Source organism: Phyllobates terribilis, unplaced genomic scaffold (assembly GCF_046119375.1).
Source record: "Phyllobates terribilis strain yellow unplaced genomic scaffold, ASM4611937v1 Scaffold_4__5_contigs__length_816908805, whole genome shotgun sequence".
In the NCBI taxonomy this organism is placed as follows: domain Eukaryota; kingdom Metazoa; phylum Chordata; class Amphibia; order Anura; family Dendrobatidae; genus Phyllobates; species Phyllobates terribilis.
In genome coordinates this window covers 77,893,242-77,965,330 of record NW_027362764.1, presented here as the reverse complement: position 1 = coordinate 77,965,330, position 72,089 = coordinate 77,893,242, and the positions used below count along the sequence as shown (strand labels likewise).

The 72,089-nt window shown below is 46.0% G+C and overlaps 1 protein-coding gene across 1 annotated transcript; it reads right to left on the bottom strand.

Moving 5' to 3' along the window:
- Positions 1 to 26,326: 26,326 nt before the first annotated feature.
- On the bottom strand, positions 26,327 to 40,035 carry THNSL1 (threonine synthase like 1). The gene is made up of 2 exons (XM_073677527.1): positions 39,922 to 40,035; positions 26,327 to 28,995 (listed from the first exon to the last, which is right to left on the bottom strand). The coding sequence occupies exon 2, from the start codon at positions 28,937 to 28,939 to the stop codon at positions 26,768 to 26,770; it is 2,172 nt and encodes a 723-aa protein (XP_073533628.1). The 5' UTR covers positions 28,940 to 28,995; positions 39,922 to 40,035; the 3' UTR covers positions 26,327 to 26,767.
- Positions 40,036 to 72,089: the final 32,054 nt, after the last annotated feature.

The window sequence follows — 72,089 nt, the reverse complement described above, 5'->3', positions numbered from 1 at the left end:
TTACTGGAGGGTCCTGGGTTGGGAGAAATATCACCTGCGACTAATAGAAGGAAGATACAGAGAGTGAGCAGGTGATTGAGTGATTTGTGAGAGCGTTTCCTGTGTTGTATGGTGGGAATGAATGGATCTGCGTGGTATAACATTGTGAAGAGAGCATGACAACTGTACATAGGAGAAGAGAGGAGTGAGGGATTAATATGGATGAAGTGTGCCGAATTTGTGGGAGAACGGTGAATGTGGATGATTGTAGCAGCCAGAATATAAATGGCACAAATACAAATGGTGAATACCGTTTGCCAAAAACATGACCTGGAAGCAAGTTTGTTTGTTTGTCTTGCATGTCATACCTGTCTCCTGCCCTGTCGAACTGCCATTTTCTAACTGCCAGGGCACTTTGATAAATTATGGCACTTCGATAAAGTATGCATAAATGCTATATGCATAAATGCCCCCGCATAAATGCTGCCCCTTGACTATGTCTCAATATATAGGGACGTATCTGCTTAGATCTACACAGATTTAACTCGTTAGCAATCAATCACTAGCTTAAAAGACAACAGGAGACCATAAAGTGCTTTTCAATGCAAAGGCGAAAACTAAGGGAGACCCACTCCTCAATAATGGGTAGAAGGTTTTAAGTACGCTGTAATCCACGTCTGTTTCAAGGGGCATTGCAGTTCCTCATAATTTTTGGAAAGCCTTCCATTCACTGCTTAGGCCAACAGTGTACAGGAGACCCAGTTGCTATAAATGGAAAAAACGGTTTAGTTAAGGCCCTCTGACCTCCATGTCATTTCCAAGGGGCATTGGAGTGCCTCAAAATTTTTGGTAGGCATTGCACTCACTGTATGCCCTATAACTGTGTAGCCGAACCGCTCCTTTTGTTACAGAAACATATCCTACAAGACATATGTGGTTGACTGCCCTGATATTGATGTGAATGGTCCCTGTTCCTCCTGCTCTTTCTCCTTTGCCACTACCTCATCCATCATTTATCACCTGAAGCTTTGTTTTAACGGGAGTCATAGAACTGGGATAGTAGCAGGAAAACATCCAGCAATCCTCGGAGGAGGTAGGATATGCGCCAAAACGCTGACCACCTCAGGCCTAGCCGCTACTACATACATGCGCTTGCATTCCAAGAAAACAAAGCAGATGCTTACTTCTATCACCATCATCATGCTCCTCACCTTGGCACTCTCAACTCCCCTGATGGAGAAGCCAGGGCCCACCGGAGGAGTATGGTTCTCTGGTGGGCTCGTCCAATGCTGCCCTAAAGCAGGCCGGGCTAAGAAAAGTGTGTGGGGGGAAGTTGACAGGAGAAATAGGGGAGCTGGGGACCGTTTATGGACACCCAGGTGCCCCCAGGGGGCTGGGGACCATGTGTGGACATCCGGCCGCGGGGCAGCTGGGGACCGAGTATGGACACCCGGCCGCCCCCTGGCGGCTGGGGACCGAGTGTGGACACCCGGCCGCCGGGCGGCTGGGGACTGAGTATGGATATCAGGCCGCCAACGCGGCCATGACGTGGTGGCCAGATTCCGCCTCCACATGCCTAAAAGGCCCAATTTCAAGTGCAAGCAAGCAAGCAGTATGGTATTGCAGCCTGGGGGTGGGTGGGTGGGTGGCAGGCTGCATACTTGCACTTGCATTGCAAGGAATGGGAGAGGTACAATTGAACACTGCCCTGGGACAAGGACTTGAACGGGGATAGTTGCAAGTCTGCAAGGACAGGTGCAGGGTGGGAGGCATCTTTGCATGTACCATGAACAGGGGTTTGGCATGCACACACTACAGCGGAATAGGCTGTCCTTCCCACTAAATGCACTGGGGAGGGCACAGGTAATGTTTTGGTATGCGCGCTTAATCTTATGTATAAGGCACACCGGGACAAATAGGGGCGGCTGGGGATTGAGTATGGATACCTCGCTGCCGAAGCAGCCATGAGGTAGCGGCCAGCTTCGGCCTCCTCCAAACAAAAAGGCCCCATTTCAAGTACAAGCTAGTAGTATGGCATTGCAGCCTGGGGGTGGGTGGGTGGCAGGCTGCACACTTATGCTTGCATTCCAAGAAAACAAAGCAGATGCTAATTTCTATCATCATCATCATGCTCCTCACCTTGGCACTCTCAACTCCCCTGATGGAGATGCCAGGGCCCACCGGAGGAGTCTGGTTCTCTGGTGGACTCGTCCAATGCTGCCCTAAAGCAGGCCGGGCTAAGAAAAGTGTGTGGGGGGAAGTTGACAGGAGAAATAGGGGCGGCTGGGGACCGTTTCTGGACACCCCTGGGGACTGAGTATGGATACCAGGCCGCCAACACAGCCATGACGTGGTGGCCAGATTCCGCCTCCACATGCCTAAAAGGCCCAATTTCAAGTGCAAGCAAGCAGTATGATATTGCAGCCTGGGGGTGGGTGGGTGGTTGGCTGCATATTTGCGCTTGCATTGCAAGGAATGGGGGATGTACAATTGAACACTGCCCTGGGACAAGAACTTGCACGGGGATAGTTGCAAGTCTGCATCTTCTGATGCGGCAAGGATGACTTCTGAAGGGCACACTTTTAGGCAGTGACCTGGGTGTCAGAGATGCTTCCAGGGGTCTTCATCATGCTGTTCCCATGTCTTTTCAGCACTTTATGCATGTGTCACACAGCACATGGCCAGATAAGGTTGTAAAATGAATGCATTTGTCACGGTTGAAAGCAATACAAAAGTGCAAAAACGCATGAAAAATGCTACTTCTGAACATAGCCCAAGGTGTGCAGGAGTATTTTTGTTTTTGGTTATTTATTTTACCTTATACACAAGTCTTTACCCTGGAAAGGAACTTCCTTAACATATTTCACAGGAAAGCACTTTCAGTTTCGTTTTTGAACGTTTTATTGTGAGCCCTTAAAAGTGGCTTAATACCTAAGACCACGTTGTTGACAGCAGTGACCTGGGGGTCAGAAATGCTTCCTGGGGCGATCCCCATGCTGTCCCCATGTCATTTGAGCACTGTCACTATCGTTTTGGGCACTTGTTAGGCTTTTAAAAGACTGCCAGGGGTGCCGCCGCAAAAATGCTCGCGTCTCCCATAGACTAACATTGGGCTCGTTGCTCGGGTCGAGCACCCGAGTATCACGGCGAGCTCGGCCCGAGCTTCGAGCACCCGAGCATTTTAGTGCTCGCGCAACACTAATTATGACATTATGTGTTGTGTCACAGTATGGTTTCTGTGACGCCTCTACTCAGAAAGCCCGTGTTTTACCCTGGGTGTTGGGGGACTCGGTGTCAGGCCCTGTGTTGAAGAGTTGGAATGCAGCCGTGGCCCGGGCCCGACCCGTGCTCAGGGCCGTCGCATTAGAAAGAGATGGTGTGGGCTTGTCTGGGTTGAGTGGCTGATTAACGACTACGCCACCTGTGGTGTCTGGTGAAGGGCCACCAGTGCCGCTAGCAGTCCGCTGAGGCCCGGTGTCGTTTCGGCTAAAGTTATTACTGCTCCCCACAGGCGGAGCAAGGCCTCAGGGCAGACAAACAGGATGAAGGGGGGTAGCAGTAGCGCGGGGAGTACGGGCACCGCGTCGCGTGGTATGGCGCGTAATGAACAGTCCGGAGGCCATAGGGGTGAACTTCCAAGGCTTTACTCACTCAGAGATATTAGCGGGAAGGCAACTCCCTGCTCCTCGCGGAGTCCTGCGACCACCAGGGACGGGGGTCCGACTACCTCCGAGGAAGTCCAGTCTTCGGTAACGACCCTACACCAGAGTGTTCCTGCACTACAGACTTCACCCTTTCCCGTCTGTGCGTGTGTGGATAGGCCGGGTCTCCCTCTGAGCTCCTCTCAGGTGTAGGGCTCGGGTGGCAATTCCTCTCCATCCGACACCCGGCGGGATCCTCAGGGCCTAACGGGGCTTTCCCGTCCTGGACGTAGAGTACGAGGTCGGGTGTCGAGGGCCGGTACCCCTCTTGCAGCCGGAATCCCTCTGAATAGATCAGGTAGGCGAGGACAGGTGGCGTGCTCCGCTCCGTCTGCATCCTCCCCGGGAACCATTTGCTAGGGAGCTACACTCTAAAGCTCCCGGGCCTTCTTGATCCTGGTCCTCGGCCGGGTTGAGACATTCCTTGTCTGCAACCTACCTCTCGTCCCATGGCCAGGGTACGAGGGCTGTGTCCCTTGCCGGTGCAGGCCCACACAGGATCTGTGCTCCCGGAGGGAAGTCACATTACACACAGTATTTTGACAGCACAATGACAGCCGACAGACTAGCAAAGGCTAGACTAAAGGACCAGAGAAGAAGCGACTAACTAGGACCAAAAAGACTAGACAAGCACTAGCCAAAAAGGACCAAGATCAAAGATGGCATTCTATTAAATACTAGATTTGAAGTGTAACCAACTAGTTGTTCCTCCACCCACACCCACTAACTGGTTCCTACCACTTTGTGTTCCCCAGTCTCCCTGTAACCAGGGGAGCAGCACCTAGTCCATACTAGCTCCCTCTGGTGGAAATGTGGTGTTGGATGCAAAAGGCTAGGTCACAACCATCACACTGGCCTTACCTCAGAGGAGGAACACCACACTCCATTGGAGAAGTCCAGCATTCCTGTGGCGGTCGAACCCTCAGTGGCGCCACATTCCCCCCTGGTAAAACACAGCACGTCCGCGGGCTGCAAAGGAAGCAACACCCAGGAAATTTTCTTTTTATAATAACAAAACTATCATCCCTTTATGGGAGGCACATTTCTTAAACGTTGCATAACAAGGTATAAAAGTGTAAAAGTGCAAAAGTACAAAATTATAAAAGTATAAAGCATAAATTAGGACAAGAGACTTTTGACAATGGCAGCAGACTGGTTAAAAGTGGCGACGGTCAGTTCAGTAGCAAGAGGGACCTGCCCTAAACCCTCTACGTGGGCCCTGGGGTGGCTGCAGGGCATGAAGATCCGGAGTTGGACCTCCACAAGAGCCACTCCAGACAGGTTTTGCTTCTGAGGTCTGAGGTAGAAGAAGGAGCACAGTTTTACATAAAACCAATAGGAAGCGCCTAAATAGATGCATAACTATATACAAACACAGTCCGCCGCCTGCCATAGTCCGCAGGGACCAAAGTCTCTGTATACAGGGGGAAAACATAAAATAGCAGCATTCAACTTAAAACTTTAACAACAGCAGCAGCCGGGGGCTGCTTTAGACCTCGGGCTCTCTTCTTGGAAAAGGCTCATTCCTCCCGACGGAGGCTAGCCGGTCACCTGAGGCTGAGGGCGGGGTCGCGTCGCTGCCAGTCACTTTGTGGACATCCAGGGCGTACCACCCATGCTCCCCCTGGTGGCGAGAGAAAGTCACTGTGTCGCCCGGGAGGAGGTTCCGACCGGGGTGTCCCTTCTTGAGGCGCGGCTCGACGTCCCGCCGGCTGACGAACACATCGTCCTGGAACAGGGGACACCGGATGAACCCCCACCCCGACTCATGATGAAATCGGACGACTTGGCCTTCGTACCTGGGACTGGGACGGGTGGCCTCCTCCTGACGCGCCCGAGTCTTTGCAGCTTTGGTCCTGACCTCGAGGCGCTCGCAGCGCTGCTCCCGCCTACGATGCTCCCTTGCGAGCTGGAAGATCTGGTCACTGCACCACTGGCTCCTCCTTCGCGCTTCAGACCGGGTCTCCCGAGGGAAGCCCATTAGGTCACCCCTCTGGTTTTCCCAGGCCCACTCCTCAGCCTCGGGCCAGGTTACTGCTGGTGCGGGTAGCGGGGTAAGGATGGGTTGCTGCGAGTCCTCTGTAGACGCGGACCTGTCCGGGTTGGAGCCAGTAGTTTCCTCCGTAGCTTCAGGCACCTCCGTATCAGGGTTTGGGCGGCATCGCAGGTCCCCACCGATGGCTGCCGATTGCAGCTCTGGAGCTAACGCTTGCTCCCAGGTGACCGCGTGGGGAACTAAGTACTCCGACATGAGGTCCAGAATAGTCACAGTTGGCTCTGCAGCCGGGGCAGGGGTTGCACACTCACCCGCCGCGAGGTCACCCTCGACCTCTGTCACCGAGTCAACTTGTTCTGGGACCTCAACTCCTTGGCGGCGGTCCCGGATACGCAGCAGCATCTCCTTCCGCCCGCCACACAGCCGTCGCCGCCTCCTGGGCCTCTTTCTGCCTTCTTAGGAGTTCTGGAGCTTCTTGATAGAGAAATGCAATATCTCCCGGGGTCAACACGCTGCCGCCTTGCTCTCTGCCGGGTGAAGGGCCTGAACCGGGTTCAGTAGATGCGTGGTCTTGTTCCCCAGAGGCATCCATGTCTGCCTCCGTTGACTGCCAAGCTCCGACTGCCATGGCCGCACCTAGTTGCTTTGCTTCTTCCTCCTCTTTCGGGGCGGTTCCTGGGCGGAATGCTGACAGGCCCGCCTTCGTTCAGCCCATCCAGTTTGACGGGCATTACCCCGCGGACAGTCTCTGATGGAAGGGGCAGTCCACATTTTTGGCGCCAAGCGGGAGCCCAGCCCATGATGGGAGGCGTTCAAAGACAGTCTTTTCACAGCATTATGGCGCCTGTTCTTCTTGGGCGGGCGCCATTTTAAGTGTAAAACAACAGTTCAAGGTGTAAGGCACACAGTACCCGATAGCAATGGGCACTCTTCTCCGTTGCTGCGGGCACGATATCCTGCCGACTACACCAGGTTGTGACGCCTCTACTCAGAAAGCCCATGTTTTACCCTGGGTGTTGGGGGACTCGGTGTCGGGCCCTGTGTTGAAGAGTTGGGATGCAGCCGTGGCCCGGGCCCGACCCGTGCTCAGGGCCGTCACATTAGAAAGAGATGGTGTGGGCTTGTCCGGGTTGAGTGGCTGATTAACGACTACGCCACCTGTGGTGTCAGGTGAAGGGCCACCAGCGCCGCTGGTGTCGTGGCGGTGTCGTGGCGGCTAAAGTTATTACTGCTCCCCACAGGCGGAGCAAGACCTCAGGGCAGACAAACAGGATGAAGGGGGGTAGCAGTAGCGCGGGGAGTATGGGCACCGCGTCGCGTGGTATGGCGCCTAATGAACAGTCCGGAGGCCATAGGGGTGAACTTCCAAGGCTTTACTCACTCAGAGATATTAGCAGGAAGGCGACTCCCTGCTCCTCGCGGAGTCCTGCGACCACCAGGGACGGGGGTCCGACTACCTCCGAGGAAGTCCAGTGTTCAGTAGCGACCCTACACCAGAGTGTTCCTGCACTACAGACTTCACCCTTTCCCGTCTGTGCGTGTGTGGATAGGCCGAGTCTCCCTCTGAGCTCCTCTCAGGTGTAGGGCTCGGGTGGCAATTCCTCTCCATCCGACGCCCGGCGGGATCTTCAGGGCCTCACCGGGCTTTCCCGTCCTGGACGTAGAGTACGAGGTCGGGTGTCGGGGGCTGGTACCCCTCTTGCAGCCGGAATCCCTCTGAATAGATCAGGTAGGCGAGGACAGGTGGCGTGCTCCGCTCCGTCTGCATCCTCCCCGGGACCCATTTGCTAGGGAGCCACACTCTAAAGCTCCCGGGCCTTCTTGATCCTGGTCCTCGGCCGGGTTGAGGCATTCCTTGTCTGCAACCTACCTCTCGTCCCATGGCCAGGGTACGAGGGCTGTGTCCCTTGCCGGTGCAGGCCCACACAGGATCTGCGCTCCCGGAGGGAAGTCACATTACACACAGTATTTTGACAGCACAGTGACAGCCGACAGACTAGCAAAGGCTAGACTAAAGGACCAGAGAAGAACCGACTAACTAGGACCAAAAAGACTAGACAAGCACTAGCCAAAAAGGACCAAGATCAAAGATGGCATTCTATTAAATACTAGATTTGAAGTGTAACCAACTAGTTGTTCCTCCACCCACACCCACTAACTGGTTCCTACCACTTTGTGTTCCCCAGTCTCCCTGTAACCAGGGGAGCAGCACCTAGTGCATACTAGCTCCCTCTGGTGGAAATGTGGTGTTGGATGCAAAAGGCTAGGGTCACAACCATCACACTGGCCTTACCTCAGAGGAGGAACACCACACTCCATTGGAGAAGTCCAGCATTCCTGTGGCGGTCGAACCCTCAGGGGCGCCACATTTCCATAATTACTAAGAGGATCTTCCCTGCAGTGTGACATCACAGTAATAATTGTTAGTATCATCCTGGGTTTATCATCCATGTATTTTATTGCCTAAGGCTGTGCGCCCACGATGCGTTTTTTAAGCGTTTCCGCAGCGGCAATTCCGCTGCAGAAACGCTTGAAAAACGCATGGTAGAAGGCCTGCCATGTCCCCCAATGATAATCCGCATGTGCTGCGGAAAAAAAGGCAGCACTATCAATTATTTTGCGGAAGCGCTGCGTTTTCGCCGCCATTGACTTGCATTGAATCGCATGGAATCTGCATCACTGGATCTGTACATGCGGATTACATGCGTTTCAATGTGCGGATAGTACCCCGGTTTGGAGAAGAGGAGACTCTCCTCCGGACGCAGGTACCATAGAACCTGTAAATAAAAGAATAAAATAAAAAATAAATATTATATTTACCTTTTGATGGCCCCCGGTGTCTTTGTCCTGGCTTGCTGGCAGATCGCGGTGGACTCAAGGACCTGCCATGACGTCATTTAGTCATGTGACGGGTCACGCGACCGCTGACGTCGGCAGGTCCTTTCAGTGTATCGCGAGCTGCCGGCAAGCCGAGACGCATCGGATAAAGACTCCGGGGGCCATCAGAAGGTAAGTATATATTTATTTTTTATTTTTTACCATTCTTTCGGTCACACTATATAAATCCATGCCGGCTGCATGGATTTATATAGTGTGACCAAGTTGTCAAGCACTTTCCAAGTGATGCTAAAATCGCTTGGAAAGCACTTGACAACCCGCATGCGGAAATGCATGTGAAGAACGCTTCACTTCCACATGTCCCTGGCAGGAAAACGCATGTACAATCCGCATGTACAATCCGCATGTACAATCCGCATGCGTTTTTTCTGCCAGGGAGATGCAGAAACGCTCAGGAAAAAATCGGGAGCATTTCTGCATCGTGGGCACATAGCCTCAATCAATCCCTTCCTTCCTTTTTTGTTTTTCTTGATGTTTACTTTGTTTTAGGTGGGATAATTGTACAGCACTACTTATTTTCCTAACACATGCTTGTGCTAGAGTGGTGTTGTTTCTAGTGTATCTCTATAACTTATAAATTCCGATATTTTTACATAAATTATTATACTTGTACTATGACATCATTATGCTTGTTATCACTGTATACCACTGTCATCTCTGTACTGTAGCATAATATGTTATGTGACATCACTGTATTTTCTATTTCTCTTCTGTGACATCACTGTATTTATTATTTCTTCTGTGACATCATTGCATTTATTTTTCTTCTGTGGCATACTGTATTTCTTATTACTCTTCTGTGACATCACTGTATTTATTTCTCGTCAGTGACATCACTATATTTATTATTTCTTCTGTGACATCACAGTATTTATTATTTCTCTTCTGTGACATCACTATATTATTTCTTGTATACGATCACTCTATTTAATATTTCTCTTCTGTGACATCACTCTATTTAATATTTCTCTTCTGATCACTGTATTTTTTGTACTTGTTCTGTAACATTTCTGTTTAGAATATGAGAATATGGAGGGCCCTGTTAGACGTTGTATTGGTGCTAGATACAGTGCTGGCCAAAAGTATTGGCACCCCTGCAATTCTGTCAGATAATACTCAGTTTCTTCCTGAAAATGATTGCAATCACAAATTCTTTGGTCTTATTCTCTTCATTTAATTTGCTTGCAAGGAAAAAACACAAAAGAGAAAGAAGCAAAAATCAAATCATTGATCATTTCACACAAAATTCCAAAAAAGGGCCAGACAAAAGTATTGGCACCCTCAGCCTAATACTTGGTTGCACAACCTTTAGCCAAAATAACTGCGAAAAACCGCTTCCGGTAACCATCAATGAGTTTCTTACAATGCTCTGCTGGAATTGTAGACCATTCTTCTTTGGCAAACTGCTCCAGGTCCCTGATATTTGAAGGGTGCCTTCTCCAAACTGCCATTTTGAGATCTCTCCACAGGTGTTCTATGGGATTCAGGTCTGGACTCATTGCTGGCCACCTTAGAAGTCTCCAGTGCTTTCCCTCAAACCATTTTATAGTGCTTTTGGAAGTGTGTTTTGGGTCATTGTCCTGCTGGAAGACCCATGACCTCTGAGGGAGACCCAGCTTTCTCACACTGGGCCCTACATTATGCTGCAAAATTTGTTGGTAGTCTTCAGACTTCATAATGCCATGCACACGGTCAAGCAGTCCAGTGCCAGAGGCAGCAAAGCAACCCCAAAACATCAGGGAACCTCCACCATGTTTTACTGTAGGGACTGTGTTCTTTTCTTTGAATGCCTCTTTTTTTTTTCCTGTACACTCTATGTTGATGCTTTTCCCAAAAAGCTCTACTTTTGTCTCATCTGACCAGAGAATATTCTTCCAAAACGTTTTAGGCTTTCTCAGGTAAGTTTTGGCAGACTCCAGCCTGGCTTTTTTATGTCTCGGGGTAAGAAGTGGGGTCTTCCTGGGTATCCTACCATACAATCCCTTTTCATTCAGACGCCGACGGATAGTACGGGTTGACACTGTTGTACCCTCGGACTGCAGGGCAGCTTGAACTTGTTTGGATGTTAGTCGAGGTTCTTTATCCACCATCCGCACAATCTTGCGTTGAAATCTCTCGTCAATTTTTCTTTTCCGTCCACATCTAGGGAGGTTAGCCACGGTGCCATGGGCTTTAAACTTCTTGATGACACTGCGTACGGAAGACACAGGAACATTCAGGTCTTTGGAGATGGACTTGTAGCCTTGAGATTGCTCATGCTTCCTCACAATTTGGTTTCTCAAGTCCTCAGACAGTTCTTTGGTCTTCTTTCTTTTCTCCATGCTCAATGTGGTACACACAAGGACACAGGACAGAGGTTGAGTCAACTTTAATCCATGTTAACTGGCTGCAAGTGTGATTTACTTATTGCCAACACCTGTTAGGTGCCACAGGTAAGTTACAGGTACTGTTAATTACACGAATTAGAGAAGCATCACATGATTTTTCAAAGGGTGCCAATACTTTTGTCCACCCCCTTTTTTAGGTTTGGTGTGGAATTATATTCAATTTGGCTTTAGGAAAATTCTTTTTGTGTTTTTTTCATTGAAGACAAATTAAATGAAGATAATAATACCAAAGAATTTGTGATTGCAATCATTTTCAGGAAGAAACTGAGTATTATCTGACAGAATTGCAGGGGTGCCAATACTTTTGGCCACCACTGTACATCTAAGGGTATATTCACACAGAGTTTTGTTCACCTGTATTTTGAAATGGGTACGTTTCATAATACTCATTGAATACTTTTTGATGTAGACATAACCTAAAGCCCCTATATAGATTAGTTGAAAGTCAGCTGAATCCACCAATATAGCTGGGATTGACTGGCTATCGAATTTGGATGATGACCTCCAAATTCTCCTCCAACAGATGATGTCAGGGGAGTTGGGGGTCTGGTAGTTTTGAATACAAATGTACAACCATTTTATTCTTTTGGAGGTAAGTCGCAGCAAGAGATTTCTGGCGGAGGCATTTCTCCACTCTCCCCATTGAATACACAACCCGAGAGTTCACGTGTTTGGAAGAATCGGGAGAGATAACTGCTGACCGAACATTCTTTCATGTGTTTGGCCAACTTAATTGTAGTATGAACTAAGGATTAAATAGCAAAGTTTCCCATTAAAGAATAGTCAGAATGTTTGATTGCTTACCATACCCCAGAAGAAGCCCATATCTTGGGCGAAACCTTGAGTCACGCTTACTGATCAGTGTTACCATGAGGTGATCATCTATTGAAGTTTGAATTGTTTTAATGAAAGCGATTTTTAGATTGTTTTTGTGAGTGTAGTGAAATTAGGTCCCTCTAATTTATGTCTATTGTTTTGTATAGAAATATTAGTCCTATCTTAATCTCCATTTCTTCCACTGACTCCCAAATGTCTAATGAACTGTTTAAAATTTAAATGTAAAGCACGTGGGTGGACCCAAGAAGGAGGAGAATTATTGTACAACTGTATACTTTCTGCCCCTGTCCCAGGAACAAAAAGAAACTTTCTAACAGAGGACTGTTAAGTATAGAACTATTCTGATTTTTCTCCTTTTTTATTTTTATAACTGTTTTTTGTATGTCCGTTATTTCCTTGTAAGATATATTTATTAGGCACTGTACGTTTTTACACATCACCAAAAACTAGTACATCACCAGAAACAAGCTTTACACATGGGCCAAGTCTATATTAAAAATTATTTTTTATTGATAAATATATTAAAAAGAGAAATAACAACAACATTTAAAAAGAGAAAAAAAAACACAAAAATGGCACAAGGTGCGTACACCCGGATAATAAGTGAAGTGGTCTTTGTTAGCTAGGGAGCTGTGATCGTATCTATTATGATCAAAGAGTACACATATACATCAATACCTTATAAAAATACATATTTGGAAAATGATAACATCTAGGTCAAACAATGCATCTAGATATAATTAATTAATCAATAACCTTGTGGTAAGTAATACGGTAATTCATAATGCATATACATATATTTTAGTCATAAAATGACCAAATAATAGTGAATATAACAACAGATCATGTATCCATGTCAGCCATCATTCAATCATCCGTGTTTAATGATATAGAGTAGCTTCAAACATAAGTCTCATTATACCTCCGTTACTGCTCTGAGGACCCACCACACCCGACGCGCGTTTTGCACTAAAATGCTTCGTCCAGGGGTATGTTTTTATTAAAGCCGAATAGTTTGATAGTCTTTATGGAGACACTTAGGTTCTTTAGGGCAATAAGAGAAAACTAAGTGGTACTTGTACATGTGACCTGTATATCCCCTTCCACCAGTGATTGCATTGTGTGTGCGGCATTGGGACCATCCTTTTGGTATGTCGCGGCAGCATTGATTAACATGGGTGTGTGGGGGCACATTCTGTGCACAATCTGTAGCCTGAGTGAGGGGCGACTTGAGATTGAGCTGTAGAATGACGTTGACCACTTATAGTCACAGCTATGTCCCATAGACTGAGTGAGGACCCTGTGTGAGATTGTGAGTATATTAAATAAGCGTCTCTATTTTTACCTAGTTTTTCCTGGTCGGTGGATCTGCACCAGGTCAATAGACTATATATTGGCTTTTTTTTAACCCCTGCACTTCGGCTTAACCTTAGCAAATGAGGTCGCAGTCGGTTGAGTCTCAGCCTCATTGTAACAGTATGAATCATTTATAACCATTAGACTAACCGCTTCTAACAAATTTAATCACATTTTTTATTAAAGTGCAATTCAGAGAGGGTTTCATTTAATTCTCTCTGCCATTTTTTTTATCTTATTAGCAAATTTACAGCATGAAAGAATTTGAAGCTGCAAAATTAAATCTATAATGGGAATAGAGCATTAAGCCCAGTAGATTATAGATCTGTGACTGCCAATCACGAGACGGTGAAGCTTTAATTAACTGCATTGTGGTGACTGAAGTAACATCAGCACGTCTACGTTTTCCATGATTTTATACAAACTGATGAATACAAGCAGACGAGATACACACACATACACATTTCCAGTGCTGTATAAAATAAAAGTTTTAGGCAGATGTGGAAAAAATGCTGCAGAGTAAAGAATGTTTTAAAAATTCTAAGTGTTAATAGTTCATTTTTATTAATTAGCAAAATGCTAAATTAATGAACAAAAAAATCAAATCAATGTTTGGTGTAACCGCCCTTTGCCAACAAAACTGCATCAATTCTTCTAGGTTCACATACACACAGTTTGGGATTCTTGAAGATAATAGTCGGGTGTATAAGTAACCAATTATACCAACCAGGTATCATTTTACTTCTATTTATGAAAGCATTCTTACTTTTCATCATTTTTTCCACACCTTCCTAAATCTTTTGCCCTTTATTCTATATATACAAAACAGCTACTCTGAGATCTGATCCGGCTCATTAACGACTTTGTTCCTAGTAATTGACCCTCCTGGACTAATTCACACTTTTTTTTTTGCCTGTTTACTTTGTCTCTAATTCTGTGTCTGGTCCTGACCCCGACTACTCTCCTGTGTTTGCTGATGCTGTTTGTGGCTCTATCTTCCCTGAATAAATATGACTAGTTTACCATTCCTGCCACCTCATTCCACCAGCCAGCAATTACTCCATCAATGTGTGAGATGTGTGTCCTGTCAATCCATCCGGGTGATATAGTTGTTTATACTTGTATTCATACCAGTGTAACACTGTACTTGCTGTAAATAGACTTTGCTTCTTTACAATGATGTACTCGCCCTGGGATCCCTATAATACCCTATATTGACGGCCAATGGGGTACATGGCTTCTTAGTGGAGAACACACAGTTTCTTGTGACAAATAACACGTTTCCCCTTTTACCAAGGTTCATCAGGAGTACCTTATTTAGGCAAATTTTCAAAAGACATAATGTATAATGTCAAGGTTTACTTATCTGAGTCCTCCATATGTAAAAGCACAGAGTCTCCACCATCTCTCTGTAGAGTATTTTGGGAGTCCAGGGAGAGTCCCCACTATAATAAATGTGGTAGTATTGGAGAATCCATCTGTTCAAACACCCTCTTTTATATATAAATCCCCTTCTCATTCATCAGTAAAGTGCATACAGCGTGCCTAGTTGACCGGATATTACATTAATTCAACAACGGTGACATGATCAAGCAGGCTAACATGCGTTACATAGCACGAGGATCATGTGCTCTCCTGCGTGCGTCTCAAATGCCGGAAGTCCACGTGCGCTCCACTGCACAGGAAGTGGTACGCCTCACCCATCGGAAGTCATGCGTTCCACAGTGTCACAAGAAACTGTGTTCTCCACTAAGAATCCCTGTACCCCACTGGCCGTCAATATAGGGTGTTATAGGGATCCCAGGGAGAGTCATCGTTGAGCGGAGGCGCCATTGCGCAGGAAAATAGGGTGCCAACCTCTGCGGCAAGGTAGGGTGAGATAGGGCCTAAATAGTGTGAGGCACTATCCCCACCTCTCATTGTGCACTGATGTTGTGGTTTGTTATTTTATGGCTGTCAATAATTTAATACAGATATTAAAAGTTATAATTTTAGAATTTGTCTTGAAGAGGTACGAGCTCTGTGAATTGGTAGATTGGTTGGTACCGTAACTATATAGATCCTTTACTGTGATTCTTTACAATGATGATATTATTTGGCCACACCTTCTCATTTAAAGATTTCTCTGTATTTTCATGACTATGAAAATTGTACATTCACACTGAAGGCATCAAAACTATGAATTAACACATGTGGAATTATATACATAACAAAAAAGTGTGAAACAACTGAAAATATGTCTTATATTCTAGGTTCTTCAAAGTAGCCACCTTTTGCTTTGATGACTGCTTTGCACACTCTTGGCATTCTCTTGATGAGCTTCAAGAGGTAGTCACCGGAAATGGTTTTCACTTCACAGGTGTGCCCTGTCAGGTTTAATAAGTGGGATTTCTTGTCTTATGAATGGGGTTGGGACCATCAGTTGTGTTGTGCAGAAGTCTGGTGGATACACAGCTGATAGTCCTACTGAACAGACTGTTAGAATTTGTATTATGGCAAGAAAAAAGCAGCTAAGTAAAGAAAAACGAGTGGCCATCATTACTTTAAGAAATGAAGGTCAGTCAGTGCGAAAAATTGGGAAAACTTTGAAAGTGTCCCCAAGTGCAGTTGCAAAAACCATCAAGCGCTACAAAGAAACTGGCTCACATGAGGACCACCCCAGGAAAGGAAGACCAAGAGTCACCTCTGCTTCTGAGGATAAGTTTATCCGAGTCACCAGCCTCAGAAATCGCAGGTTAACAGCAGCTCAGATTAGAGACCAGGTCAATGCCACACAGAGTTCTAGCAGCAGACACATCTCTTCAACAACTGTTAAGAGGAGACTGTGCAGCAGGCCTTCATGGTAAAATAGCTGCCAGGAAACCACTGCTAAGGACAGGCAACCAGCAGAAGAGACTTGTTTGGGCTAAAGAACACAAGGAATGGACATTAGACCAGTGGAAATCTGTGCTTTGGTTTGATGAGTCCAAATTTTAGATCTTTGGTTCCAACCACTGCGTCTTTGTGCGACGCAGAAAAGGTGAATGGATGGACTCTACATGCCTGGTTCCCACCATGAAGCATGGAGGAGGAGGTGTGATGGTGTGGGGGTGCTTTGCTGGTGACACTGTTGGGGATTTATTCAAACTTAAAGGCATACTGAACCAGCATGGCTACCACAGCATCTTGCAAAGGCATGCTATTCCATCCGGTTTGCGTTTAGTTGGACCATCATTTATTTTTCAACAGGACAAGGACCCCAAACACACCTCCAGGCTGTGTAAGGGCTATTTGACCAAGAAGGAGAGTGATGGGGTGCTACGCCAGATGACCTGGCCTCCACAGTCACCAGACCTGAACCCAATCGAGATGGTTTGGGGTGAGCTGGACCGCAGAGTGAAGGCCAAGGGGCCAACAAGTGCTAAGCATCTCTGGGATCTCCTTCAAGATTGTTGGAAGACCATTTCCAGTGACTACCTCTTGAAGCTCATCAAGAGAATGCCAAGAGTGTGCAAAGCAGTCAGTCATCAAAGCAAAAGGTGGCTACTTTGAAGAACCTAGAATATAAGACATATTTTCAGTTGTTTCACACTTTTTTATTAAGTATATAATTCCACATATTAATTCATAGTTTTTATGCCTTCAGTGTGAATGTACAATTTTCAAAGTCATGAAAATACAGAAAAATCTTTAAATGAGAAGGTGTGTCCAAACTTTTGGTCTGTACTGTACATCGTATTTTTCGGACTATAAGATGCACCGGACCATAAGACGCACCACAAATTTTGGGGTGGAATATAGGAAAAAAATATTTTTTATAAGATGGGGGTCTGTCTTATAGTCTGAATAGGTCCCTTACCTGGGGGGCGGTGAAGCGAAGGTGACAGGAGGCAGGGTCCTTCAGGAAGCTGGTGCTCCAGCAGCGGGAGTTGCGGATGGTGGTGGAGCGGGATTGCAGGGCCCTCTGTTCCCTCTTTCAGGAACCTGGTGGCTGCAGCAGAAGAGGTGAGATGGCTGAGGCCCAGTGCCTGGCTGGGGGCTGCGTCCGGTGTCTGGCTGGGGGCCGCGGCTGGTGTCTGGCTGGGGGCAGACACTCCGCTCTGCCACGCCGCTCACTGGGCCCCAGCCAGACACAGGCCGCGGCCCCCAGCTAGATACCGGGTGGGAAATGCAGCAGCTACAGGTAAATTTCCCCATTCTGGTAAGTATTGCCCAATCATCCCCAATCCTGTTATGCATGGCCCCCTCATCTCCAATCCTGGCATGCATGGCCCCTTCATCCCAATCCTGGTATGCATGGCCCCCTCGTTCCCAATCCTGGTATGCATTGCTCCCGCATCTCCAATCCTGGTATGCATGGCCCCCTCATCCCCAATTCTGATATGCATGGCCCCCTCATTCCCAATCCTGGTAGGCATGGCCCCCTCATTCCCAATCCTGGTAGGCATGGCCCCCTCATTGCCAATCCTGGTAGGCATGGCCCCCTCATTGCCAATCCTGGTAGGCATGGCCCCCTCATTCCCATTCCTGGTAGGCATGGTCCCTTCATTCCCAATCCTGGTAGGCATGGTCCCCTCATTCCCAATCCTGGTAGGCATGGCCCCCTCATCCCCAATCCTGGTAGGCATGGCCCCCTCATTCCCAATCCTGGTAGGCATGGTCCCCTCATTCCCAATCCTGGTAGGCATGGTCCCCTCATTCCCAATCCTGGTAGGCATGGTCCCCTCATTCCCAATCCTGGTAGGCATGGTCCCCTCATCCCCAATCCTGGTAGGCATGGCCCCCTCATTCCCAATCCTGGTAGGCATGGTCCCCTCATTCCCAATCCTGGTAGGCATGGTCCCCTCATTCCCAATCCTGGTAGGCATGGTCCCCTCATCCCCAATCCTGGTAGGCATGGTCCCCTCATCCCCAATCCTGGTAGGCATGGTCTCCTCATTCCCAATCCTAGTATGTATGGCCCCATCACCACACACATAAAAAATAAACACTCATATTCACCTTCCTTCCTCACTTCTGCTCCAGCACTGCGTCCTGTTCTCCTGCTGCAGCTCATGTCACCATCTGAGAGTTCATAGCATCACAGCCATGCACTCTCAGACACTGATGTAAGCTGCTACCGCCATATTCACTCCTCTTCACACCGGGACTATGGGCGTGAAGAAGCATGAATATGCATTCTCTTTAGTAGCGGGCACTGTCAGCAGGAGCCGTGGCTCAGCTTCTCCATGCCCGTTACAAAAGAGAATGAATATTCTCTCTTCTCCATGCCCATGGGATTGGAGAAGAGGGAATATTCATTTCCCTTTAGCAGCGGGATACGTGGTAGCTGCAGCAGCCAGCTACTGCATGTGCCCCGCTCCTCCTCTGCCGCAACCCACTCCTCCAACCTGCAACCCCCCCCACTATCCACCAACGGAATCTCTATATACTCGGGTATACAGTGGGTACGGAAAGTATTCAGACACCTTTAAATTTTTAACTCTTTGTTTCATTGCAGCCATTTGGTAAATTCTAAAAAGTTCATTTTTTTCTCATTAAAGTACACTCTGCACCCCATCTTGACTGAAAAAAAAACAGAAATGTAGAAATTTTTGCAAACTTATTAAAAAACGAAAACTGAAATATCACATGGTCATAAGTATTCAGACCCTTTGCTCAGACACTCATATTTAAGTCTCATGCTGTCCATTTCCTTGTGATCTTCCTTGAGACAGTTCTACTCCTTCATTGGAGTCCAGCTGTGTTTAATTAAACTGATAGGACTTGATTTGGAAAGGCACACACCTGTCTATAGAAAACCCCTACAGCTCACAGTGCATGTCCGACCAAATGAGAATCATAAGCTCAAAGGAACTGCCCAAGGAGCTCAGAGACAGAATTGTGGCAAGGCACAGATCTTGCCAAGGTTACAAAAGAATTTCTGCATTTCTCAAGGTTCCTAAGAGCACAGTTGCTTCCATAATCTTTAAATGGAAGAAGTTTGGGACCACCAGAAGTCTTCCTAGACCTGGCCGTCCAGCCAAACTGAGCAATCGTGGGAGAAGAGCCTTGGTGAGAGAGGTAAAGAAGAACCCCAAGATCACTGTGGCTGAGCTCCAGAGATGCAGCAGGGAGATGGGAGAAAGTTCCACAAAGTCAACTATCACTGCAGCCCTCCGCCAGGCTGGCCTTTATGGCAGAGTGACCCGACGGAAGCCTCTCCTCAGTGCAAAACATATGAAAGCCTGCATAGAGTTCGCTCAAAAACACATGAAGGACTCCCAGACTATGAGAAATAAGATTCTCTGGTCTGATGAGACAAAGACAGAACTTTTTGATGATAATTCTAAGCAGTATGTGTGGAGAAAACCAGGCACTGCTCATCACATGCCCAATACAATCCCAGCAGTGAAACATGGTGGTGGCAGCATCATGCTATGGGGGTGTTTTTCAGCTGCAGGGACAGGACGACTGGTTGCAATTGAAGAAAACATGAATGCGGCCAAGTACAGAGATATCCTGGATGAAAACCTCTTCCAGAGTGCTCTGGACCTCAGACTTGGCCGAAGGTTCACCTTCCAACAAGACAGTGACCCTAAGCAAGCAACTAAAATAACAAAGGGGTGGCTTCAAAACAACTCTGCGACCATTCTTGACCTGAAAATGGCTGTCCACCAACGTTCACCATCCAACCTGACGGAACTGGAGAGAATCTGCAAGGAAGAATGGCAGAGGATCCCCAAATCCAGGTGTGAAAAACTTGTTGCATCATTCCCAAGAAGACTCATGGCTGTACTAGCTCAAAAGGGTGCTTCTACTCAATACTGAGCAAAGGGTCTAAATACTTATGACCATGTGATAATTCAGTTTTTCTTTTTAAATAAATTTGCAAAAATTTCTACATTTCTTTTTTTTTCAGTCAAGATGGGGGGTAGAGTGTACTTTAATGAGAAAAAAAATGAACTTTTTAGAATTTACCAAATGGCTGCAATGAAACAAAGAGTGAAAAATTTAAAGGGGTCTGAATACTTTCTGTACCCACTGTATACCCGAGTATAAGCTGAGGGGGGCTTTTTCAGCACAGAAAATGTGCTGAAAAACTCGGCTTATACTCGAGTATATACGGTAATCAGTGCTTTGCGTGTGTAGCTTGCTGTACATGTATTGTAGTACAAAATAAATTATTTTCTGGAAAAAATGGTGTGGGGTCCCCCTAAATTTTATTAATCACACATATTTATTAATCCACACATCCAAGCCCTTTCCACTTCCTGCCGACTCCAACTCAAAAATATCTCCCGGATCCGCACATTCCTCAACCATGAATCTGCAAAAACACTAGTGCACGCCCTCATCATCTCCCGCCTCGACTACTGCAACCTCCTGCTCTGTGGCCTCCCTTCTACCACTCTTGCACGCCTCCAATCTATCCTAAACTCTGCTGCCCGACTAATCCACCTGTCCTCCCGCTATTCCCCGGCCTCTCCTCTCTGTCAATCTCTTCACTGGCTCCCCATTGCTCAGAGACTCCAGTTCAAAACCCTAACCATGGCATACAAAGCCATTCACAACCTGTCTCCTCCATATATCTCTGACCTAGTCTCCCGTTACATACCCGCACGCAACCTCCGATCCTCACAAGATCTCCTTCTCTACTCCCCTCTTATCTCCTCCTCCCACAATCGCATACAAGATTTCTCCCGTGCATCCCCCCTACTCTGGAACTCTCTTCCCCAACACATCAGACTCTCGTCAACCGTGGAAACCTTCAAAAGGAGCCTGAAGACCCACCTCTTCCGACAAGCCTACAACCTGCAGTAACCACCGCTGCATGACCAGCTCTACCCTCACCTAATGTATCCTCACCCATCCCTAATAGATTGTGAGCCCTCGCGGGCAGGGTCCTCGCTCCTCCTGTACCAGGCGCTGTCACATTGTGTTCAAGATTATTGTACTTGTTTTTGCTATGAATACCCCTTTTCACATGTAAAGCGCCATGGAATAAATGGCGCTATAGCAATAAATAATAATAATAAATAATAATAATCAGCAGAGGAAAAGCAGACAGCTGTGGACTAATGTTTATAGCCTGGGAAGGAGGTAATACCCATGGAGGTTCCCAGGCTATTAATATCAGTTCTCAGCTGTATACTTTTCCTTTACTGGTTATTAAAATGAGGGACCCAAAACAAAAATGATGTGGGGTCCCCCCTATTTTAACAACCAGCAAAGGTTAGGCAGACAGCTGGGGGCTAATATTAATAGCCTAGGAAGGGGCCACGGATATTGGCCCCCTCCCAGATTAAAAATATGTCATGTCAGCTGCCAATATAAAGCTGATAGTGACCACAACCCTATTACCCCACTTGCCATCGCACCAGGGCAAGTGGGAAGAGCGAAGGCTAAGCGTCATAATTGGCGCATCTTATGGATGCGTCTTTCCTGGGGCGGCTGAGAGCTGATGTTTTTAGTCTGGGAGGGGGCCAATATCCATGGCCCCTTCTTAGACTATTAATATCAGCCCCGCTATCTGCCTAGCCTTTGCTGGTTGATTTTAAGTAGTTTGCTGGTTCAGTCCTGACCCATAAATTGTAGGCTTGCATTTCAGCCCAAGAGAGGTGACAGAAGTACAGGGACCCAACAATGAAGGACGCCTTGACACTGGCTATTGGGCACACATATATTTGCCAATCTATGCGCTAAGTACCTTCCTTTATTGTAATTTTTCATATTAATATTACAGAAAAAAAATTGAAATATTTCATGTGTACATTTTGTAGCGCTTTCTTATGTTTCTATAGCAGCAATACAGTTTCAATGTCTTAGAGCAATCACTCTTAGCAATTTAGGAGGCAACTTTGACTTTTTTTTATTGTTAAAATTGGGGGGACCCCATGTGATTTGGGGGGGGGGGGGTCCCCCATTTTAATAACCAGTAAAGGCTAAGTAAGACCTGATATTAATAGCCTGGGAACCTCCATGGGTATCATCCCCTTCCCAGGCTATAAACATCAGCCCACAGCTGTCTGTTTTCCCTCTGCTGGTTAATAAAATTTAGGGGGAACCCACACCATTTTTTTCAGAAATTAGTTATTTATTACTAAATTACATGAACAGTAAGCTTTTTTTTCGTCCAGATATCGGAACGCTTTTTTTTCACGCAGATGAGTGCGAGCCCTACGGAAGGGAAAAGCAAGAGACATCAGTGTCTGCAGTTTGGTGACTCTGCCATGTTGGCACATTTTACATTATGTTTTTCCTGCTAACATTTCAGATACGCCTGCAGAAAATACTTAACATGTGCACATACCCTAATCATGGATTCACTTACCTTTTTTTGCACCTGTAGACCTCAGTAGCAAGAAATCTTCTCTATAGTCAGCCCCAGATGATATAACAGTAGCAGAACTCAGAGATAATGTTGGCTTACTGGGTTATTGTGAACATCTTGGGCAATAATGTCACACTAGGGAGATGAACTCAATAACATATTGAGCAATGGTGGGGTATGATAGTCTATGAACATTGTATGGCAGCACAGCTATGAGACCGATATAGACCTATGCTGTGCTGGACTGCATGAGCCCCTTCAAGACTGCAATTCTAAACAAATTAAAGAATATTTGGACTTAAAGGGTTGTCCAGTAAAAACAAGTTATCATCTAATAAGACAGGGGATATAGATTGGTAGAGTCCTACCGCTGGGACCAGCACCTATTGGCATAATGGGGACGTTTTATCAAAGCCTTAAAATGTCGCTGCAGGTCAGATGTCCGACCGCTGCTCTATTCATTCTCAATGGGGCTGCCAGAAAAAGCAGAGTGCAGCACTCGGCAGCCCCATAGAGAATGAATGGAGCGACAGTCGAGCAGGAGCATTGACGCTACATTCTAACGGGATAAAAGTTCCCCCTTCTGCCGATCAGTGCAGCTCCCAGCGGTTGGACTCCCACCATACATTATCACCTATACCATGTGACTTGTTTTAACTGGACAACCCCTTTAACTATGACCGAGCAAATAAATACCAACCCTTTATAGGAGGATATATCATTTATACAATTCCAAAAAGCTTTTGCCAAACACTTTTTCTGGCACTTGATACTTTTTATTCAATCAAACTGTATATTCCATGCAGACGGGAAAAGAGATGATTTGTATAAACATGGTAATCCAAGCTAACAGCCTTTCATCATCTAAAATAATTGTAATTTCTTCAAAGCTTAACAAGTGACTGTTTATGTCAAGTGGATTCTAATTATTCTACACCCGAAGCCAGATGTTAGCACGGCAATCCGCATATATACAGGTCGTTAAGTTTATAAAAAAAAAATTTTTTTCGTGTAAATGTACTTACTTTATTAAACCACCAGAGGTCACTAAAAATCATAAAAGGAATTTGCATGAAGCTGTTGGATCGGCTGCTGACCCTATATAGATTCATTAACACGGATATTAATCCAGTCCTTAAAGGGAAATTACATTTTTGTAATAAATGTTAGCTAAAATATGCAAAAAATCTCAAAAAGAACATTGTATTAACCATCGCTCCCATCCGTTTTTGTTGAACAGTGAAAACAGGTCAGTAAAGAGCACTGATCGCTTTGCTTTAAGCTGATTGGTAGTCAGTTTCAGAAAACTCATATCTGCTGCTGCTTTTGTAAAAAAAAAATGCTTTACTCACCCTACCTGGGTCCATACCTGAGTCATTGCCGCTGCTTCTGGTCTATGTTATTGTCTGCAGTGGTGGCGTCACTGTCGCTGCAGCCAATAACTGAGCTCAGCTGCTCTGTCCATATTGAAAACACGAGTTGCTCAGAGCCATTGAGCTATCGGATTGGCTGCAGCACTGTATACAATAACAGACACTGGGAGCAGCAGTGGTGACTCAGTGTTGAACCAGGGGAGAGTGAGTAAAGCACCGTTTCTTTGTTTTTAAAACAAACTGCAGCCAGGTCACTTTTTTTTTTTTTACAAAATTGAAAAACCCATTTAAAATTAATGTTATACATGAATCAAAGATAACTAAGTAGGTGAGTGTCACTACTATGTATTACGAAATTAGTAGTGACGCATTTACAGAGATTCTTTCTCCATTCTGCCCCAGAGCTTTCCAACAGCCCTGACATCTCCCTGCATTCCTTCATAGATTAAAGGGATCCAGCAGATAAAAAAATACTTTTAATAGGGCTTATACCGGTTGCAATAAATAATTAAATAAAAGAAGTGTTAAGGGTTTATGCACACGTTCAGTATTTGCAGCAGAAAAAATTGCTGAATATCTGTTGCAAATACCAATGTATTGGCAGAAATAACGAAGAATAAAATACTTTTTTTGATACATTTTTGACACATTCTTGATGCATTTTTGATGTGTTTTTGGTGCATTTTCCCCACTTATTAGTATGGGCGAAATCTGCAGCAAAAACGCTGAAAGAACTGACATGCTGCAGATTTAAATCTGCTGCAAATCTGCAAGGAAAAAAGAGGCAATGTGTGCATGAAACTTCAGTATTCTCATTCACTTTGCTATGACTAGGAAATGCTTTAGGTTTTGCGCCAAATCTGTGCTGAAAAAAATTGTCAAAAACGCAATGTGTGTACACACCCTACTTGTCAGAGGTCCATCGCAGCTCCTGTTCTTAAGCTCACCATTTCCCCATCTGGCCATTATTTCCTAGTCCTGTCTTCACTCAGCAGAAATATCATTCAGCCAATCATTTGTGACATTGATGACCTGAGATACTCAGTGATTGAATAAATGGTTAATTGATTCCATTTCTGGTGTGTCAATGAGACCAATAACTAAAGACTAGTGGAAACTGGCTAAGCTATAAGGAACTACATGTGTGGGCAAGGATAACGTTTTTGTATTCATTTTTTAAAATCAGTCCCTTTAATGTCCACAAAGAGCTTAGACTGGTATTTTGCGTTCTGATAAGTGTAGGAAAAACTAATTGGACTTCAGCAGGGGTGGAACTATAGCCATAGAAGCAGCTAAAGAGCTCATAAACTCAGGGGAACCCATAATGCCCCCAACAAACAAGAACAGATATGTATATGTGACATTGCGCCGAGCCCTTTTGATGGCTTTTGACACTATCCCTCCCCCTCCACTCATCACATCTGGCCCATTCTACATGCACAGGTGCTGGCAGAGCAGGGCAGCACAATAGGGGAAATGGCAAGGATAAGCAGGGGTGGAGTGTCAGAGTGGGCAGCATAGAAGGGGGATAACAATGATGAGCAGGGGTGGAGTGTCAGTGTGGGCAGCACAGAAGGGGGGCTGGCAATGATGAGCAGGGGTGGAGTGTCAGAGCGGGCAGCCACAGAAGGGGGGCTGGCAATGATGAGCGGGGGTGGAGTGTCAGAGTGGGCAGCACAGAAGGGGGGCTGGCAATGATGAGCGGGGGTGGAGTGTCAGAGTGGGCAGCACAGAAGGGGAGGCTGGCAATGATGAGCGGGGTGGAGTATCAGAGCAGAGAGCATAGCAGGAGAGCCAGCAATGATGAGCGGAGGTGGAGTGTCAGAGCAGAGAGCACAGAAGGGGGGCTGGCAATTACAAGCGGGGTTGGAGTGTCAGAGCAGAGAGCACAGCAGGAGAGCCAGCAATGATGAGCGGAGGTGGAGTGTCAGAGCAGAGAGCACAGAAGGGGGGCTGGCAATTACAAGCGGGGTTGGAGTGTCAGAGCAGAGAGCACAGCAGGAGAGCCAGCAATGATGAGCGGAGGTGGAGTGTCAGAGCAGAGAGCACAGAAGGGGGGCTGGCAATTATGAGGGGGGTGGAGTGTCAAATCAGGGAGCACAGCAGGAAAGCCAGCGATGATGAGAGGGGTGGAGTGTCAGAGTGGGCAGCACAGCAGAAGAGCCAGCAATCATGAGCAGGGTGGAGTGTCAAAGCAGTCAGCACAGAAGGGGGGGTGGCAATGATGAGCGGGGGTGGAGTGTGAGAGGGGAGTACAGCAGAAGAGCCAAGGGGGCGTGGTATCAGAGCAAAGAGCATAGCAGGTGTGGGCTAATAAAAACATTGCTGTGGGGCCCTAGCTCTTTTACTTACACCCCTGGACCTTACAGATAACTTAGGGAAGTTTCTAACAACACATTTGCCAACATAAATAGTGTACAAAAGTTGTCAGGCCCTTTAAAATTGACTTAGCTAAATATTACGCCTTTGTCTAGTAAAATAAAAGTCCACTTTGGATACACACAATATGCTGGAGAACATATTTATTATTGGTTCATTCTTTCCTTGTACAGTCATTGGGGTAATATGTATGTTTTAGGGAATTGCTCATATTGCACTTTCCTTATATATGTAAAGCATCACAATACATGTGCCCGATCCATATGAACAGCAGTTGTATACACTTCCACAGCAATTACTAAGTATTTGGTGTCATATTTTCCTACAGGATTACAATACATTCCTGGCAAAACAGCCTAATTATAGATTGTTTCAGCCCCGGTCTTTCCTTTTCTAAATTAGTACTGAAATAGCTTTCCTGCAAGGTTTCTATGTTTTGCTCATTTTCCTAATCTGTTTTGGCGGAAGTTATTTTGCTATTGTGTTTTTATCCTTATCAAACGTCTGGCTTTTCCAGTAGACAAGTTTTTTTTTTTTTCTTATAGGAAAGATCATTACCGTCTTGGCCCTTAGTGAACCTTTAAAAATAGACTTTGTAGGTAGTTTTCTACACAGTCCATAACATGGATAGAATCAGCCTGGCATTTGTGGGTTTTGTGATGGTCTTTGTCTTTAAGCATTCCTAGCAGCGACTTGTGAGCCGGAGGCAAAGGGTGGAAGGAATTCAACACATGGAGCTGAGTTAATGGATTTTGCTTAATTTCTTCAATCCCTAATGCCTGTAAAATAACAGGTGCAAACTTTGCGTAATGAGCTGTACATGATATGATAACTGGACATGTATGGTCCTGAACCCTATCTGCAACTACTTTGGCAACAGCTGTGTGTGTGTCTAGGAGGTATCCTGTTGCACCGTAAACGGCACGGATTGCCGATATGCAGTCCGACTCCGAGCACCAGTCGCCTATAAGGTCCTTCTGTAAAAGACGGAATAAATCATCTGGTAACTGAAAATACCCTTGACTGTCCAACTCATTGTAGAGTTCATTGACAAGTCTTCCATCTTGGTTGGCAAGAAGATGCAAATAGCGTTCTAAATTGGATGATTTAAGGATATCAATTGCCGGGGAGAAGGACTGACGCAACTCCCTTCCTCGGAGGTCATAAAGTCCAGTTTTTATAAAATCAGTCAAAATGTGATTTTGATTGGACGCGCAGATAAATTTACGGATAGGAATCCCCATTTGTTTTGCATAAAGCGCAGCCATGATGTTGCCAAAATTTCCAGTGGGAATACATACATCAACTGGGGATCCGAAGGTAATAACGCCTTGACTGACCAGATCTAGATAGGCAGACGCATGGTAGACGATCTGTGGCAGCAGTCTGGCCCAGTTGATGGAGTTAGCGGTACTGAGACTTGTTCCATATTCAGCGGTAAGAAAGCCAGTGAATTCCGGATTAGTAAACATTTCTTTAATGGCTTTCTGACAGAAATCAAAATCAGATTCCACTCCCACGGCTAATCCGTTCTCTCGCTGGCAGGCAATAATTTGTGATTTTTGCACTTGACTAATTCCATTTTCTGGATAGAGACAAAATACGGCAATTCTATGCTTGTCAAGGTCACTGAGGCAGCTGAATCCATCCAACACTGCACTGCCTGTGTCTCCAGATGTCGCTACCAAGACTAGGTGGTTACATACTTTTGGAATGCAATAAGCAAAAATATGAGGCATAAACTGTAAGGCCAAGTCCTTGAATGAAGCTGTTGGTCCATGAAATAGTTCGAGGATGAACTGATTACCTGACAAATGTCTGATGGGAGCAATTTTATTACAAGAAAAGTTGTCACCATAGGCTCTTTCAAGAATTTCACCTAACACTACAGGTGGTACGTCAGCCGGATGTATACACCTTTCCATTATTACCTGAGCCCTTTCGACGTATGATGATTGGACAAGTCTTCTCCATTCACCATCAGTAAGCTTGGGAAGGCCACTTCCAGGAACATAAAGTCCTCCATCACTAGCCAAACCTTCTACAACGACATCGCTGAAGAATTTTGATTGTTTTTGGTTTGGTTCTCGAGATCTCGTAGACACAAAGGTTTCAGAATTTACACATTGATATCTTTTAACAGCATCGATGACTTTATCAGCCACCACTTCTAGACAATCCCCCGGCTGACAAAGTACACGCACATCATGCCACTTTTTATAAAAATGCTTCCTTTTCTTAAGTATGTCGCCTATTGAAATGCCGGACCTTTGGCCAACAATGCGATCCACTTTCATTCGTTCAAGCCTCTCAATGATATCCTGTGAATGGACATCAAGATAAACAACGATTCCATTTTTCTTAGTGTGTTCCATGCCGCTAAGGTGAAGAGGGTTGGATCCCGTAAGGGAAATTACACTTCCAGATGCTGAAAACTTTGAAAGAGCTTTTCCTTCCTCTTCTAAAAATTGCTCATCACCAACATCCTGCAGTTTATTGGAGACGCTCATATTCCAGGTTTTTTCAAGGACGTCATCATCTACATCTATAACAGGGCAACCAAGTTTTTGGCCAAGTATTCTGCCAATGGAGGTCTTCCCGGAGCCTGGAGGCCCCATCAGAATCAAATTCTTTTCTCCAACAAGAGAACTGAGAGTCGAGAGCTTGGAATGTGTCAAGGAATTTGAAAACAGAAACCTAGGAATTTTAATTATGGAATGCAGACTGTGGAGACCTGCCATTTTCTTCAGATTTGTAAACCTCTTATCTGTATTAGCACATGCATTGGTATGGCTCACTGAAAAACAAAAATAGGGATTTCATCAGCTTAAGTTAAACATTAAAACATTAAGAGCAAGTATACTGCACCATTGAATCTCCTTATTATTTCATACAAATGGTCATATAACTTTTTATAAGTTGTGTATTTTATACAAACCGATCCTGTGTGGATAAAAAAATGTTTTCTTTACCAAAAGGTCAGTAGTCCCATGTCCACAAACTCCAAGTGACAAATCCATCTTTGATGACCATAAAATAATACTCTGGGCAAAGCTGACCAACTTTATTATGCCTAGAGCTTGGTTTGAAAGGAAAGGACATAAGACGGAGAATCTCTATCATGTTCCATCTCCCCAGGTTTTGCAAGAGTTATTCAACCTCTTGGCTCAATTTGCCCAATATTTATTGCGGATTACAAAGGTAATGGATGGAGCATGCTTAGGAGATGAGCCCACTTCATACACAGCGGATGACCACTGTATATTACAGCTGACACTTTGCTGCAATAGTCATGATCTGAGATAACTCTGATCCTGGTTGTTCAACACCTTAATTGCCATAGATTATATTAACTGTGGCATCTAAGTGGTTAGACAGAGATACATTTATGGGGCATTTATGCGTTGAACTACACTCCTCGACATTGAAATTACAAAAAAAGTTGTGGTGTTATGGAAATCACAGAATGAATAGCTGTGTTAATGATATGCAAATGATGAAAAAATGGAAACAAAAATTTTCAAAATATCTCAATTCATTCAGTATTGAATATGAGCTCCACATGCAGAGATCCCCAAATTTACACGTCTTGGTTGCTATCAATGAAGTTATCAATCGTTGTCTGAGGAATGATCTGCCACACTGAATGCACTTGGGCAAATCATCAAGATCCGCTATGTTCCAGGTACATCAATTACAATCCGAGCTCCTAGAAACGCGATCACACTTCAGGGATGGAGTCCTGCATATGGCTTTCCTAAAGGATTCAGACAACTTTGGGGACTTTAATTAAATTATTGTATTCTTTTTCCCAAAAAAGCATTTTTGCATTATTGTTTCATTAAAAATGATGCTCCGTTTGGCTTCTTACAGTTGCCGATGCATTGGAAAATAAAGGGGCCCTATGGCCTTCAGATATTGATGACCTAAGGAGAGATCATCAATATCAGATTGGTGAAGGACCAACATTGCACCCTATCGATCAGCTGATATTAGCTCCAGCGGTAAGTGTGTGTAAACAGTGAATAGAGTACACTGTATAGTGACCATTACCAAAAACTGCAGCACAGCGCCTATTCTTTCGAGCTGCTGTTCTTGGCAGCAGCCATTGCATAGTGCTCGGATCTGTGCTGTTCTAGCTCCATTTAGTTTCCATTCAGCTACTGCTAAAGCTAATAAGAGCTGATCGGTGGGAGCCCTGGGTCTCGGATACCCACCAATAAAGATATTGATAACTATCCTAAGGACAACCTCTTTAATGGCTGCATGCAGATCTGCTGTTGGCAAAATGGGTTAGAGAAGTCAGACCTAAGACTGTTCAAGGGTTGTTCCATCTGACACATTTATGGCCTATCGACAATAAAATAGGTCAAATACAGAGGATCAGGCAGAGACAGCACACAATCCAAGGTCAGGTCCACAAAGGCATCAAAAGGGTTAGTCAGTAGAACAAAACAAGGAAAAGACTTGGGATCAGAACACTAGAAATCAGTCCAGAATCCGCAGAAAAACTGGATGTAACTGGGTGATTTATATAGAGTGCTACTGTCACGAAAACAACACCCACTCTTGGGTCAGACCTTGCAGCTCTCTGGCGCCCCCTTATCCTGCTGGTCAAACACGGTATTGACAGAGGATAAGCACGGGTGCAGCTGCTCTAATTTATGTCGACTATTGCGGCACGTGATGTGACAGGACGTATATATACCACCAGTTCCTTCCAGGAACGTATATATACCTCCGACCAGCCACCCTTAAACCACAATATCACATAAATACTGGTATACTGCCACCACCGATCGCTTAACAGGTGGATCGGGTACCTGGTAGGTAACGTGAATTAGCGAGTGAGGAACGTGTTTGCTCGACATAGGACAAGAAGAAAGAAACTGGTAAATAATTAATGATTTACTCCCAAAGGGGGGCAGTGTTTACAAAATATATACAAGATATTATAAAGGAGACAATTTACATGTATGCATAAACAGTTATTAAAATAAAAGGAATAAGTAATAGCAAAACCTGCTTCACAAGGTGATGGTCTCAGATTCTGTGGGGGGGGGGGCGGCTCCCCGGAAATTAGAGGTGATTCTTCTTACGCCGCGTGATGTGCGTGCGTTCGACGTCCCTGAGAAGAATGACCTGAAAATGGCCGATTTGCTTTTTAGTAACAGGGCCAAATTATTAGGAACCGCCCATTTTGTCTACCTCACACGGGGGCTCGGTTTTGTGAAACCACCCAGCTGCATAGAACATAGAAACCTTCAGATTTCATATCTTGGTGTGGGGGGGTCCCACATCCAAGATGGAGACATCATGTTGGCCGTCACTAATTTTCATGCAGATGGATATTAAACAGGACCTCTCTATGATGCTCAGAAGCTAAGAAACCAATTCCTTGATTTCTGGGGGTATCCCAGTTATGAAAAATATATCATTGTAACCAGGAAAATGTGAACATTCCAAAACTCTGGTCCCTGGGTTAGTGACCGTCATGTGCGTTTTTAAATTCTACATTAACTGTTTGTCCAGCTAAACAATATAATTTTGGAGGGAATAACTATTTTGAACTAGAAGCTGCTCTGCACTGAGGCTTTACGACGATAATAAAAATTCTTAGGGTGGGGGCCAGCACTGCAGTTCTATGTCTTCTCTTACAAACGGATAGGGGGTGGGGGTTTTTCTTTTTTAAAACAGCTCTCATTTTTAAAATTAGGGAAAAAATACCTTTTGCCTGACACCTCCCCCTTTTAGACTGCGCTATGGAGGTAGGACCTTCTGGTACTCCTCCAAGCGTATGTCTGGAGGCTCCCCTCGCCGGGACAACCCATCGGCATTGCCATGCTCGCTGCCCTTGCGGTGTTGAACAGTAAAGTCGTACTGCTGGAGGGTGAGGCTCCAGCGTAACAACCTTCCGTTGGCACCTGACATGGTGTGCAGCCAACTCAGGGGGTTGTGGTCAGTCACGACAGTGAAGGGGCGCCCGTACAAGTAAGGCTGTAAGCGGTTGAGGGCCCATACAATGGCCAGGCACTCATTCTCTATGGTGGAATAGGCCACTTCCCTCGGCAGCAGTTTCCGGCTTAGGTACAACACGGGGTGTTCTTGGCTCCCCGAGTCGACCTGGCTGAGTACAGCACCGAGGCCAAACTCAGTGGCGTCGGTCTGTACTAAGAGTGGTCGTGTGCCGTCGACCGCCTTTAGCACAGGGGATCTGCTCAAGGCAGTCTTCAAAGCCCTAAAGGCCACCTCGCATTCGTCTGTCCATTTGACGGAATGGGGTAGGCTCTTCCTGGTGAGGTCTGTCAAGGGCTTCGCAAGGCTACTATAGTCCTGTACAAAGCGTCTATAGTACCCTGCAGTGCCCAAGAAGGACTGCACCTGCTTCTTGGTCCTGGGGGTGGGCCAGGACACGATAGCGTCCACCTTTCCAGGCTCTGGCTTCAGAGTACCCCCACCTACCCGGTGCCCCAGGTAGTGGACCTCGTTCATGCCCATCTGGCACTTTCCCGGCTTGATGGTCAAGCCCGCCTGGTGAATGCGCCCGAGCACCTGCTGCAGATGCTCGAGGTGATCCTCCCAGGTGGGACTGAAGATGGCAATGTCATCCAGGTACGCCACTGCGTACCTCTCCAGTCCCTGGAGCAGGTGGTTGACCATTCGCTGGAACGTGGCAGGGGCATTTTTCATGCCGAAGGGCATGACCGTGGATTCATACAATCCAAAGGGGGTGATAAAGGCGGACTTCTCCTGGGCCCCGGGGCTCAAGGGAATCTGCCAATATCCCCGACTCAAATCCATAATGGAGAGATAGCTCGCACTGGCTAACCGCTCCAGCAGCTCCTCAATGCGTGGCATTGGTTGTGCATCAGAGGCTGTGATAGCGTTGAGCCCCCTGTAGTCCACACAGAACCGGGTGGTCCGGTCCTTCTTTGGCACTAGGACTACAGGTGAGGCCCACGCGCTCTTGGACCGCTTAATCACCCCCAACTGCAGCATCTCCTCGACCTCCTGGCGCATGACATGCTGCACCTCGTTGGAGATTCGATAGGCTGTCCGCCGGAGTGGGGCATGATTCCCGGTGTCCACTTCATGGACCGCCACTTCAGTCCTGCCAGGCAGGTTGGTGAACACTGCTTGGAAGGGTTTCAGCACTGCTTGCATCTGAGACCTCTGGTCTGCGGATAGCAAGTCGCTTAGCTCTACATCCTCTAGGGACCCGCTGGCCTTCGCTTGGGCAAGCATGTCCAAGAGGGGGTCATCCTCCCCATCCTCGGGCAGGTCCGTTCTCGGGCGTTCTGGTCGTACCAATGCTTCTGGTCAGCCTGGGCTTGTGCCATGTTGTCATGCACCAACTGCGTCAAGGTCTGCATCTTGTCACGGAAGCGCATGACATACTCCACGATGGACACTCCTGGGGAGCTCGGCTCTTCTTCCCAGAATTCCCTTATCAAACCAAGGGGTCCTCGGACACGCCTGCCATACAGGAGCTCAAAGGGGGAGAACCCCGTCGAAGCCTGTGGAACCTCTCTGTAAGCAAATAACAGGTGTGGGAGGTAACGCTCCCAGTCGCGACCCTGGGTCTCAACCAGCATTTTTAACATCTGTTTGAGGGTACCGTTGAATCGCTCACACAAACCATTGGTCTGTGGGTGATATGCGCTCGATACCAAATGCTGCACCTGCATTTTCTTACATAGAGCCTCCATTAAGCGTGACATGAACTGAGTCCCCTGGTCGGTAAGCATCTCCCTGGGAAATCCTACTCGCGAAAAGATGGCCAAGAGGGCGTCCGCCACCTTATCCGCCCTAATTGAGGACAGGGCTACTGCCTCCGGATACCGGGTAGCATAGTCTACCACGGTAAGGATGAAACGTTTTCCAGAGCTGCTGGGCATGGCCAGTGGTCCCACAATGTCCACAGCAATCCTCTGGAAAGGCTCCTCTATCACTGGCAAAGAGATCAGGGGGGCTTTGGGGGCCGGCCCTGACTTTCCCACTCTTTGACACGTGGTACAGGAGCGACAGTAGTTCACCACATCTGTCCTCATTTTGGGCCAATAAAAGTGATGAGACAGCCGGGCCTTGGTTTTGCTGACCCCCAAGTGTCCAGCGAGTGGAATTTCATGGGCGATCCGCAACAACTCGTCCCTGAATTGGTAGGGGACGACCAGCTGTCTTTCCCTCAGCCACTCCTGTTGGGGTGTACAGGGAACTGTCTCCCGGTACAACCTCCCTTGGTCCCACAATACCCTCTCCTTATCTGACTCGGAGATGGGTTTCTCAGCGAGGCTCCTTAACGTCTCCAGGCTAGCATCTGAGTGCAGAGCTGCCTGAAACTCCTGGCTGGAGGAAGCCAGAAGTGAGGTTAAGGCCACGTCCTCACTGGGACCCTCTGGGACCGGCTCTGGGTCCATAACTGATTCTGTTATTCCTCTGTCCGAGGAGGGTCCAGAAGGCAGGGCGTTACTTGCGTTCTGGGCACTCTGACTGCAGGTAACAGCGGCTATATAGGCCGTCTCCCCGGGGAATAACACCGTCTCATTAGCCTGCGAGGCCATGAGAACTACTTCTCCATCATCCTCCATTACCTCAGGCACAGTGCTACGTATGGGGCAGCGACTATCAGCCAGGTCTCCATCTGTTGTGACACTGGTCACTGGCACAGCACCACCTGCTTCATGGTCCTCGTGCCTCTCCCCATTACCCTTGGCACTGACCTTTGCTCCGGCTAGGGGATCCTCAGCAACATCACCCCGCAGAGTGACCTGGCTGAGTTCTCCTGCACCTTCCAAGACAACAACATCATCATCATGATCATCATCATCATCATGATCAGGTAAAGCATTGACATTCACAGTATCAGTATTAACCTTACCAACCGTATCAGATCGGGGAGGGGTGTTTGGGACATAATAAATAAGCATCCTCCCCAAATCAGTTGCCAACAAAACATTTGCAGGTAGGTTTTTGGATACTCCCACTTCCTTCACCCCACTCCCCGCACCCCAATCAATAAAAACCCGGGCCATGGGCAAGGGGCATCGGACGCCCCCAATCCCGGTGACAGTCAGGGTCTTTCCTGGAATAAGAGCTTCAGGGGACATCAGTTCGGGTCGGATGAGGGTTCCACCCCAGTGTCCTTGAGGCCTACAGTGAGAGTGTCCCCCACCCTGACAGACTGAAAGTTTTCACAGGCCCTCCCAACCGGCCCACCCACCAAAAGAACTGAGGCATTAGGCCCTGGGGCCTTGGATGGGGGGTTCTTCCTCTGCTTCTCTGGGCAAGTGGCGCTGAGATGACCAGTCTGGTTGCAGGAATAACACCTGCGGGCATCAGATGCAGGCAGGGCCTTGGCAACGGGAAAAAGGCCTCCGGAAGGTCGGCTGGCAGGGGTAGGGATAGTGGTTGATGGCTTACCCCCTTTCCAGCTGGTGACGACCGGCTTCCGCACCTCTGGTCTCCGGTTGGCCTCGTAGGTGTCTGCGATCTGCGCTGCTTTATTGGCATCAGGTGGCTCCCGATCCATCACGAACTGCCGTACCTCAGTCAGACACAGATGCAGGAACTGGTCTTTCACCATCAGATCCTTTAGCTGCTCAAAGGTGGTCGCTGACAGTCCTTGGATCCACTGCTCAAAGTTGGTTCGGAGCCCGTCTACCACATCGCTGTAGGTGTCATGTGGTCCACGTTGGAGGGTTCTGAATTTTTTCCGGTAAACCTCCGGAGTCAGCTGGTACTTTTTTATCAGGGCCTGCTTGACGGCCTCATAGTCTCCATCCTGCTCTCGAGGGAGGGAAGCAAACGCCTCCAAAGCTTTTCCTCGGAGCCCTGGAGTCAAATATCTTGCCCATTGGTCGGTGGGCAGCTGATACTGCCTGCAGGCCTTTTCAAAGCCTCGCAGAAATGTGTCCAAGTCCCCATCCTTTTCCATCACAGGGAAGTGCTCAGGACGAGGTTTAAAGCAGCTGGCACTGTTGGACTCACGGGTCCGCGTAGAGGGCGACTCCTTCTGAATCCGGGCTAGCTCCAGCTGGTGTTGTCAGTCAGCTTGTCGCTCAGCAGCCTCTCGGTCAGCTTGGGCTTGTCGCTCAGCAGCCTCTCGGTCCGCTTGTCGCTAAGCCCGCTCCTGGAATTTCAGGATCAGCTGCAGTCGTCCATCATGATTGTCTGTGGCGAGCTCCTCCAAGGCCATCTGCAGGTGGGGGTCCACACTACCCTGGTTGCGGGTATGGCTGGCAATCACCGGTTGGACCCCTGCAGCAGCGCCATCCGGGCCTTGGCTGGCCGCCCCCTCATCAGGGCTCTGCTGTCGGACGGGCTCTGCAGCATCTTGTAACAGTTCAGCAATCATTTGTTCTCTGCTTTTGCCATGGGGGTCAATGCCTTTGATTATACATATTCCAATAAGAGTGTCCTTTTTCTGCTGGCTGTACCAGGACTCCCCAACTACGACCATGATCACCAAAATAAAAATAGAAAAGAAAAAACGAAGAAGGGTAGGGGTAACTGCTACACATACAGTATTGTCTCAGATCTAATAAACATTGAGTTCGATCTTCAAAACTTTTGTGCAAGTTTTTAGTGAGAGGAATGATTGCTCAAACCAGATCACTAATGTCCTATGATCCCACCGCTGCCACCAATTTGTCACGAAAACAACATCCACTCTTGGGTCAGACCTTGCAGCTCTCTGGCGCCCCCTTATCCTGCTGGTCAAACACGGTATTGACAGAGGATAAGCACGGGTGCAGCTGCTCTAATTTATGTCGACTATTGCGGCACGTGATGTGACAGGACGTATATATACCACCAGTTCCTTCCAGGAACGTATATATACCTCCGACCAGCCACCCTTAAACCACAATATCACATAAATACTGGTATACTGCCACCACCGATCGCTTAACAGGTGGATCGGGTACCTGGTAGGTAACGTGAATTAGGGAGTGAGGAACGTGTTTGCTCGACATAGGACAAGAAGAAAGAAACTGGTAAATAATTAATGATTTACTCCCAAAGGGGGGCAGTGTTTACAAAATATATACAAGATATTATAAAGGAGACAATTTACATGTATGCATAAACAGTTATTAAAATAAAAGGAATAAGTAATAGCAAAACCTGCTTCACAAGGTGATGGTCTCAGATTCTGTGGGGGGGACGGCTCCCCAGAAATTAGAGGTGATTCTTCTTACGCCGCGTGATGTGCGTGCGTTCGACGTCCCTGAGAAGAATGACCTGAAAATGGCCGATTTGCTTTTTAGTAACAGGGCCAAATTATTAGGAACCGCCCATTTTGTCTACCTCACACGGGGGCTCGGTTTTGTGAAACCACCCAGCTGCATAGAACATAGAAACCTTCAGATTTCATATCTTGGTGTGGGGGGGTCCCACATCCAAGATGGAGACATCATGTTGGCCGTCACTAATTTTCATGCAGATGGATATTAAACAGGACCTCTCTATGATGCTCAGAAGCTAAGAAACCAATTCCTTGATTTCTGGGGGTATCCCAGTTATGAAAAATATATCATTGTAACCAGGAAAATGTGAACATTCCAAAACTCTGGTCCCTGGGTTAGTGACCATCATGTGCTTTTTTAAATTCTACATTAACTGTTTGTCCAGCTAAACAATATAATTTTGGAGGGAATAACTATTTTGAACTAGAAGCTGCTCTGCACTGAGGCTTTACGACGATAATAAAAATTCTTAGGGTGGGGGCCAGCACTGCAGTTCTATGTCTTCTCTTACAAACGGATAGGGGGTGGGGTTTTTTCTTTTTTAAAACATCTCTCATTTTTAAAATTAGGGAAAAAATACCTTTTGCCTGACAGCTACGTATTCCCATTTTTACTCTGCAAGAAAGGATAGCATTGGAGAAGGTCCGACTGCTTTTGCTAGTTGGCATGTGCATCTCAATAGGTGGAGAGATCACCCACTGAACGAATGATGGACTGGGCAGTGAATACCCACTGAATCGGAGCGGGGGCAGCAGGAGATAGATAATGCGAGAGTGAGATCAGGTGAGTAGGTAACATATCTCCTATTCCATAGGTCAGTGGCAGTGCCGTACACCTCAATAAATAGAAACAGAGCGCAAGCTACACTTCAGTATTGGTAAGAGAACCCCACTGAGCTATCAGGGAATATTCATAAAGCTTTAATGCAAAGATTTAATGGAAAAAAAAACAACAACATTGTGCTATGGAAAAACTCTTCCATTCATCTGAATGCGTTAATTTGGTGCAAACATATGGATTTCTGCAGACGTCATTCGTAAGAATAACACAGTGTCAGAAGTTTCTGCAACAACATCTAGGAGCGCAACTGCTGCATTGCAGTCTTATGTTCTTCAAAACCTGAGTTCGTCTGTGCTTTTAGCAGCTGTTGCATTGGTTTAGAAGGTTATGGAACTCAGGCTTTTCCTAAGTTGTTGTGGGGTCAGTGATGGAAATAATGGCTTTGAATATTTTCTGCATAATGGATTTATGAAAAGTACACTTAAGTGGGTTTTGCACTTAAAGAAAAGAGGACACTAAACACTTTGATATATGTAACATAATAAACAGAGCAGGTATTCACCCTCCCCGGGTCCAATGCTGACTGTACACCACTGCTCTTGTCTGTGTTTTCACTGCAGTGGTGATGTCACATCACCACCACAGCTAATCAATGATGGCTTCTTGTGCCGTCTACATCAGCAGAATGTCATGGCACTGTTGCAGGATATCCTGGGGCTAGTGGCTCCTTCTGTATCCCTCAAGCTATGTGGTGCCCTAGTCTATACCTGCTCCCCGTATTAGGTCTGATGGTGAAGACACCGGGGCCACATGCCTTGCTGAGCTCCTAAATCAGCCGTTAGCTGTCCCCCTCCCCCACCGAGGGAAGTGGAGAGTTGCAGTGTATAAGAATACACAAATCAGACTAACAAGGGAAGAAGTAGAGAGATAAATGAAAATACCAATCATACACATATGCACTCACAAAAAACAGAGTGGAATACCGAGAAGTAAAGGGAAGGAAAAATCAAATAGGAGAGGATGAGGATATGCACACACCAAGCAACAGTCTTTAGATCACTCCAAAATGCCTCTTCAAACAACCAACACCTCCAACTCCAGAACCAGGCAGTATGAACTAACACTGGAAATCTCTAAGTACCAGAAGTGAGTATATATAGCAGAGGGGAGTGGCCAACACTGAACAGCTGAAACTTTCAAGGCAGGATAGCTTCAGGAGCTTCATCTGAACAGATTAACCCCTACACTGCTAGCAGAAACCTGCACAGTTTAATATGATGGTGAAGTGCTTCTAATCAGTGCAGGAGTATGTGAAACCAGACACCGTGGTCTTCTGGCCCCTCTCTGTCACGGTATACCCGTGACACGGAGTCACTGAGCTCATTGATTGGCTGCAGTGGTGATGTGAGCTGTCGTCAACGTGATGTTACTGCTACAGCCAAAACATTCAGATCTGAACAGTATCGGAGAGTCACCAGCACTTGCTCTATTTATGTTATGTACATTTATCCTCTATTTAGGTTTTGAGACCACTTCTCTTAAAGTAGGAAACCCCTTTAATTATGTAAATTCCATCCTCTTTAGACTGTAACTAGTGCATGGTAACACTGTTTCCGGTGTATTTATACTACAGAACGATATTTACACAGATATTTCCATTCCCAGAGTGGCCGCTGTGTACTGTATACGCTTCTTACCTGCAGACCTGAGGTCCCTTTACACTGGCACTGTCAGCACAAGGCAGGTCTGCACTCTTCTTCCTCCCAGCCTGACAAAGACACCTACCCACAATGCTTCACTTCACTTGCATTAAAAGAGAAACGTCTTAAATGGGCAATGCTTCCCATGCTGATGGGCTGCAAACACAGAAGCAAAGTGCACTCATCCTGAAGCAAGGTTTGCACTTTTAGAATAGTATACAGTAAATCCTACATATCATTTTTTTTTTGGAGCTACATTTCCTACTTTTCACCCAAATTTTTCCATCCCATAAAATCCGTCACACTGGAGTAAAGCTACAGTATATATGAAAACGGTCAGCAAAAGACAAATAGGCATTTCATGTTTTCCAAATCAGATATTGTAGACAGTTTTCTTCTATCTCAGGGAGAACTTATTTGCATTATCTTGCCTGCAAGTAAAAGTGCATTTACGCTGGCTGAAGATCTGTTACAAGTATTCCTGTGATTGCTCGTTTCCCAATAATTAGCCTGGCTAAACAGGTTGCCAATCACCTGGCGAATTAGCAAAATGCTCGATCCTTGGGCGAAATGATTTTTATGCTTGCTTAAAAATCACTGTTCTCGGCAGCACATCAGAACCTGTGCTGCCGAGGGTTATAGGAAGTTTCACCCCCAGCAATTTGCCCCCAGCAGTTCGCCCCCAGGTACATTTCGCCCTCGCACATTTCGCCCCTATCATTTCGCCCCCAGGAAGATTCGCCCCCAGTAAGATTCGCCCCCGCACGTTTCGCCCCCGGACTGGGGCGAACTGGGGGCGATATGTGCGGGGGTGAAATGTGCGGGGGCAAAACATCCTGGGGGCCAAATGCTGGGGATGAAATGTGCGGGGGCGAAATGTACCCGGGGGCGAATTGCTGGGGGGCGAACTGCTGGGGGCGAACTGCTGGGGGCGAAACATCCAATTCCCATTATAACTGTCTTCAGCTTGGTTCACGTCTATGTTGGAGCCTTGCGGCTGCACTATTTTTTTCTCATAAAATTATGACTCAAATCTGTGCAGTGTGAACCCGGCCTTATGTTCCTTTTTTGACCAAACAAATTGATGTAATTTGCCATATATCTACTATGAAATGGTCATTTGAATGGTGTAGTTAAATAATAATTTATTGTTCCCTCTCAGTGTTCTGGCATCAAATTTGGTGCAGGGGGGTATTTGCGCAAAATATTTTGTGACTTTCTGTCCTTTTGCACCAGCTCTGTTAATTTTTCTAAAAGTGTACAAAGCAAAAAGGGAAAGTGGCAACCACTTCGCAATAATTTTACGAAAATATATGCAGAAAACTGGCACACATTCCAGCTGAAATCAATGGCAGCTAATAGACTCTGTAGGTTTTAATTTTCTGATGTATTGCAGCCTAAAAATTGGCACACTTCTCTCCTATAGGTTTTTAGTCCAAAATTGTCTTATAAAATGCAACTTTTGATAAATCCCCATCACTCACCCAAATTGTGCCTATTGTAAAGGGGTTGGTACTCACTCAGCCGCTTTAGAGATAGTCACAGGAGTCAGTTTCTTTAAAATGTCCAAGGTGGGTACATTCAGACTTCATAAACCGCACTCTCCAAGTAAATGAAACATAGCCTTGTCCGACACAAAGTAACAAAACAAGAAAACAGTCCATACAGTGCTGTACGTTCACCCGCTCACATTCAGTGTCCTGTAGCACAGACACGCTGGAGGTCTTCACACCTCCAGCCACAGACACTGAATGAGACACTCGGTCTCCATTTTACACACAGGCCCTGGTGTGAGGATATGTGAGCAGCCAATCCGCCCAACTCTTATGACTGCTCATAAAAACCGGCCCTGATATGCCCTGTTAACCCTCTCAGCACTATGTGTGCTGGAGCATACTTCCCGGGTTTACATCACCGACGCTACCAACCTCGATATCTCCCCTCAAGGACCAGTCCGGCGGCCATCTTATACTATCTAAACAATTAGCCACATGAGTATATTCAAGCCCCTTTTTTCCCAAAAGGTGAATAACAAAATCTAAAAAAATAAAACAAAATAAAATGTTTCGCATCACCATGTGCATAACTGACCGAGTAAATAAGATATCTTATGTCTATCCCATGCTGTGATAAGGCTAAATTGCTGTTTTTTGGTCACATTGCTTCCCTTAAAAAATGAAAAGATCAGAAAGGTGTATGCACTGCAAAATGGTGGCGATACAAATTACAACTCATGCAACAAATGAAAATATATAAGCCATAATTCTAAGAATATACATACTTTACCATCACCATAAATCTACTGACCCATAGAATACGGTTCCCAGATCATTTTTAACATACGGTAAATTGAACCTAAAAATGAATCCCCACCAAAAAAAGCAGAATTGCTTTTTTTCAGGTTTGCTGTTGTTTTAACTCCTCATTTTGGAAGTTTTTCATCTTTTGTCAGTATATAATATATAGTAAATTGAATGGGGTCAAAACTACATCATATCTAAACTGTATGGCGTCAAACTACAAATTGTCCCAAAATATAACTCTCCCTACATTTTTACCATAAGGTGAACGTCGTAAAAACAAACTCACCCCCCCACTCCCACAAAAAAAAAAGCAGAATTGTTTTTTTTTATTCAGTTTTTGCTGTTGTTTTAACTCCTCATTTTGGAAGTTTTTCCACTTTTGTCAATGCATAATATACAGTAAAATTAATGGTGTCAAAACTACAACTCATCCCAAACTATACAGTGCATTGTGAAAGTATTTGGCCCCTTGAACTTTTCTACCTTTTGCCACATTTCTGGCTTGAAACATAAAGATATAAAATTCTAATTTTTGGGGGAAGAATCAACAACAAGTGGGACACAATCGTGAAGTGGAACAAAATTTATTGGATATTTTAAACTTTTTTAACAAAGTTAAAGCGTGCAATATTATTCGGCCCCCTTGAGTTAATACTTTGTAGCGCCACCTTTTGCTGCGATTACAGCTGCATGTCGCTTGGGATATGTCTCTATCAGTTTTGCACATCGAGAGGCTGAAATTCTTGCCCATTCGTCCTTGCAAAACAGTTCGAGCTCATTGAGGTTGGATGGAGGGCGTTTGTGAACAGCAGTTTTCAGCTCTTTCCGCAGATTCTCGATTGGATTCAGGTCTGGACTTTGACTTGGCCATTCTAACACCTGGATACGTTCATTTTTGAACCATTCCATTGTAGATATTGCTTTATGCTTGGGGTCATTGTCTTGTTGGAAGATAAATCTCCATCCCAGTCTCAGGTCTTTTGCAGACTCCAACATGTTTTCTTCCAGAATGGTCCTGTGTTTGGCTCCATCCATCTTCCCATCAATTTTAATCATCTTCCCTGTCCCTGCTGAAGAAAAGCAAGCCCAAACCATGATGCTGCCACCACCATGTTTGACAGTGGGGATGGTGTTTTGAGGGTGATGAGCAGTGTTGCTTTTACGCCAAACATATCATTTTGCATTGTGGCCAAAAAGTTTGATTTTGGTTTCATCTGACCAGAGCACCTTATTCCACATGTTTGATGTGTCTCCCAGATGGCTTGTGGCAAACTTCAAACAAGACTTTTTATGGATATCTTTGAAAAATGGCTTTCTTCTTGCCACTCTTCCATAAAGGCCAGATTTGTGCAGTGTACGACTGATTGTTGTCCTATGGACAGACTCTCCCACCTCAGCTGTAGATCTCTGCAGTTCATCCAGAGTGATCATGGGCCTTTTGGCTGAATCTTTGATTAGTCTTCTCCTTGTTCAAGATGAAAGTTTAGAGGGACGGCCGGGTCTTGGTAGATTTGCAGTGGTCTGATACTCCTTCCATTTCAATATGATCGCTTGCACAATGCTCCTTGAGATGTTTAAAACTTGGGTAATCTTTTTGTATCCAAATCCGGCTTTAAACTTCGCCACAACAGTATCTCGGACCTGCCTGGTGTGTTCCTTGGTCTTCATGATGCTCTCTGCAAGTGAAACAGAACTCTGAGACTATCACAGAGCAGCTGCATTTATACGGAGACTTGATTACACACAGGTGGATTCTATTTTTCATTACCAGTCATTTAGGACAACATTGGATCATTCAGAGATCCGCACTGAACTTCTGGAGTGAGTTTGCTGCACTCAAAGTAAAGGGGCCGAATAATATTGCACGCACCACTTTTCAGTTTTAATTTGTTAAAAAAGTTTAAAATATCCAATAAATTTTGTTCCACTTCACGATTGTGTCACACTTGTTGTTGATTCTTCCCCAAAAAATTAGAATTTTATATCTTTATATTTGAAGCCAGAAATGTGGCAAAAGGTAGAAAAGTTCAAGGGGGCCAAATACTTTCACAATGCACTGTAACTTTCTCTACAAATAACAAAAAAAAAAAAAAGTTATGGCTTTTGGAAGAATGGGAGAAACAACTGTAAGCGTAAAAAATAAAAATGGCTGCATCTCCAAACGGTTAAAGAAAAGCTGCACTCTACCTTTGTATTTACTGTGCTGATGAGTGGAGGTCCAATAGGTCAGAGACTTGTGATCAAACATTGATTTTTAAAGTTAAGACATGTAAACCCTCTAAAAAACGCAAGAATCAAGAGAGGGGGGAACAGGCTAAATATCACTGACTGTAGCGGACCAACAATAAAATATAACCTTTATTAATAATTTAAAATATTTAATTAATGTCCGCCGTGGGGAACAGCCTACTCTGGAAAAGATTAAAACATCCGACTTGATCAGTGCCGAGTCCATCACACCCTTCTTTGCTGCCCCCAACAGCAGGGTTCGGGGAGCATTGGGCCACACCACACATATGATGATCACCAGGGAGCTTTGGAGAAAAAAAAATGTCTAGGATTCCCCATACCAGGCTGTCAGTCAGGATTTGCTAATATTCATTTCAGGGGATTTTCATATGAATTGCATAAAAGCTGTCTTTCTTTGCAGCTCTTCTTCAGAGGCAGCAGCATAATGCAGATTATTGATTTGCGAGAGGAAGGCTTTGGTTATAGCATTATAAAACTGATGGCAGGATACCGTCAAAGCCACTTGTGATTGATACGGTGGCTGAAAATGAATATAATATTAAGAAGTGAAAAACTTATAACATTCACAAGATTTTCAGTTGTGTTAACCCCTTTACAACCCAAGGTGGTTTGCACGTTAATGACCAGGCCAATTTTAACAATTATGACCACTGTCACTTTATGAGGTAATTACTCTGGAATGCTTCAACGGATCCCCCTGATTCTGATATTGTTTTTTCGTGACATATTGTACTTCATGATTGTGGTAAAATTTCTTCGATATCACTTGCGTTTATTTGTGAAAAAAACGGAAATTTAGCAAAAATTTAGAAAATTTTGCAATTTTCAAAATTTGAATTTTTATGCCCTTAAATCAGAGAGATATGTCACACAAAATAGTTAATAAATAACATTTCTCACAGGTCTACTTTACATCAGCACAATTTTGGAACAAAAAATTTTTTTTTTTATGGAGCTATAAGGGTTAAAAGTTGACCAGCGATTTCTCATTTTTCCAACAAAATTTACAAAATCATTTTTCTAGGGACAACATCACATTTTAAGTCACTTTGAGAGGTCTTTATGACAGAAAATACCCAAAAGTGACACCATTCTAAAAACTGCACCCCTCAAGGTGCTCAAAACCACATTCAAGAACTTTATTAACCCTTCAGGTGCTTCACAGGAATTTTTGGAATGTGGAAGAAAAAAATGAACATTTAACTTTTTTCACAAAAATGTTACTTTAGACCAATTTTTTTTTATTTTCGCAGGGGTAACAGGAAAAAATAGACCCCAAAATTTGTTGTGCAATTTCCCCTGGGCACGCAGATACCCCATATGTGGGGAAAAACCACTGTTTGGGCGCACGGCAGGGCTCGGAAGGGAAGGAGCACCATTTGAATTTTCGATTGTAAAATTTGCTTGAATAATTAGCGGACGCCATGTTGCGTTTGGAGAGCCCCTGATGTGCCTAAACAGTGGAAACCCCCCACAAATGACCCCATTTTGGAAACTAGACCCCCTAGGAACTTATCTAGATGGGTGGTGAGCATTTTGAACCCCCAGGTGCTTCACAAATTAATCCGTAAAAATTAAAAAGTATTTTTTTTTCTACTTTTTCATTTTTACGAATCAATTTGTGAAGCACCTGGGGTTTCCAAGTGCTCACTATGCATCTAGATAGGTACCTTTGGGGGTCTAGTTTCCAAAATGGGGTCACTTGTGGGGGAGCTCCAATGTTTAGGCACACAGGGGCTCTCCAAACGCGACATGGTGTCCGCTAACAAATTGGAACCATGTCGCGTTTGGAGAGCCCCTGTGTGTCTAAACATTGGAGCTCCCCCACAAGTGACCCCATTTTAGAAACTAGACCCCCCCAATGCAACTATCTAGATGCATAGTGAGCACTTGGAACCCCCTGGTGCTTCACAAATTTATTCGTAAAAATGAAAAAGTGGAAAAAAAAACACTTTTTATTTTTTACGGATTAATTTGTGAAGCACTTGGGGGTTCCAAGTGCTCACTATGCATCTATATAGGTGCCTTTGGGGGTCTAGTTTCCAAAATGGGGTCACTTGTGGGGGAGCTCCAATGTTTAGACACACAGGGGCTCTCCAAACGCAACATGGTGTCCGCTAACAATTTGCACCGATTTTCCATTCAATTTGTTAGCGGACACCATGTCGCGTTTGGAGGGCCCCTGTGTGCCTAAAGAGTGGAAACACCCACAAGTGACCCCATTTTGGAAACTAGACCCCTCAAGGATTTTATCAAGGGGTATAGTGAACATTTTGAGCCCAGAGGTACGACACAGAATTTGATAACATTAGGTAATCATATTGAATAAGTTGTCATTAGTCTTGAGGGCAAGTGCTCGCTACTTGAGTTTGCATCGGGTACTCAGGTATGCACCATGTACTGCGTGTGCTCGAGTGACATGCTTGAGTCCCTGCCCCGCATGTTTCACGGTTATTAGACACCCAAAAAAAACATGCGGGGATCGCTCATGCATGGTAGGCAATCCCCGCAAAGATTTTTTGGCCGCGAATCATATGGGGCGGAGACTCGAGCATGTCACTTAAATACCCACTGTACTCAATGCATACCAGAGCACCAGATGTAAACTCAAGTAGCGAGCACTTGCGCTCAACACTAGTCGCCATATCGTCATCTTTTTTTCTTACTTTTGAAAAAAATCCCAACCCCATCACAACCCTAACCCCAACCCCAGCCCTAACCCTAGCACAACCCTAACCCTAGCACAACCCTAACCCGAGAGTTTATTTTTTACGCCGTTCCTCGTGCGGTATAAGTGATTAGACGACTTTATTCTTCGGGTCGGTGCGATTACAGCGATACCAGAATCATATGGGGTTTTTATGACTGACAGCTGTCACACACAAAAAGACGCATTTTTTGTAAAATCTAGTTTTTGCATCGCCATATTTTGAGAGCTATAATTTTCCATATTTTGGCAGATAGAGTCATGTGATGGCTTGTTTTTTGCGGGATGAGTTGATGTTGTTATTGGTGCCATTTTCAGGCACGTGACATTTTTTAATCGCTTTCTATTCCGATTTTTTGGAGGCAGAATAAACAAAAAACACCAATTCAGGAATTGTTTTTTTTTATTTTTTTTATTCTGTTCCACGTGTGGTAAAATTGATAAGGGAGCTTTATTCTTCGGGTCAGTACGTTTACAGCGGTACCACATTTATATCGTTTTTCTATGTTTTGGCACTTTTACACAATAAAAGCTATTTTATAGAAAAAAATATTTTTTTGCATCGTTTTATTCTGAGAGCTATAACTTTTTGATTTTTCAGATGATGGAGCTGTATGGTGGCTTGTTTTTTGCAGGACAAGATGACGTTTTCAGCAGTACCATTTTTATTTATATTCGTCTTTTTGATCGTGTGTTATTCCATTTTTTGTTTGGCGGTATTGTGATAAAGCACTGTTTTTTGCTTCGTTTTTTTTTTTTTTACCGTGTTCACTGAAGGGGTTAACTAGTGGAACAGTCTTATAGGTCAGGTCGTTCCGATTGTTTGTTTGCTTTTTGTTCATAATAATATTTATTGATGGGTACATTATATTTTTATTTTTGGTGGATTATTTATTTTTTTATTTTTTTTAATATTTTTACAATTTATTTTTTTGTTTTTTTCACTTTCTGAGAGTTTTTACACTTTTTTACTTTGTCCCACTCTGGGACTTTAACTTTTTTTATTCTGATCGCCTGCACAGCATAGGGATGGAGCACCATCCCTGTGCTATGCAGGCAGTCAGCGCTGCACAGTGACAACATTGTGTGGTCGTTCACTGCGCATGACCAAACCATGTTCCTGCTGCCTGGTGACCCGGATGTTGTCATGACGACATCGGGTCGTCATGGCAACACCCGGGAAGCCGCGGCAGACAGCGCTGGAGGCTGGGAGAGGAGGTAAGTATACCGATCACCTCCCCTTGCCACCGCAATGCTGCGATCGACTTCGATCGCAGCATTGCGGGGGTTAATGTGCCGGGAGCGGTGCGGGACCGCTCCCGGCACATAGTACCGGGTGTCAGCTGACACCCGGCGGCGATCGCGCCCGCACAGCCTGTGTGCGCGCGCGAATGCGATGGCGTACTAATACGGGTCAGGCTCTTAAACCCCAGGGCACTGACGCGTATTAATACGTTATGGGCTGTAAAGGGGTTAAAGGGAAGCGGTCATCAGATAATGAGATATTGTTTAAATCAGGTTTTTGGATTTTTTTTCTTTTTCATTTTTTTTTCCATATCATATTCTATTGTAAAAATAAATAATAGAAATCTTGCAATTTTCACACCGGCCACTGGGGCTTTTTTAAACTCTAACTTCCTGTTGCTTCAGGAAATAACACATGTTAAGAAGGCCGTACTTTTAAATTCCTATTTTGCATCTGTGTTCTCCAAGAAAGCAAATGTAACATCAATTGATCTTCACGGTGCTATCGAAGAAATAAAATAATCCACAATATCTATAAAAACAGAGAGATGGTGAAGAAACACTTAGCTAATTTAAACAAATTTAAATATCCTGGTCCAGATGAATTACATCCTAGGGTATTGAAAGAGATAGCAGAGGAAATTTCAGAACTACTAGCAAGAATCTTTGAAAAATCCTGGAGAACAGGAGAAGTCCCAGAAAATTGGAGAAGGGCAAATTACAGGCCAGTGAGCCTTACTTCTATAGAAGGAAAAATCTTTGAACAAATTATTAAACAGCGTGTATGTAAGTACTTGGATAAGAATACAGTAATTAACTAGAGCCAACATGGGTTTGTAGCAAACAAATCATGCCAGACTAATCTAATTTCCTTCTATGATGGAATAACAGAGGATGGATCAGGGAAATGCAGTAGATATAGTATTATCTCAACTTCAGCAAAGCATTTGATGAAGTATCTCATGCTATCCGTATTGAAAAAATAACCAAGTATGGGATTGACGAAGCTACAGTTAGGTGGATTCATAACTGGCTAAGTGATCGTACTCAAAGAGTGGTAATAAATAGTTGCACATCCAAATGGAAGAGTGTTTCAAGTGGGGTACCTCAAGGCTCTGTCCTGGCTCCAGTGTTTTTCAACAATTTTATAAATAGTCTACATAAGGAAACTGAAGGTAAACTAATCAAATTTGTAGACGATGCAAAGCTAGGAGGGATAGTTAACACTAGAGAATACAGAGTAAGAATTCAGAAGGATCTAGATATAGTAAGTGTAACATACCTGGCGGCGTCCTTGCATAGTGGTCCATCTCCCACTGTGCAAGAGCGCGTACTTGATCTCCAGTCCAGGGTGTCTCTCTGGCTTCCCTCCATGCTGTCTGTTTGCTTCTGTGTCTGCTGCTTAAGGGCGGCGCCCGATCACTTCCTGCTTTTTGTACCTGCTGCAGGCACACCCCTTGTGCGTCCTCAGCCTATTGCTGTCTATCACCTGGTATTTAAATCAGCTGCCCCAATTAACTGATGCCTGAGCATCTTGCCCTGTCAGTTGGCTTTTGTCTCTGACATGCCAGGTCCTGTCTATGTTACCTGCCTTGCGGTATCAGTTCCTGTGTCTGAACTGAGTCCTGTCTATGTCTCCTGCCTTGCGGTATCAGTTCCCGTGTCTGAACTGAGTCCTGTCTATGTCTCCTGCCTTGCGGTATCAGTTCCCGTGTCTGAAGTGAGTCCTGTCTTTGTCTCCTGCCTTGCGGTATCAGTTCCCGTGTCTGAACGGAGTCCTGTCTATGTCTCCTGCCTTGCGGTATCAGTTCCCGTGTCTGAACTGAGTCCTGTCTGTGTTCTCTTGTCTGCCTATCCTGGAGGCTGTATTTCCAGGCCTGTCTGAACACGCTCCTAGCCTGTTCCTCCCGCCTTCTAGGGGCCGATTACCTAGATCCGTTCCTGTATCTTGTCTGTCCTGTCTGAACACTCTCCTAGCCTGTTCCTCCCGCCTTCTGGGGGCCGTATTCCCAGACCCGCTCCTGTATTCCGCTGCAGTGTCGGTCTCCTCCGTACACTCAGTTACAGTCTGAACTCTCTCCTATCCTTTTCCTGTTTTGCCTCTATGTCCGTTCCCTTCCTTTTTCTGCAGAGTCTGAACTCGTACCTAACTCCTGCTCGTTGTCACTGTACTTCCGTTTGTGAGTTTGTGGTCCACTCGCTACTTCTTTGCAAGTACCCTGTGGGTATCTGGTTCTGCCTTTCCCTTCTAGTCTGTTCCGTGTGAACAGAGCCCTGTTCCCACCGCGTCTGCGGTTTTCGCTTTGCTCAGCTCTGTCCGCCGCGTCTGCGGTTTTCGCTTTGCTCAGCTCTGTCCGCCGCGTCTGCGGTTTTCGCTTTGCTCAGCTCTGTCCGCCGCGTCTGCGGTTTTCGCTTTGTTCAGCTCTGTCCGCCGCGTCTGCGGTTTTCGCTTTGCTCAGCTCTGTCCGCCGCGTCTGCGGTTTTCGCTTTGCTCAGCTCTGTCCGCCGCGTCTGCGGTTTTCGCTTTGCTCAGCTCTGTCCGCCGCGTCTGCGGTTTTCGCTTTGCTCGGCCCTGTCCACCGCGTCTGCGGTTTCGAATTTGTCTCCCAGTCTGTACTGGACCCTACCCAGCCTGCGCTCTAGTCTGCCTGTTCCAGTATTCCCCGGTGTGGGTCAACAGCCGTGTCCGGAGTCTGACCTGGAGTAGACCCTGGTTCCTCTGCTCGGTTCCTCCCTGGTGCACTTGCGTCGTATGCCGTCGTGCGACCTTGGTCGGATCGGGCAGATACTTAGTTACGCCCCTCCAGGCACTCTCCGGTTCATGGCACAGTGGAATCACTACATAAACATGCACACGCCAGTCAGTCCGGGCGTGTGCATTACAGTAAGCTTGAACAATGGGCAGCGACTAATAGAATGGTATTTAACAGGGAGAAATGCAAGATTCTACATCTGGGGAAGAAAAAGAAAAATTACATCTCCAGAATGGGAGGAATAGAAGTAAGCAACAGCATGTGTGAAAAAGACTTGGCTATACTAATAAATGACAGACTGCACATGAGTCAACAGTGTGATTCAGCAGCTAAAAAGGCAAACACAGTTCCGGGATGTATTAAGAGAAGCATAGAGTCTAGATCATGTGAAGTAATTATCCCTCTCTACTCCTACTGGGTCAGACCTCATCAGGAATACTGTGTCCAGTTCTGGGCACCACATTTTAAAAAAGACATTGAAAAACTGAAACAAGTTCAGAAATAACCTACCAGGATGGTGAGCAGGCTGAAAAGTAAGTCCTACGAGGAGCAGTTAAAGGATCTGGGAATGTTTAGCTTGTAAAAAAAAAAGGCCAAGAGTAGACTTAATAGCTGTCTACAAATATCTGAAGGGATGTCACAGTTTAGAGGGATCATGCTTATTCTCATATGCACATGGAAACACGAGAAGCAATGGCATAAATCTGAAAGGGAGAAGATACAGATTAGATATTAGAAAAAACTTTTTGACAGTGAGCGTGGTCAATGAGTCAAACAGGCGGCCACGAGAGGTGGTGAGTTCTCCTTCAATGGAAGTCTTTAAGCAGGGGCTGGACAAACATCTGCCTGAGATGGTTTAGTAAATCCTGCATTTAGCGGGTGGTTGGACACGAGGACCCTGGAAGTCCCCTCCAACTCTAACATTCTATGATTCTATGCCACAATGGTCAGTGTTAGAACCCTCCTGTTTATTTTTGTTTCTATCTTGTGTTTTGCGGTCACATGACCATCTTCCTATATATTCCAGCTCCGCCCTTCTGGCTTTGCTGGACTTCAGTGTTGTTTTGACTGTCTCTCTAGCCAGGTGCTTTTGTGCCTATCTATCTCTAGTTTGCTTGGTCCTCTGGGACCTCTAGTACTTTTGTCAGTTTATCTTTTGCTCTGCAACAACTTCTGTTAGGAGGTGTCCCATTTTTGTCCCAGTCCTTAGTTCTTTTAGGGACCCCTCCCTTTCTCTATAGGTCTCCGTTCAGACTAGCCGAGGACGAAGGCGGGTCTGTTCACAAGGAACATGTTGCCCGCTACAACGTAGGGACTCAGCTTAGTCTTACTGTAGGGACAGCTCTCCCCATCTTTCCCTAGTTTATGTTGCAGATCATAACAGTAAGTCCAGCCCAAGCAAAAACTTTAAGGAAAGAAATCCGGGGATCAGTATGGTTTCTGTTCAAGATTTGGCTCAACGCCTGCAGGGATTGTCTCTGGAGGTGTCCGAGCTCCGGCAACACGTGAGTAGCTGTTCTGGAGCGCATTTTGTCGAACCCAAGGTAGGACTCCCTGATATTTTTTATGGTAAACAGCAAGATTTTTTTTCCTTTAAAAATGCTTGTTTATTGTATTTTCATTTGAGACCAAGGTCCTCTGGGAATGAATCACAGCGCATTGGGTTTATCATGTCACTTTTGCGCAAGGAACCACAGGGGTGGGCCTTTTCTCTCCAACCTAATGATCCGTGTTTTAGGTCAGTGGAGGATTTTTTTTCTGCTATGGGGCTATTGTATGACGATCCAGATCGAGTCTCATCTGCTGAGACAGAACTGAGGCGTTTGAATCAGGAGTCAGGTGATGTTGAAAATTATTTACACACTTCAGAAGGTGGTCCTCAGAAGTGAAATGGAATGATTCGGCGTTAAAATGTTTTTTTCTTGCTGGTCTAAGTGAAAGGGTTAAGGATCTGCTGATTGCTTTTCCTGCACCTGAGACCTTGCAGGAAGCCACGCAATTAGCTATACTTGTGAACAGGAGACTGAGTGAAAGGGTTAATGATGAAAAAATTCCTGCAAAGGCAGCTCCTAGTCCCCAGAGGGTCTGCTCGGACGGCGGAGAACCGATGGAGGTTGGGGCGATGTCACTCCGCTCTCAGGAAAGAGACCGCAGGTTTTCCAAGGGATTGTGTTTTTATTGTGGTAAAACTGACCATTTGATTAAGAACTGTGAGCTTCGTTTAAGTAAAGAAAAAAAAAAAGGTCAGTTACGCCCGTATTGCTTGTTTGAGCTCTAAGGGAGTATTTCTTTCAGGGAGTACCTCATTGCAGGAAGATTTGATTGAATTTCAGGTATTTGTGGATTGTGGTTCAACACTTAATGTGATTGATAAGGGGTTTTTGGAAAAACTTAAATTGGAATCCAAACCTTTGTCATCACCTATTTCTGTGATTGCAATTGATAACACTCCTTTGAAATGTATTACTCACAAGGTTGCTGCATTTCCCCTCACTATCAATGGCATTCACCAAGAAAATTTGGATTTGGTGGTATTAAATAATTTACCCTCTCCAGTCGTTTTAGGTTTGCCTTGGTTAAAACTGCACAATCCTTTACTGGACTGGTCTACTAATGAGATTAAGTCTTGGAGTCCTAAGTGCTATGATAAATGTTGTAATGGTCTCATTGCGGCTGTGGAAAAAGGGGAATTACCTGTAGCTATTCAGGATTTTTGGAAGGTTTTTTCAGAGGAGGAGTCACAAGTTTTACCTCCTCATAGAGACTATGATTGCACCATTGAGTTTGTTCCTGGAGCTACTCTTCCCAAGAGTCGCTTATTTAATCTGACTATCCCTGAAAGAAAGGCCTTGGAGGAATACATACAGACGAGCTTGGCTGCTTGTCACATTAGACCTTCTAAGTCGTCTGTGGCCGTTGGATTTTTCTTTGTTAAAAAAAAAAGGACAGCGGTTTACGTCCATGTCTGGACTTTCGTGAAATTAATAAGATTACCGTACTCAATTCCTACCCATTGCCGTTAATTCCTGACTTGTTTAACCAGTTAGTGGGGGCCAAGTGGTTCTCTAAACTTGATCTCCGGGGGGCATACAATTTGTTACGAATGAAGGAGGGTGATGAACGGAAAACTGCTTTTAACACTCCGGTAGGTCATTTTGAGAATCTGGTGATGCCTTTTGGTCTTACCAATGCACCCACGTTTTTTCAGAACCTTATTAATGACATCCTGAGACCTTTGATTGGTAAGAATGTGGTTGTGTATTTGGATGACATTCTGATTTATTCACCAGATCTGGAGTCCCATTGGCAGAGTGTACGTGAGGTGTTGCAGTTATTGAGTGATAATTCACTTTTTGCTAAGCTGGAGAAATGTGAGTTCGCTGTGCAGAGAATTAGTTTTTTGGGCTACATTATCTCCAGCGAGGGCTTTGAGATGGACCCGGTGAAGGTTCAGGCTGTGCAGGAATGGCCTAGGCCTATTGGTTTGAAATCGATACAGAGGTTTTTGGGTTTCACCAATTATTACAGGAAATTCATTAAGAATTTTTCTATAATTGTTAAGCCGCTGACCGATCTCACCAGGAAAGGTGCGAATACAGTCCAGTGAACTACTGAGGCCATTGAAGCTTTTGTGTATCTCAAGGAGAGGTTCAGTTCTGCCCTTATCCTTATGCAGCCTGATGAGACCAAGCCTTTTTTGGTCGAGGTTGATGCTTCTTCGGTGGGGGTCGGTGCAGTTTTGTCTCAGGAGAACAAGGATGGAGTACATCCCTGTGCTTTTTTTTCGAAAAAAATTTCAGAAACCGAACTTAATTACGATGTTGGTAATCGGGAATTGCTGGCTATTAAACTCGCGTTTGAACATTGGCGTCATTTCTTGGAAGGTGCTTAATTTCCTATTCAGGTTTTCACAGATCATAAGAATTTGATCTATCTGGATGCTGCCAAACGCTTGAATGCCCGTCAAGCTAGGTGGGCACTTTTTTTTTCTCGGTTTAATTTTTCTGTTACCTATATCCCTGCTTCTAAGAATGTTAAAGCCGATGCTTTATCTCGCAGCTTTTCTCCCATGGTTGGTACCAAGGAGGAGGAGAGCATTTTACAAGAAGGAGTTGTGGTAGCAGCATTGGACTCCGTTTTGGAAGATGGGATTCTGAAAGCCCAAGAGGATGCCCCATCTAACACTCCTCATGGGAGGTTGTTTGTGCCTAGAACCTTTAGGAGAGATTTGTTTGTGGAGTATCATGAGTCTCGGTTGGCAGATCATCCAGGAATTTCTGAGACTAAGAGACTTATCAGTCGCAGTTTTTGGTGGCCTGGGTGGCAGAAGGAAGTCATCAAGTGGGTGCGTCAATGTGTGCTAGGTCAAAGGCTTCACATACCCCTGCTGCGGGGTTTCTTTGCCCTCTGGAGGTTCCTAGTGCGCCTTGGACGCATCTGGCAATGGATTTTATTACTGACCTTCCTGTGTCTGAGAGTTTCACTGTCATCTGAGTGGTCGTGGACCGTTTTAGCAAGATGTGTCATTTGGTTCCATTCATTAAGCTACCCTGCGCTAAGATACTCGCTAAGGCGTTTGTAAAGGAAATTGTCAGGCTCCATGGCGTTCCCACCGACATTGTTTCTGATAGGGGACCTCAGTTTGTGGCTCGCTTTTGGCGTGCTTTTTGTGACAGGTTGGGAGTCCATTTGTCATTTTCGTCTGGTTATCATCCGGAGTCTAATGGACAGACTGAAAGAAAGAACCAGGATGTTGAGCAGTTCTTGCGTTGTTTTGTGGCGGACAATCAAGAGGGGTGGTCTGAGTTTCTGCCACTCGCAGAATTTGCTCTTAACAATCACACATCCTCCTCTGCTGGGTGTTCTACTTTTTTTTGTTGTACTGGGAGACATCCGCTTTTGGTTCGTTCTCCAAATTGGGGTCGGCGGTGCCGGAGAAGTAGAATTTTTCCGGTGATTTGGAGAGGGTTTGGACTAATGAACGTTGTAACCTTCAAGAGGCTAACAAAAAGTCCAAGAAGTATTTTAACAGGAAACGTAAAGAGGTTTTGTTTACTGTGGGTGACATGGTTTGGTTGTCCTCAAAGAATCTGCGGTTGAGGATTCCCTCTAAAAAATTGGGTCCGAAGTTTGTAGGGCCATTTAAGGTGCATCAGGTGGTTAACCAGTCTGCTGTTAGGTTGGAGGTTCCCACCTCCTGGAAGATTAATCCTGTGTTTCATGTTTCCTTGTTGAAAAAGGCTGATGTATCGGATAGGGAGGCCACTGTCACAGTTCCTCCGGTGGTGGAAGACGGCGAATATGAAATTTCTCGTATCCTGAATTCCAGAGGGCATAGAGGGAGATTGCAGTATCTCGTCGCTTGGAAAGGTTTCGGTCCCGAGGATAACTCCTGGGTAAAGGCGGATGATGTCTCTGCCCCTAGACTTGTCAGAGCTTTCCACAGGAGATTTCCGGATAGGCCTGGGCCTGGAGGATCCGGAGGATCCTCATAAAAGAGGGGGTACTGTTAGAACCCTCCTGTTTGTTTTTGTTTCTATCTTGTGTTTTGCGGTCACGTGACCATCTTCCTATATATTCCAGCTCCGCCCTTCTGGCTTTGCTGGACCTCAGTGTTGTTTTGACTGTCTCTCTAACCAGGTGCTTTTGTGCCTATCTATCTCTAGTTTGCTTGGTCCTCTGGGACCTCTAGTACTTTTGTCAGTTTATCTTTTGCTCTGCAACAACTTCTGTTAGGAGGTGTCCCATTTTTGTCCCAGTCCTTAGTTCTTTTAGGTACTCCTCCCTTTCTCTATAGGTCTCCATTCAGACTAGCCGAGGACGAAGGCGGGTTTGTTCACAAGGAACAGGTTGCCCGCTACAATGTAGGGACTCAGCTTAGTCTTACTGTAGGGGCAGCTCTCCCCATCTTTCCCTAGTTTATGTTGCAGATCATAACAGTCAGACGCTGACCCTATCTTTTGTATGGAAGCATCCAATGAGTGGGTGGAAAGCTCAATGGGAATGAAGGGGGAGCAGCGTCAGCCTATGACATCGCCTAATGTGATTGGTGGATTTTGTATTATCAGAGGTGTTATCTGTCATTGTAACCTTGCCTCTGATGATAAGGAGCCTGCTGAAAACTCTTTCTGAAAGAAAAGGAAATATGAGACTAAAAAAGCCTCAGTGGCCAGGATGAAAATTGCACGATTACTAATTTTGTCTTTTTATAATCAAGGTATGAAAAAAAAAGCTAAAAAATTGGCAAAATTGAAAAAAAAAAAAAACATTTAATACAAAAACCTGATTTAGACAATATGTAATAATTTTGATGATAGCTTCCTACTAATGTTTAATATTGGGAAAAGAAATGCACAAGAAATTATGTTGCTGTAGTTGTTATGTGTGCTGTGCACAGGAGAATAATACAACCAATAGGGGGCAGCACTCATCCTGCTCACTAGAGCTTATATTACTGGCTGATGTGATGCAGGCTGTCAGTTTGTAGTAATGGATCCTCTATAGTTGTGGCCCAGTGCCTTGAGGTAGGATCTGGGCTGAACCAGGAGGTGTCCTCAGTCTCCTAGAAACTGTACATTGCTGAGTTGCAGAATTTGATTTGGTTAATCACCTGTAACAGTATAGAAAAAGTATTTCCTGCCTATAGGATGCAGGCAGAGTCAGAGGGTTGGAATTGCAATAATTATTTTGAGTTAATAATAGTTGAAATACTTGGCCAGCTACAAAGGAGATCGATAAGTAGAAATGGGTGAAGGTGTCCATCAGCCTCTCGCAACATGATTTCATGGTGGCGATGGCATTATTATGGCAGTCAGGAGGACTACATAATTTTAAAATATTTTATATGTTTATTTTACTCACATATATAGTGCCATTAATTCCACAGCGCTTTACAGACATCATCGACACTGTCCGCATAGGGAATCTAGATTATGAAACCCAATCAGTATGTCTTTGGAGTGTGGGAGGAAACTGGAGAATCCGGAGGAAACCCACACAAACACGGGGAGAACATGCAAACTCCTTGCAGATGTTGTCCTTGGTAAAATTTGAACCCAGGGGCGTACATAGGAATCATGGGGCCCCATAGCAGAAGCTCTAATTGCCCCCCCCCCAAAAAAAAATGTAAATAATTGTCGGGGTCACCAAAGATCAGATCTCACAACTTTCCATAGTAATTTTCCTCCTGCTGACGTCCTAGATCTCTCTTTCATTTCCCCATAAAGTGTGATGCCAATAAAAGGGCCCCCAAACACAGTATGATACCCCCATGGTGAATTCCTCCACATGCACAGTATAATGACCCTACTGTACCCCACCTCAACTCCCAGGGTAAAGTATGCTGACCCCAACACAGTATGATCCCCCAACTGTGAGCCGCTAAAGAGGATGGTACATAATAAGGGACGGCGCTATACATAATAAAAGAGGAAACTATATAACTAAGAATGGCGCTATACATAATAAGTGAGTACACTATATACTAAGGGACTGTGCTATACATAATAAGGCTACATTCCTGCATCTGTGTGCAGTGTCGGTGTGCTGCCCTGTTTTACTGACGCATTGAGCATGTCCTATTCTAATCAAAATTGGATCAGAACAGGACATTCTCTGACCCTCACAGATCTCATTCTCAGATCCGTGATTTTGACGGATTTGTGAATGGATCTATAAAACTGTACGAGTCCGTGGACCATCCGATAAAAAGATCTGGCAGCACACGGACATTTCACACAAATGTGAGAATGTGGCCTAAGGGATTTTACAGATAACATTATCACTCCAAGTCACACAGTGCAGATACAGAATAATATTTACATCCAGGCACTTACCGCTGACGTCTCATCTGATCAGAGTCGGTTTCTGCTGCTTCTTCTCCATCTGGTCAGACCTTCATGTCCACATCTCCCAGCCACGACTCGTCTTGTCACGATGATCTCCAGCCTGGAAAATAACAAGGTCATACATTGTATACATACATGTGTCTCCCCCACACTGCGTCCTCGAATACAGATATGTAACCCCCCCCCCCCCCATTAATATACTATTAGCCACTTAGTAATCAAAATATAAAGTGATAAGCAGCACTGTGCCCCCCATTAACTATAATCTGCACTGGCCGATAATATAAATTATTCAGTCTCTGTGATTCTCCCCAATTAACTGTAAGGCTATGTGCACACGGAAAACATACAAGGCTTCACAGTACAAGCAAAGTGAAACCCTCATAATTGCTCTCTTCCAGCACCCCCGTCATTGCTCTCTCCCAGCACCCTCGTCATTGCTCTCTCCCAGCACCCCCGTCATTGCTCTCTCCCAGCACCCCCGTCATTGCTCTCTCCCACCACCTCCATCATTGCTCTCTCAGCACCCCCATCATTACTCTCTCCCAGCACCCCCGTCATTGCTCTGTCCCAGCACCCTCATCGCTGCTCTCTTCCAGCACCCCCATCATAGCTCTCTCCCAGCACCCCCATAATTTCTCTCTCTCAGCACCCGCATCATTGCTCTGTCCCACCACCCCCATCATTGCTCTCTCCCAGCACCCCCATCATTGCTCTGTCCCAGCACCTCCATCAATGCTCTCTCCCAGCCCTCCCATCATTGCTCTCTCCCAGCACCCCCATCATTGCGCTCTCCCAGCACCCCCATCATTTCCTCTCAGCACCCCCATCATTACTCTGTCCCAGCACCTCCATCATTGCTCTCTCCCAGCAACACGTCATTGCTCTCTCCCAGCAACACGTCATTGCTCTCTCCCAGCAACACGTCATTGCTCTCCCCTTCCCCACCATCCCCATCATTGCTCTCCCCAGCCCCATCAGCCCCATTATTGCTCTTCCCAGCCCCATCATTCCTCTCCCCAGCCCCATCAGCCCCATTATTGCTCTTCCCAGCCCAATCAGCCCCATTATTGCTCTTCCCAGCCCCATCATTCCTCTCTCCAGCCCCATCAGCCCCATTATTGCTCTCCCCAGCCCCATCATCCCATCATTCCTCTCCCCAGCCCCGTCAACTTCATTATTGCTCTTCCCAGCCCCATCATTCCTCTCCCAGCCCCATCAGCCCCATTATTGCTCTCCCCAGCCCCATCATCCCATCATTCCTCTCCCCAGCCCCATCAGCTCCATCATTGCTCTCCCCAGCCCCATCATTCCTCTCCCCAGCCCCATCATTGATCTCCCTAGCCCCACCATCCCATTATTCCTCTCCCCAGCCCCATTATTGCTCTTCCCAGCCCCATTAGTCCCATTATTCCTATCCCAAGCCCCATCACTCCTCTCCCCAGCCCCATCAGCCCCATTATTGCTCTCCCCAGCCCCATCAGCCCCATTATTGCTCTCCCCAGCCCCATCAACCTCATTATTCCTCTCCCCAGCCCCATCAGCTCCATCATTGCTCTCCCCAGCCCCATCATTCCTCTCCCCAGCCCCATCATTGATCTCCCTAGCCCCACCATCCCATTATTCCTCTCCCCAGCCCCATTATTGCTCTTCCCAGCCCCATTAGTCCCATTATTCCTATCCCAAGCCCCATCACTCCTCTCCCCAGCCCCATCAGCCCCATTATTGCTCTCCCCAGCCCCATCAGCCCCATTATTGCTCTCCCCAGCCCCATCAACCTCATTATTCCTCTCCCCAGCCCCATCAACCCCATTATTGCTCTCCCCAGCCCCATCAACCCCATTATTCCTCTCCCCAGCCCCATCAGCCCTCTCCCCAGCCCCAATATTTCTCTCCCCAGTCCCATCAGCCCCATTATTGCTCTTTCCAGCCCCATCATTCCTCTCCCCAGCCCCACCATCCCACCATTGCTCTCCCCCCACCTCCCCTCCCCAGCATTTCAGTAAAAAAAAACAAAAAACCAACAACTTACCTCAGCTCACTCCCCTGCAACAGCATCCTCCTGGTTGCCAGCAGCTTTCTTCCTGACACAGGCGCGCGCTGCATGATGACGTCATCAAGCTGCGCGCGCCTGGGTCAGGGAGGAAGCAGAGGACGAACCCTCCAGCTCCGCTGCTATTCTCCTCCTGACAGCAGCGGAGCTGCAGGGATCGCTCCCTGACCGCCGCGTGCAGGGAGCAGCTGCACCTTGCGGGCCCCTTGGTGCAGCTGCATGGTGGGGACCCGGCGCAGCTGCACCGACGGCGGTATGTCCACCGCTGGACTGCTATGGCCCCCCCCCCAGCTCACGAGCCCCATAGCAGTCGCGTGGCCTGCCGCCATTGGCGGTACGCCACTGCCAGGACCCCAGCGCTGCAAGGCTGCAGTGCTAACCACTGAGCCACCGTGAATATGCTGCAATATTGTAGTACTGTACTCAGGGCCGCCATCAGGGCACTACTTCCCTTACTACTGTATGGGGTCCGGTGAACAGAAGGAAAAAGGGGGGGCCCGGCCAGCCCAGGCCCGCGGGCCACGTGCCCCTGGCCAGCCCGGACCCCTCTCTCTTTGCCTCTACTCACCAGGCCTCAGGGAGTCCGGGGCAACAGTTGAAACTTTAATGCACCCGGCGGCCGGAAATGAGCGCTATACCTTTAAACCGCTGCTGAGTGCATCATGGTCCTGACGCCGGTCATGTGACACACTGCACACTCACTTTCATTTTGGAGCAGAGCAGCAGCGTGCCACATGTGCATTGGGACCCGGGACAGGCAGCCTGACTTCGGCGGCGTCAACAGCAGGTAGGCAGACTGTGTATCAGTGTCTGTGTGTGTGTCAATGTCTGTGCGTGACAATGTCTGTATGTGTGTGTGTGTCAGTGAGGAGGCCACGGCGGCAGCAGTGGGAGGTGTATGAAGACTGGGGGAGGCTGCTGGGGGGATTCTGGTCCTGTGAGGGGGCGATTTCTGGTCCTGTGAGGGGGCTATTTCTGACTGCGGAGTTGGGGTGGAGTCTGGGCGGAGTGTCAAGGGGGCCCCAAAATGTTACCAGTATGGGGCCCCTAAATTCCTAGTGGCAGCCCTGACTGTACTGTACAAGTAATTGCAGGGTCAAGTTCTCCATGGAATTAATTCAAAAGTTTGAAAAAAAAAAAGTACAAAACTATAAATAAAAAAATAAAAATGCACTCCTCAATATTGAAATTGCAACACCAAGAAGTAAAAGTTGTGGAATCGTGAAACCAATAGTACCGCCATTTCTCCAAAGTGTTCTAGGAGCGGTTTTACAGCTCGACAGCACCAAGCCACATATTGTGCTATTGTGAGCAGCCTGAAAAAGTTATAGGTCTTGGAAAGCGAAGAGGAAAATCAAAACCGAAGAGGGGTCCCCGGGCCTCTGTCATTCAAAGACCTGCATAATCCTGGAGCAGGTAATGGTTACAGAGTGGGCAGATAATGTCTGAATGTTTGTGACACTTCGTATGTTCGATTAACAATAGATAGAGTAGATAGATAGATAGATAGATAGATAGATAGATAGATAGATAGATAGATAGAAACAATGTGTCATGCCAGGTGTGAGTGCAATACAGGGGGGAAAGGTAAAGGGAGCCCAGACACTAGGGAAAGGGGAAGTGGTGACCTCCTAAACCGGACTAGCGTCACCCTGTCTTCCCCTACAGTCTCTATACAGCTGTCGCCAATCACGTGCCTCGCCTACTATCCCTGGCGTAAGGCTACAACTGGGGGTAGAAGGAGATGAGCACTAGTCAACCTCTGCTAGCACTCTAAAGACAAAAGGGGAAGACAACACAGGGGAATTACAACTTAGCTTTAGAAGAAACTCCAACAGGGCACACAGCCTCAAGACTCCAAAGAGGACGTGATGCTACTTCAGCCAAGTTCCAAGTAGGAATGAGTATAACCGGCGACGCCCACCTAGAAAGACCAGGTATATATACACCCAGGCCAGAGGGAGGTAGTCACTGGGTCCTAAAAACAACCTCCTATCTAGGAAACTGTCTGCAATGACAAACATGGAGATATCCTATAGGCCACTGCAGGGCGACTGTCTGTCACCTTCGACACACCCGTGACACAATGTGAGCTACAGATGTTGATGGAATATAAAGCCATATCTGTGGTATATTGAAAAAGCCACAGTCTAATCATTAGCTCCTATGAAAAAAAAATATTTGCAAGAAAGAAAAAAAAGTTTATGAAAAAATGAATAAATAAAAACTTATTTTATTTGATCTTCATATATACAAAACCTGCTAGAAAAAAATTAACATAAACCCTGCTGTAACTAAGTAAAAATCAAAAGTGCATTTAAATAACAAAGGGTTCTTAGTAACACTGTTTTTTATCAAGAATAGCATAAAAGCTATCCCACCACGACAAGGTGACCCTATTTGGGACAGTCCTACACTGTCTAATATTAAAAAGCTTACCATGTGTCAGTGACATGTGTAAATAAGGGCAGACAAAGGACTGGGTCCCATACTGTAGACACCTCAGCCTTGGGAAGCTTTTTAAGTGCAATATTCTGCTCAAGGAGGGATGGTGGGATGGCTTTTATGCTATTTTTGATCAAAAACAGTATTTAATTAAAACCCTATGTTATGTAAATCCACTTTTGCTTTTTACTTATTTAGTTCAGGAGGGTTTATGATCATTTTGTTTCCTGTAGGTTTTGTCTGTTTCATGGCCAATGTGAGCATGTGTTTATATGCTGCATGTATACCAACTCAAACCCCAGCTCAGTGTGTGTGTGCATATTTAAAAATCGCATCAACCTTGCCATTACATTATTTTGTGAACAAATAAAATGAGTTTTTATTCATTTTTTCAGCCACTTTTGTCTTTTCTCTTGTAGAAAGATAGATAGATAGATAGATAGATAGATAGATAGATAGATAGATAGATAGATAGATAGATAGATAGATAGATAGATAGGTAGAAAACAAAAAAACAAAAGCAGCACAAAAAATTACAGCAGGAGGTGCTGAACCACCCCGGTACACACCAGACCTATGAATATCCACAAAAAATTGGAGGCAGCACACAGATAGAAAATGAAAAAGTGTCTTGTTTATTAGCCCATGTGGCTGTGGCGACGTTTCGGTCCAATGCTGTGGACCTTTCTCAAGGTCAAGAAAGGTCCACAGCATAGGACCGAAACGTTACCACAGCCACATGGACTAATAAACAAGACACTTTTTGATAGATAGATAGATAGGATAGATCAGGGGCAGACATACCGCTGGTGCAGCTGCAACGGGGCTCAGTGGTGGAGGGGGATCATGGAAGCGCGGCTAATGAGTGCAATCTGTCTAGCTGCTCGGAGCCCGAGGCTTCAGGGGGGACCATGAACAGATTTCTGTTATCATTAGAGGTAAGCCGGGCAGGGAACGATCCTGCAGCTCCGCAGCGGTGCAGCAGGAATCAGTCCTCTTCTCTGCTTCCTGCCCTGCTCTCTGTGTGAGAAGCAGGCATGCGTAGCATGATGACGTCAGCACTCTGCGCGTGCTGGAGTCATTTAGAAAGTGCTTGGATGGTGAAAAAAGGCTTATGTGAATAGTGGGGGGGGGGGTGACAAGAATCCTATAGTGAACAGTGGGGGTTGGATGGTGAAAAAAGGCTTATGGTGAAAAGTGGAGGCATGATGAAAAAAGGCTTATGGAGAACAGTGGGGGGATGGTGAAAAAAGGCTTAAGGTGAACTGTGGGAAGGTGAAAAAATGCTTATGGTGAACAGTGGAGGGGAGATGATGAAAAAAGGCTTATGGTGAACAGTGGGGGGATAGTAAAAAAGGCTTATGGTGAACAGTGGGGGGATGGTGAAAAAAGGCTAATGTTGAACAGTGGGGGGGTGACAGAGGCTTATAGCGAACAGTGGGGGGGGGACTGCGAAGAAAGGCTTATGGTGAACAGTAGGGTTGATGATGACAAGAGACAAAGGGAACAGTGAGGAGGGATGGTGACGAGAGGCTTATAGTGAACAGTGGGGGGTGAGGATGGTGACAAGAGGCTTATACTGAACAGTGAAGGAGGTGATGCTAAGGCTATGTGCCCACGTAGCAGATTTGATGCAGAGCGTTTTTGCCTCTCTCTGGCAGAAAAAAACGCATGCAGATTTACATGCGTTTTTTCTGCCAGAGAGAAGCGTTTTTACATGCGTTTTCGCATGCGTTTTTTCAAACAGTTTTCCAAGCGATTTTGACCATCACTTGGAAAAGTGCTTGACAAGTTGGTCACACTATATAAATCCATGCAACCGGCATGGATTTATATAGTGTGACCAAGTAATAGTTAAGAATAAGAATAAGAATGGTAAAAAATAGAAAAAAAAGATAGTTAAGAAAAAGAATAAGAATGGTAAAAAATAAAAAAAAAAGATTATACTCACCTTCCATTGTCTTCCCGGTGTCATCTCTGCTGTGTCCGGTCTCTTGCATTGCTTGCGGCGGTGTGAAGGACCTGCGGTGACGTCATTGAGTCATGTGATGGGTCATATGACTCAGTGACGTCATGGCAGGTCCTTCACAACAGCGCGAACATTGCAAGAGACCGGACTGCGTGGACAAAACACCGGGAGGACATCGGAAGGGGAGTATAAACTTTATTTTTTATTTTAAATTCTTTTTTTTACAGATTCTCTGGTACCCAGGTCTGGATGAGAGTCTCCTGTCCTCCACACCCGGGTACCATCCGCACATTAGAACGCGCCAATTACGCAAGTACAGATGCAGTCTTGCGGAATTGGTGCGTTCTAATGCAAGTCAATGGCGGCGATTACGCTGCGTGTCCGCAAAATTAATGGACATGCTGCGTATTTTTGAGCGCAGCATAAACGGTGCGGAAAAATACGCAGCATGGGCATTGAAAGTGCGGAATTGCATTGGAGACCATGGGGGAAGGTTTACCAAGTGTTTCCCAAGCGTTTACGCTGTGGAAATTCCACAGCGTAAACGCTTGAAAAACGCATCGTGGGCACACAGCCTAAGTCCCTAATAGATTCCTCCTCACCACCCAATTCAATTTAAGGCCCCAAGAGAGTCTTCTCCCACCCCCAATTCATAAAGATGTTATCAGAGTCTTACAATGAATTGAATGGTGGGAGAGGATGCTATCAGAGACTAATAATGAATAGGGGGACGGAGGCCATTATTTTGGGATTTTGAATGAATTGGGGGGTGGGAGAAGACGCTATCAGGGACTAATAATGAATTAAGAGGTGGGGTAGGATGCCTCTTATAAGACCCTGATTACTTCTTCTGCCACCCCCAATTCATTTTGACACTGTTAGGGACTTATAATGAATTGTGGGGGGAGGAGGACAGGGACTAAGGCTATGTTCACACATTCAGGATTTGCAGCAGAAAATCCTTCTGCAAATCCTTATGTGTTGGCAGGAAGAACAGTGCGTAAAATACACATTTATGATATGTGTTTTGTTGCGCATTTTCTGGAACAAATCCATGCTGAAAAAATGCAACATGTGCACATAGCATTGGCTTGGAGATGTTGACATAAAGGTTTGACCAGATGGAGAAGAAACAACAGAAAACGGCTCTAATCAGACGAGACGTCAGCAATCACTGGATGTAAGTATTATTCTGCATCTGTACTGTGTGACTTGGAGTAATTCTGTAGTTTGTAGAACAACCTCCCTTAAGCCCCCGTCACACTAAGCGAGATTGCTAGCGAGATCGCTACTGAGTCACAAATTTTGAGACGCAACAGCGACCTCAGCAGCGATCTCGCTACGTTTGACACTTAGCAGCGACCAGGCCCCTGCTGTGAGGTCGCTGGTCGTGTCAGAATGGTCTGGAAATTTCTTTGATCGTTGAGGCCCTGCTGGGTAGCATGCATCCGTGTGTTTGACACCTTACCGACAACCTTGTTGACGACTCAGACACAGAAACACATACAGTGCTGGCCAAAAGTATTGGCACCCCTGCAATTCTGTCAGATAATACTCAGTTTCTTCCTGAAAATGATTGCAATCACAAATTCTTTGGTATTATTCTCTTCATTTAATTTGTCTTCAATGAAAAAAACACAAAAAGAATTGTCCTAAAGCCAAATTGGATATAATTCCACACCAAACCTAAAAAAGGGGGTGGACAAAAGTATTGGCACCCTTTGAAAAATCATGTGATGCTTCTCTAATTCGTGTAATTAACAGCACCTGTAACTTACCTGTGGCACCTAACAGGTGTTGGCAATAACTAAATCACACTTGCAGCCAGTTAACATGGATTAAAGTTGACTCAACCTCTGTCCTGTGTCCTTGTGTGTACCACATTGAGCATGGAGAAAAGAAAGAAGACCAAAGAACTGTCTGAGGACTTGAGAAACCAAATTGTGAGGAAGCATGAGCAATCTCAAGGCTACAAGTCCATCTCCAAAGACCTGAATGTTCCTGTGTCTTCCGTACGCAGTGTCATCAAGAAGTTTAAAGCCCATGGCACTGTGGCTAACCTCCCTAGATGTGGACGGAAAAGAAAAATTGATGAGAGATTTCAACGATTGTGCGGATGGTGGATAAAGAACCTCGACTAACATCCAAACAAGTTCAAGCTGCCCTGCAGTCCGAGGGTACAACAGTGTCAACCCGTACTATCCGTCGGCATCTGAATGAAAAAGGACTGTATGGTAGGATACCCAGGAAGACCCCACTTCTTACCCCGAGACATAAAAAAGCCAGGCTGGAGTTTGCCAAAACTTACCTGAGAAAGCCCAAAACGTTTTGGAAGAATGTTCTCTGGTCAGATGAGACAAAAGTAGAGCTTTTTGGGAAAAAGCATCAACATAGAGTGTACAGGAAAAAAAAGAGGCATTCAAAGAAAAGAACATGGTCCCTACAGTCAAACATGGCGGAGGTTCCCTGATGTTTTGGGGTTGCTTTGCTGCCTCTGGCACTGGACTGCTTGACCGTGTGCATGGCATTATGAAGTCTGAAGACCACCAACAAAATTTGCAGCATAATGTAGGGCCCAGTGTGAGAAAGCTGGGTCTCCCTCAGACGTCATGGGGCTTCCAGCAGGACAATGACCCAAAACACACTTCCAAAAGCACTATAAAATGGTTTTAGAGAAAGCACTGGAGACTTCTAAGGTGGCCAGCAATGAGTCCAGACCTAAATCCCATAGAACACCTGTGGAGAGATCTCAAAATGGCAGTTTGGAGAAGGCTTCCTTCAAATATCAGGGACCTGGAGCAGTTTGCCAAAGAAGAATGGTCTACAATTCCAGCAGAGCATTGTAAGAAACTCATTGATGGTTACCAGAAGCGGTTGTTCACAGTTATTTTGGCTAAAGGTTGTGCAACCAAGTATTAGGCTGAGGGTGCCAATACTTTTGTTCGGCCTTTTTTTGGAGTTTTGTGTGAAATGATCAATGATTTGATTTTTGCTTCATTCTCTTTTGTGTTTTTTCCTTGCAAGCAAATTAAATGAAGATAATAATACCAAAGAATTTGTGATTGCAATCATTTTCAGGAAGAAACTGAGTATTATCTGACAGAATTGCAGGGGTGCCAATACTTTTGGCCAGCACTGTAGGCGTGCATCGTTATACAGATCGTTACAGGTCGCCGCATCGTTGCTGCGTCGTTGGGAAGATCTGACTGTGTGACATCTCACCAGCGACCACATAGCGACGCAGCAACGATCCCTGACAGGTCGTATCGTTGTCGGGATCGCTGTAGCGTCGCTTAGTGTGACGGGGCCTTTAGGCTACATTCTCACATTTGTGTGAAATGGCCATGAGCTGCCAGATTTTTTTAATCGGACGGCACATGCACTCTGAGTTTCATAAATCCATTCACACATCCGTGAAAAATCATGGATCCGAGAATGAGATCTGTGAGCAGTGGCGTACCGCCAATGGCGGCAGACCACGCGACTGCTATGGGGCCCGTGAGCTGGGAGGACCCATAGCAGTCCAGGGGCGGACATACCGCTGCTGGTGCAGCTGCGCCCGTCAGTGCAGTGTCTCCCTGCTCGTGGCGGGCAGGGAGCAATCTCTGCAGCTCCGCTGCTGACAGGACAGAGTGGCAGCGGAGCTGCAGAGATCCATCCTCTGCTTCCTGCCCGCCGCTTCCTCCCTCACACAGGCACGCGCTGCTTGATGACGTCATCATGCAGTGCAGGCCTGTGTGAGGGAGGAAATTTCAGACAACAAGGATGCTGCGGCCTGCGGGGGAACGGACAGAGAGGTAATTTTTTTTTTTTTTTACTGAAACACTGGGGAGAGCAATAATGGGGCTGATGGGGCTGGAGAGAGCAATAATGGGGCTGATGGGGCTGGAGAGAGCAATAATGGGGTTGATGGGGCTGGGGAGAGCAATGGTGGGGCTGGGGAGAGCAGTGATGCTGCAGCTTGCGGGGGAACGGGCAGAGAGGTAAGTGTTTTTTTTAATTATTTTTACTGAAACACTGGGGAGAGCAATAATGGGGCTGATTGGGCTGGAGAGAGCAATAGTGGGGCTGGGGAGAGCAATGGCAGGGCTGATGGGGATGGGGAGAGCAATCGTGGGGCTGATGGGGCTGGGGAGAGCAATGGTGGGGCTGATGGGTTTGGGGAGAGCAATGGTGGGGCTGGGAAGAGCAGTGATGGGGCTGATGGGGCGGGGAGAGCAATGATGGGGATTAGTAGACCAATGACGGGGATGGGGAGAGCAATGACGGGTTGCTGGGAGAGAGCAATGGTGGAGGTGCTGGGAGAGTAATGATAGGGGTTGCTGGGAGAGAACAATGATGGGGGTGCTCGGAGAGAGCAATGACGGGGGTGCAGGGAGAGAGCAATGACGGGGGTGCAGGAAGAGAGCAATGACGGGGGTGCTGGGAGAGAGCAATGATAGTGGTGCTGGGACAGAGCAATGATGGGGGTGCTCGGAGAGCGCAATGACGGGGGTGCTGGGAGACAACAATGTCTGGGTGCAGGGAGAGAGCAATGACAGGGGTGCAGGGAGAGAGCAATGACGGGGGTGCTGGGAGAGAGGAATGACAGGGGTGCTGGGAGAGAGCAATTACGAGGGTGCTGGGAGAGCAGTGACAGGGGTGCTGGGACAGAGCAATGTTGGGGGTGCTGGTAGACAGCAATGACGGGAGGTGCTGGGACATAGCAATGACGGGGGTGTTGGGAGAGAGCAATGATGGAGGTGCTGGGACAGAGCAATGATGGGGGTGCTTGTATATTTTCCGTGTGCACATAGCCTTAAGGCCCCGTCACACTTAGCGATGCTGCAATGATCCCGACAACGATACGACCTGTCAGGGATCGTTGCTGCGTCGCTATGTGGTCGCTGGTGAGCTGTCAAACAGGCAGGCTCACCAACGATCAGGGGAGCAGCGACATCGTGGAAAGAATCTTTCCACGATGTCCTGCTCCTGGTTACCAGCCTGCTGAAGCAGGAGCAGGCTGGTAACCATGATAAACATCGGGTTACTAGGGGCACACGCGCACCTAGTAACCCGTTGTTTATCATGGTTACCACTCTGCTACGGTGAGCGGGAGGTTACCGCTCACTTTAGCAGGCTCGTAACCATGATAAACATCGGGTTACTAGGGGCACACGCGCACCTAGTAACCCGTTATTTATCATGGTTACCACTCTGCTACGGTGAGCGGGAGGTTACCGCTCACTTTAGCAGGCTCGTAACCATGATAAACAGCGGGTTACTAAGTGTGCATGTGCCCCTAGTAACCCGATGTTTATCATGGTTACCAGCCTGATCGCTGGTCCCGCTGGTCACACACAGTGATGTGTGCTGACCAGCAGGAGGGCAACGACCAAAAAATGGTCCAGGACACTTTGCAGCGATCAGCGACCTCACAGCAGGGGCCTGATCGCTGCAAAGTGTCACACATAGCGACATCGCTGGTGAGGTCGCTGTTGCGTCACCAAAACCGTGACACAGCAGCGATCTCGCTATGTGAGACGGGGGGCTTTACAGTTAATTGGGGAGAGTCACAGAGACTGAATCATTTATATTATTGGCAGGTGGAGATTATAGTTAATGGGGGGGGCACAATGCTGCTTATCACTTTATATTTTGATTACTAAGTGGCTAATAGTATATTAATGGGGGGTTACAGATCTGTATTCAGGGGCGCAGTGCGGGGGAGACACATGTATATATACAATATATGTGACCTTGTTATTATCTAGGCTGGAGACGAATCGTGACTGGGAGATGTCGACATGAAGGTCTGACCAGATGGAGAAGAAGCAGCAGATACCGACTCTGATCAGATGAGATGTCAGCGGTAAGTGCCTGGATGTAAATATTATTCTGTATCTGCACTGTGTGACTTGGAGTGATACTGTTACATGTAAAATCCCTTAGGCTGCATTCTCACATTTGTGTGAAACGTCAGATTTTTTTATCGGATGCTCCACGGACTTGTCGAGTTTTATAGATCCATTCACACATCCATGAAAATCACAGATCTGAGAATGAGATCTGTGAGGGTCAGAGTATGTCCTGTTCTGATCCGATTTTGAGGATCAGAATAGGACATGCTCAATGCGTCAGTAAAACAGGGCAGCACACTGACACTGCACACAGATGCAGGAATGTAGCCGTATTATGTATAGCACAGTCCCTTAGTACATAGTGTACTCACTTATTATGTATAGCGCCGTCCTTAGTTATATAGTTTCATCTTTTATTATGTATAACACCCTCCCTTATTACCTACCATCCTCTCTAGCTCTAGGGCTCACAATTGGGGGATCATACTGTGTTGGGGTTAGCAAACTTTGCCCTGGGAGTTGAGGTTAGGTACAGTAGGGTCATTATACTGCACATGTGGAGGAATTCACCTTGGGGGTATCATACTGTGTTTGGGGGACACTTTTGTTGGTATCACACTTTATGGGACAATGAAAGAGGGGCCTAGGACGTCAGCAGGAGGAAAATTACTATATAAAGGCTGGAAGGTTGTGTGATCTGCTCTTCTGTGACCCTGACAATTATTTACTTTTTTTTGGGGGGGGGCCCAATTT

Bases quoted from the DNA above. Each gene is read 5' to 3' on its own strand.
- THNSL1 (XM_073677527.1), bottom strand. From the start codon at position 28,939: ATGGCAGGTCTCCACAGTCTGCATTCCATAATTAAAATTCCTAGGTTT.